Below are 72,089 nucleotides of genomic sequence, written 5' to 3' on the forward strand. Positions count from 1 at the left end.
TTTCTTGCATAATATCTGTGTTAATGGCTGGTCTGAAACATATTTTTATTATATTTTATCTTATGGTCTTAGATAAATAAGCAATTGGGTCTTTCCAATGATTTGGTCAATGTTTACAATCAGTATCTCCCCAGAGCCCAATAGCTCTGACTAAGGGCACCTGGACATGAGTGTGTACATTTCACTATTTCATTTCTCCATCCTGCTTAATGCAGGGCCTTCTGCCTACTGCTGCCCCATCAAAACTTCCTCTAGTCGTTTGTACTTCGCAGTTCAGTATGTTAACAAATTCCTGTAATCCTAATGTTCATTTTTATATTTTTAAAAACTGAAAACAATGAAATACTTTTTTGAATTCTTTTTCTTCTGGATTATAAAAATATAGGAGGGAAGTACTATGAAGGATTTAATGCAATAAACAACATATATGTACATGTAAAAAAAAAAGCCACAGGTATTTAAATGTTTTCTAAAGGGTTTTTATACTAAAATCACAAAATAAAAAGGGATCAATCAATATATACCTATATAGCTCAGAGGTCCTTCCAAAATTCTCTGTACCTAAGAGCCATGTGGGCTGGCTGTCCCCTTTTTTCTCCTTTGCTCAGGCTGCGGCTCATTGAAGCATTATGAGAAATGACTAGTGCTCCAGTTCTTAAAATTAAATTGTTATCAAACCCAAGACCCTGCATCTTAGCATTTTGAATCCTCAGGCATTTCTTCTGCCTGATCATAAACAATCCTCCTGTTTGTTCCAATATGTCCTTTCTATTGGCATCTTGTCTTCCAGGCCACTTGAGGATGGCACTTTCCTACGCCCACTGCTTGCTGTATGAGGACACTGGTTTTGGCTAAGGCTAGGTTTCCAGGTGCTTCCAAAGCAGCCAAACACCCAAAATGACTGGGCAGTGCTGCCTGATCCCTCTAGTCGTCACACTGTCTGAGCAAGACTGCTCCCAGAATAAGTGGAAGACTGTCTTCCTCCCTTTATCTGGGAAATGATTTGTAACCAAAGCACATTGATGTAAGTCCCTGTCTCACCATAGCCTCCTAAAAACAGCTTCCTTTTCTGTATGAGGCTGAAATTTATGCATGGAGTTTGATGAGAAAATATATACCAGCTAATCTCTGGTGCCTTTTCTCCCCCCAGGCTGTGCCACAACCTTCTTCTGCAGCCAAAAATAAAGGCCCTATGACAAGATCACATATCATCCTGTCTCTAATTCATAAACTCCAGCAAAGGGTATGCCCTAAACCAGTGATGGCGAATCTATGACACGTGTGTCAGAGGTGACATGCGAATTCTTTTTTTTTTTTGGTTGATTTTTCTTTGTTAAATGGCATTTAAATATATAAAATAAATATCAAAAATATAAATCTTTCTTTTACTATGGTTGCAAATATCAAAAAAAATCTATATGTGACACGGCACCAGAGTTAAGTTAGGGTTTTTCAAAATGCTGACAGGCCGAGCTCAAAAGGTTCGCCATCACTGCCCTAAACACCAACCTAAATCATCACAACTCATTTATTTGAACATCTACTTTGTGCTAGGCATCGATGATCCTATGATGAATTATACATGGTCCTTACCCTTAAGGAATTTGTCATCTCATGGAGAAAAATTAGAGTGACCACCTTCAAGACATGCTGTACTGTGTGTTAGAATCGGGAATAACTTACTGGTATGTCCAAAAAGTGCCTATTAAATTTGAGCCTCCAAACCAAACCCAAGAAAATTAATAAAGTTTCTTTACCCCTTTATTTCCTACAAGTAAGCATGTCTAGTAGAGAAAAAATTGTTCTTAGGCACCAAACGTGAAAAAAATAGATTTAAACTCAGCCTGTCTTTTAAAGCCAGGGGTCAGACCACTGAAATAGCACAGAAGATTGGCTTGTCAGTTCAGACTCTTATGAACCAGAAATCTTACCCAGTTTCAAGCTGTAACAATTCTAAGGGTACAAGTAATCACAAGGCAAAGTCAAAGCAGAGATAAGTCCAGAACTGCAGTGCAGGATCTTGGGCCTGTCTCGCTGCATGCAGACGCACTTTTGCCCAGGTTACCTTCTGAGATTTTTCAATTGTGCGTGCAGAGATATTGTTTACATAGAAAGGTATTGTTTCAGTCATGAAACACCTCTGTTTTATATTCAGGTAGTTATTTAGCTTAAATGACATTTCCGAGGAACTATGCCTGATAAATGGATGGATTCCAGGTTTGTTTTCCTTAAGTAGTAATCCTAGAGAGATCCTATATCCTGTTAAAGTCTTCCATTGCTAAAGACTCTCCTGGAAGCAAATATTGTTTTCCAGGAAGTCTGACAGGTTGGAAGCCTGTTCCTTATCTTTTTCTACCACATACAGGACTTCCAAATCAGGTGGTCACCTCCAGGATACAGAACAGAAAGTGAGGCATTAATGTAGTAGCTGTGGAGGACCGGTAGAGAGTGAATGTCTTATTGGAGCCTTGTCATATTTCTCCTCTCCTTTAGGAAAAGAGGTGCTTTCCTTTCCTCACACGCAAAGAGTGTGGGACTTCAAATAATCACTTAAAGCTTCACATGTGTTCCCTGGAGTTTAGGAATAGAAGTATTTGGAGCTCCTGCTCAGAAATGTTAAAAGTAAGAGGCCACCTGGAGTTAGCAGAGAGGAGAGAATATAGAGGATGGGAACTACCTTCCCACCGGCAAAGGAAAAACTGGATTTGGTTTGCCCCGAAGGAGGCATTACCCAAAAGGGATTCGATGACCCCAGTCTATGTGGGGTAGATGGGCTGCAACGAGGCTGGGGGGAAGTTGTGAGAACCAGCTGAAGAGGCATCAAGGTATCATCTTCAGCGAATTTTAAGTTCAAAATCCTCAATGGCTGTGGATCTAAAAATCTTCCAAAATCATCCAAGAGAGAAAGAGCTAGTATTTTGACCTCTCATAAGCAGAGGGCTCCTGAGTCAGATGCAAGCTGTTCCAGTAGCAGATGATCCTTTCTGCCCCTCTCTCTCCTGTCCAACCCTGAGAAGTCAGAAGCAGCTGGTGAGTGGACAGAGGACAGAAGAGCAAGTATGTGGAAAGAAAGGTGACCACACCCTCATATATATATACTAGTAGTCCTGTGCACAAATCCGTGGGCCAGTAGGTCACTGCCGCCTTCCTGTAGCTCTCTGCCCACTGCCCCGCCCTCCTGTAGCTCCCCCCGCCTCCCACTTGCTTGCTGCCCTGCCCCGTCCTGTAGCTCTCCGAAGCCTGCTTGTAGCCAGTGGGTCGCTGCTGCCCTCCTATAGCTCCCCCCAGTACCCTCTCCCCTCACCCCCCCCCCCCATAGCTTGCTGCCCTGCCCCCTCCTGTAGCTCTCCGCAGCCTGCTTGTACTTCACTGACCCACCCTCCTGCTGATCCATGATCTGGTGGTGACTTGCTTGGCCGTTACACCTCAGGCCGTAATAGCTAATTAGCATATTCCTCTTTTATTATATAGAATTTATATACACAAGATCTTTTTTAAAATATTTGTATTGATTTCAGAGAGGAAGAGGGAGAGAGAGATAGAAACATCAATGGTGAGAGAGAATCATTGATCGGCTGCCTTCTGTACATCCCCTGCTGAGGATGGAGTCCGAAACCTGGGCATGTACCATTGACGGAATTGAACCCGGAACCCTTCAGTCCGCAGGCCAATGCTCCATCCACTGAGTCAAACCAGCCAGGGTGCACACCCTCCTTTTTTACTAAATCAGGTGCAAACTGGGGGTGGGAAAAAGCTTTAAATTGATAAGAACTTGTAGAGAGGTAATAGAATGATCTGGATTTTAACTCAATTTGTTAATATCTAAATATAGTTGAAAGTGCTGCGGAAACTAAGATTTCATCTACAGAAAGATAAAGAAGAGTGGTTTTAAAGCAAAAACTGAAAAAATAGTACAGTTGCTGTCTGCTCAAAATTGAGCTAGTTTTGACCATTCATTAAATGAGTTATAAGTGCCCACTAAAACATCCTTGCTTTATTAGCATGTATACCCAAGGTGTGTGTGTGTGTGTGTGTGTGTGTGTGTGTATACTTATGTGTATAACCTGTGTGTGTGTCACAAATTTTCTTTATTTCTTCCCCTTGGTGTTAGTGAGAATTAATCAGTAACACATCATGCTTGAGAAACTATATAGTTCCTTAGGCGAGAAGGAGTTTGGGAAAGGAGAAATATTTATTAATGCTTTAGGCAATTTATTTTCCATCTATGAGAAAATTATGCCTTAGAAAAGAGAAAATAAAGTGATCCCTAATTAAAAGTAAATGATGGATAATTTAATTGAGGAAACTAGAGAGTACAAGGAGCATTGAGACCCTCATGACACATGAGTATTATCCTTTTTCATGAACAGGGAAGGGCAGAAATGATTCCATCTGAAGATTATTTACCCCAAATTCTGGGTCATCCATGAATTGGGTCATCTTCAAGGTCATTTTCGATAGAAATAAAATCCTTAGGTTTCTTTGACTCTAAAAATAATGGCCTTCAAACAGAAATACAAACACTTTCTTTTACTGCAAATTTAATAAAATGTTTATGTTTAGGTTTTTCAGTTGCCAGATTCCTTGGAGCTTCTTTCTTTTGTTAAAGAGTTTCCATTTCCTTTCCCCATCAGATTTAACTATCCCGGAACATGGCGCTGTCACAGGAACTGGCTCCTGTCACTTCCGTTTTGCCATCACACTTCCTGCGAGTGTTCATAGAACTCCAACATAAAATGATTTCCCTTTTCTGCAAAAAGAAACTAGAAAAAAATCTATTTAGAGAATGAAAAGAAAAGTTCTAATTATTTCTGTACAAATTGACCAAAGAATCAAGCCAAAGTTATAAAGAAAAAATTTTCCACCTTTTTTTTTTTTTTTGCTTGGTATTGATGATTGATAAAGGGCTGATAGCCCTTGATGTAGAAGACTTTCACTTTGGTTTATCTGTGAGATCCTATTGATGTCATAATTGACTAGTAAGCAAAAGCAGCAAATCCTACAGATTAATAACTGCTAATTTTCCTTATTCAACACAATACAGTAGAAAAACAAAAACTTTAAAAGTGTATAGATTCAAGAAAATCTGATATTTTATAAGGAAAAATAGAGCAGAGAGGACAGATTAATGTATTCTGTTTATTTTTATTCAGTAGTTCCTATATTTAATATATTGAACAAGTTAGAGAAAAATGATTATATAATTGGCTGTTAGTTTCCTAGTTTCTCTAGCTTTTCAGATTATTTTTTGTAATGATTAACACCTTTTAATCATAAAAATCCATAATGTGGACATTCTATAGCAGAAACTTACAAAAGGGCTTATCAGTGGATAAACATTTAAATATGCTTTCTTAGCTTCAAACTCTGAAAATAACATTGAAAGAGCTATTGTGCTGGGCAGAAATTTTGGGTTTTGATTAATAGTGAACCAAATGTCATTGAAGCAGATTATAATATGGAATCACATTTTGGCTGAACAGATGCTTCAATAGAATGTAACATCTGAGCCTGCCTGCTTATCATTCACCATTCAACATCAAGTCCCCAAAGAAAAATAAATGTTTGGTAATGTCATAACCTCAATGTCTAGCATATACATTGGGGCCTTCTTTTAAAGTGGAGATTATTTAAATGACCTGGTAAAGATGAGGTGATATTTGAATAAAGTTGGTCATTGGCTAGATGAGGATTGCACATCTAGGTTGAAAGCCACTTATTCATCTTCCCTTATTTGGGTCCCTTGGTTTCTTGATGGCATTCATCACTGTCACTCCCCGCAAAAAAATCTCATTAATTTTAAATCCTTCTGTTGACCATAATAGGGAAGCCCTCAAGATTTTCCCCCCTCACATCCAAATACTTAAATTCCTCTAGTTGGTTGTCTTCCAAAATGTTTGCACAAATAATGATTTTTGAGAAAAGTTCTATGTTTGAAAGAGGGAAGAAGTGAGATATATGTGGAAAAGAACAGCAAGTTTACAATTATTCTGCCTTCCGTAAAGCATTGCATATGAATTAAATTATAACCAATGACTCTTTGTGTGTAGGAGAGATAATATAACAAAAAGAATGAACATCACACAGTCCTACACCTTAATTTAGATGAGCCATGTAGTACATACACTAGGCATGCATACATACATTCACTAAACACCCATGCTTATATGTCTAATTGTGCATACATATATACATATGTGTGTATGCATATGTCTCTTAATGTGCCTCACAGAACTAATGAACAGCTTGTGCTTTAATCAATGGTTATTAAAGAATTTCCTTGTAAAAGATTTCTAGTGCTGCAGCAACCAGGCCTTCTGCATTTCTTTTTGTAAAAATTTTTAAAATATTTTTTTATTTTTCAATTATGATGTATGTACAATATTTTATTAGTCTCAAATGTACAACCCCATGATTAGACATTTATATAACTTTTGAAGTGATCACCCCAATAAATCTAGTACCCATCTGGCACCATACAAGTTATTACAATACCATTTACAAATTCCCTATGCTGTACTTTACATCCCCATAACTATTCTGAACTACTAATTTGTACTTCTTAATCCCTTCACCTTTTTCACTGTTCCCCCAACCTCCATATCTGACAACCATCAAAATCTATGAGTCTGTTTCTGTTCTGCTTGTTCATTTATTTTTGTTTTTCAGATTCTACATATAAATGAAATCCTATGGCATTTGTCTTTTTTCTTTCTCTGTCTGACTTATTTCACTCAGCACAATACCCTCTATCCATGTCATTATAGATTGAAAGATTTCATTCTATTTTGTGGCTGAGTCATGTTTCATTGTATATATGCACTACTTCTTTATCCACTCATCTATCAATCAACATTTAGGTTGCTCTCATTCTTGGCTACTGTAAATTATGCTGCAATGAACATACGAATGAATGTCTTTTTGATTTAGTGTTTTGGGTTTGATTTTTGTTTTTTGGGTTTTTGGGGGGTTGTGTTTTTTTTGGCTAAATACCCAGAAGTGGAATTGCTGGGTCATTTTTTATCTATTGTTATAGACTTTGTTTTAAAGTCTATTTTGTCTGGTATAAGTATGGCTACCCCAGTTTTTTGTGTGTTTGGTTGTTTCCACTTTCTTGAATTATCTTTTTCTATTCCTTTACTTTCAGTCTGGGGGGTCTTTTGATCTGAAGTGAGTCTTTCATAGACAGCATATGTAAAGATCTTGTTTTATTACACATTCAGCCTCTATAAGTCATTTGAAGCATTTAATCTATTTGCATTTAAAGTAACTGTTGATGATGTATATCTATTGCCATTTTATTAAGCATATTTTTAAATCTTTTTTTCTTAGATAAGACACTTTAACATTTCTTGTAATATTGGTTTGGTGGTGATGAACTTCTTAGTTGTTTTTTTTTTGGTGTTGTTTTTTTGGTCCGGGTAGCTCTTTATCTGTCCTTTGATTCTAAATGATAGCCTTGCTGTATAGAGTAATCTTGGCTGTAGGTTCTTGCTTTTTATTAAAATATATTTTTATTGATTTCAGAGAGGAAGGGAGAGGGAGAGAGATAGAAACATCAATGATGAGAGAGAATCATTGATCGGCTGCCTCCTACATGCCCCACACTGGGGATCGCCCCACACTGAGGATCAAGCCCGGAACCCGGGCATGTGCCCTGAACAGGAATTGAACTGTGACCTTCTAGTTCATAGGTCAATGCTCAACCACTGAGCTATGCCAGCAGGGCTGTAGGTTCTTGCTTTTCATCACTTGGAATATTTCCTGTCAATCTTTTCTGGCTCGAAAAGTTCTGTTGAGAAATCAGCTGACAGTCTTGTGGGAACTCTGTTGTAGGTAACTACCGGTAACTGTCCTTCCTTGATGCTTTTAAGATTCTCTCTTTGGTGTTTTAATTATGATGTGTCTTGGTGGGATTATCTTGTGTGGGGTTCTTCCTGGACTTATATGTCTATTTTCTTCACCAGGTTAAAGAAGTTTCAGTCATTATGTTTTCAAATAGGTTTTCAATTCCTTGCTCTCTTTCTTCTCCTTCTGACACCTCATGATATGAATATTGGATGTTTAATTTCTCAGAACCATCCTCACTTTGGGGATTCTTTTTCTCTTTGCTATTCTGATTGGATGTTTACTGCTTCCTTATCATCTAAGTATCTGATTTAATTCTCTGCTTCATCTACCCTACTATTGATTCCCTGTAATGTATTCTTTATTTAGTTATTGGATTCTTCATTTTTGACTGCTTCTTTTTTATGTTTCCTATCTCCATTTTTATTATTTCCCATCTCTTTGTTGTTCTCACTAAGTTCTTCTACTCTTACCTTAAGTTCATTGAGCATTCTTATAACCAAGCAGTGTTTTGAACTCTGCATTTAGTATTTTGCTTATCTCCAATTTGTTTAGTTCTTTTTTTGTTCTTTAATTTAGGAGCTTTTTCTTTGTCTCCTCATTTTGGCTGCCTCACTGTGTTTGTTTCTATACATTATGTTAAGCTTCTATATCTCCCAGACTTGGAAAAGTGGCCTTATGTATTAGATGTCCTGAGGAGCCCAGTGGCTCAGCCTCCCCAGTCACCCAAGCTGAATGCTCCAGATGCACCTCCTCAGATATACTCTGTGCACCTTTCTATTGTAGTTGAACCTTGATTGCTATTGGCATGTCAGTGGGAGGATTTTACCCCCAGGCCTGATCAGCTACAAGGACTGGCATGAACACAGCAGAGGATCTGCTGTGCAGGGGCCAACCTCACAGAGTAAGACTCACTTCAGCAGAGCTCTGGTGTCCAATGAGTTTGCCCCTTGAGTGTGTCAATCATGGAGGTGGTTGGGAGGTACTCCTGCATGGTCTGAAGCTGACCACTGGGTATGACTGGGGCCTCCTGGGAGGTCCAGGTCAAGATCAGTCACTGCCTGTGCCCTGCCTAGGGCCACCTGACATGAACTACAGACTGATCTGCAATCGGCTAGCACTTGTGCTAGGCTTGGAAGTGCACAGGAGAAGCCAAACTGCCACTAGTGCCAGGCTTGGATGTATATCAAGAGGTATAGGGTACACTGAGGCCTTATGCAGTTTATTTGGGGCATGTGAACTTTTGTTTTTATTTTTTTTAATATATTTTATTGATTTTTTACAGAGAGGAAAGGAGAGGGATAGAGAGTTAGAAACATCGATAAGAGAGAAACATCGATCAGCTGCCTCCTGCACACCTCCTGCTGGGGATATGCCTGCAACCAAGGTACATGCCTTTGACTGGAATCGAACCTGGGACCTTTCAGTCCACAGCTGATGCTCTATCCACTGAGCCAAACCGTTTAGGGCAAACTTTTGAAAGATTTTAAGAAAATCAACAACATGAGCCAAGACAGGCCTTTTGTATGGAAAAGCTACTAGATATGGCTCTATTGGACCCATAAGTTGGGTGTGGTCTCAGGAGATCACCAAAGCAGGGCATACAGTGTTAGCCAGTGTGATGGAGACTCAGATATGGTGCCTGCCTGCTGGCTCTGTGGGGTCAGGGCTCAGGAAAGAACAATGGCCTCTGCCAGCACCTTTGTCTGAGAGAAAGCTGCCCCTCCGGCCCTTGATTTGAAGCCAGACAATTCAATTTCTCCCTGTATGTCCCTGTTGCCATTCAAGCTTCTGCTCCAGTGCTGGAGCTCAGGGTAAGTCCAAGTCTGCATGGGCCCTTTAAGAGAAACACATGGGAGTCCAGCAGCCCTCCATCTCATTCAGCCACCATCCCTGCTGATTTTCATAGCCAGAAGTTATAAGAACTGCTCTTCTTGGCATTGAAACCCTGGGCTTCAGCTGGGGGGCCTGGCATGTGACTTGGACCCCTCGCTCCTCAGAGAGGATCTCCACAGCCAAAATATCCTTCCTGATTTTTATCTGCAACATGTGGGTGTGGGACCAGCTTGTTCCGTGTCTCCTCACCTCCTACCAATCTCAATGTGGTTTCTTCTTTACAGTCTTAGCTATGAGAATTTTGTTAAGCTAGATTTCAAGTGTTTCTGAATGATGGTTGTTCTCTAGTTTATTGGTAAATTTGATGCTGTTGTGGAAGGTTCTAAATACCACATTTATCTACACTACCATCTTTACTGGAAACCTTGGGACATCTCCATTTCTACAATACTCACAAAACCCTAGGCCAGGGCTGTGATTGTGTCCCATGTATGTGTAGTGGAGCATTAATGCTCCCAAGGAAAGAGCATTCATTCGTTCTGTCAGTATTACTTCTTCAGTGTTCACTGTGTGCCAGATACTGATTGTGAAAAGATGACATGCAAGTGTGCAGAGAGGGTATCAAAAGCCTGATTGAAATTATATTGAATAGGTATCGAGTCAGTAGACTAGAGGGACCCAGCAGTTCCTGTCAATCCCATAAGAAAACATCAAATAAAGATTGTAGCAGTTCAAAATAGCAGGACTGAAATAATTTTCCTAATCACCCTTGATTAGAGAATTTTACCCATTTTGTGAATGAAATATAATCAGTGGTAAAACCTAAATTTGTTCTTGCATATTCCTAATAAGTTGTAATATTTTATTTAACCGTTTGGTAAATTCAGTTCATATACCTGTGTGATAAAGTTATCCACAAGTAAATTCCTTTTGCCTTGAGCCTGGAGGAAAGAATATCAGGAGAGTTTAGGTTTTACTAGATATGCCAAAATCCATACCACTTTAATAATCATTGTCACTAGTCTAGTGCTTAGACAGAGACAGACCACCTTGGATTAAGTCTACATTTACCCAGGCTATTGGCAGAGAGAAAAAAAGAAGGTTAACATATTGGCTTCCTAAAAATGTATGATAATAAACTGAGTCAATGGCCAATAGAGAGATCAATAAAGTGCTGGTGTGGATGGTAGTAATAACAGTTTACAGATGCTCTGCTGCCCGTGCGTCATCATCATTAATTTAGCTCCACGTGTGTGTAGGCAGAATAATAGGATTCAGACAGGCCTCTGAAGGGAAGATCAATCATATTGATCAAGAGCAGCAGGCAGAAAGATGGATTTTCAGGTCTCATGTATGACAGTGAAAGGCAATCAATAGAGCCCTCCCATCAGACTGGACTGCCCACTGCTTAGAACACAGCTTCACATTGTGACCTCCTTTACTCTCAAAGTCCACTTTTAGCCTGATACTCACCATCAAGTCACCTGCACCCTGTCCAACTTCAAGGGTGGGCTCTGCTTGCTTCTTCAGCCACATCCCTCCTTCTTGCTTTATGTTACCAGGTGGTACCCTACTCTGTTTTTTGAGCTTGAGTTTCTCAAGTTTGTAATCAAATTTAATGCTTATTGCTTCCAGAACTGAGGCTCTGTCCTTGTGTTTGTCATTCCTTTTTCCTGCCTGGGCTTGAAAAGTGACCTCTGAACCTCAGTCAGGAGCCCGGGCTCCAGTTCAAAGACTGTCACTTTCCAATGTCACCTGATGCTAATTCTCAGTCACCAAGCTCTTGCCACTGGTTGAGGGCTACCATTACTTCAGGTTGGAATACATGTGCTAATTATTTACCAAGTATCACTTGCGGTTTTCAGCTGTTCTTACCAGATGCTGGATTCTGTGTAGTGGTCTACATGGCTGCTCAACTTCTGAAAGTATGTTGTTTTTCTCTTTTGTATATTCTTGTCTCCCTATGATAGTCACTATATCAAACCCAGTCCTGTTATGGAATGTGGAAAGAGGTATGAGAGATGCAAGTTGCCTTGACCTTAAGAAGGACTATTAATGACAGCAGCTATAATACATTCATTAATTCAATGAATATTATTAGTTACTATACATAATATTCCCACTCTCATGGAGCTTGTATTTTTAGGCATACACACGTGTATGTGTGTGTTGTTGTTGTTTTTGTTGTTATTGTTGAAACGAGGGGGCATACAATAAAAATCAACATCAACTAATAAATGGTTCAGTGTGGAGAATTTAGAGGTGAAATGATAGTGCTACTTCAAACTGAGTGGTTAGGGAGCCCCTCTCTGAAGGTAACTTTGAAATGGACATTTGAAGTAACATAAGGGAGCCAGCAATTGGATCACCAAAGAATATATTTCCAGAAAGGGGAAACCTGGGATGAGCCTGAGGATATGAGACTGGAGACAGTGGACAGGAAAGAAGTGGTTGGAATGATACTGGCAAATTTGGTAGAGGCTGGATTTTGAGTGGCTTTGTGAACCATGGTAAAAGTTTGAGTTTAATTTAAATATGATGGGAAGACATTTGAGGATTTTAAGGAAGGAAATAACTTGATCTGAGTTACATTTAAAATGAGCACACTGAATTGGCTCAAGTAGTGTCAGTCAGCCTGGACCCATTGGTTGTCTGGTTATATTTTCTGGCAACTCTTGTGGGACACAAGTGGGGGAGTCTTCTTGGGTTACAAGCCTACACATACTCAGGGAATACCACTTCTAGACACCATTACCACCTCCTCTGTGTCCAGGCCTCATCATCCCTCTGACAGACAGCAAGGATCTTTTGGCTCTCAAGGAAAACTTTCTCCCTCCACAGCATGAAGCAACTACCAAAGATAGCCTATGCCCCTTTTCTCTGAAAGAATTCAGTGCCAAGATTCTGGAGGGGGCATGTGGTAGGCAGTTAGATAGACATAAGCAGAGCAGAGACAATGGGTCATCCAGAGATAAAAATGGAGGGGACCCTGAGATGTGCTTTTCACCATCCCCACTGCTCTGAAGCTGGCAGGGGTGAAGCCCTGGATCCATCACACCAGAGTGAAGAGGGCCCCAGAAGGGGAATAATAGGTGACTGAACCCAAGGAACACCTCAAGGTCATCTTTTGAAGGCAGCATTTGCTATAGCCAGGCTCTTGACTATTGCTGGTCTGGCTGAAGGAGAACTAATTCCAAAAGAAATGAAAATATCTGGGTGTATTTAACAAAAAATGTGTCCTTAATATCTCTGAATTTTGCCTTTCAAGAGAAGTGACCTTTACATCCTGCCTAGTAGGAGCTGGAATACCTATTACTAATGTATAGAATTATCCCATTCATTTTAGGAAGAAAGTCGCATACAGGGACCTCTATATGTGGGATCCAATGTCTGGAAAAAGGATGCAGGGATGTTTTCTCTAAAGTAGTTCCCTGTGGTGAATGTCTGACTTTTACAGGGTGTGCTAGTTATTGTCTTTGAGTATCTAATAACTGCAATATGAATTGTTCTAATAATTCCACCCTCCCTTATAGTAATGGACATACTAAGCTGCTGGATAATTGGAGTAACTCCTTATTCACACATCCCTGCTAACAGCATCAGGGGGCCTTATTCCTTAGAATGACTGGCCATCTTTATGCCCCAGAAACATCACGGGGTCCAAACTAAAAAAGACCTTCTCATGGCCATGGTACCAACTGCAATGACGACCTCCACCTGTGGAGCCCTGCTGAACATATCGCTTTAACCATTTGGTCATGCTGGTAATGGTAGGCTCCTTTGATATAGAAGTGATCCAGCTGGTTGTAGCATGGTAAAAGCCCTGAATCCCACTTCCAGGACTATATAAGGACTGATCAAGAGCTGAGCCAGGTCAGGGAGGCAGTTCTAGAGAATTGGGCAGCAATAGATTATTTGTTGTTGTGGCATAACCATGGTTGTGAAGAATTTAAAGGAATGTGCTGTTTTAATCCTTCTGATAATTCTCAATTGATAGAAAACAACATTCAACAAATTAGGGAAACCATCTCCAAGGTAAAACAATGAGAAGGGTGTTTTTTTTGTGGGGGAGGGGGGGAATTTGACTTATCCAAATTAACTTCCTGCCTATCCAACCTGTCTGTGTTGCAGGAATTCTTTTTAATTTTTCTCCTGTTTATTTTTGTAGTCTAATTGTTTGCTACTGTATTCAATGTCTTCCTCATTTTTAGAACCTGCTTTTGCCATATTTCATCCCTGAGAACTACTCTCAAGGCAGAAGCAAATGCAGTCCAACAGGATGAGACTTTTCATCTAAAACTCATCTCATAGATATGAGAAAATAGAAATAGCAGTGAGGAAATGTTAGGGGCAAAAATAGAATATTGGGGACCAGCTATAGTTATAAGAAATATTAATCATCCTCTGTTAACCATCATTGCCTTATTCTTATTAAGGAAAGAATATTCTAATCTGGCTGGGAGTTGGGACCTGGGAGTCAGTCTTGGACCTGGCAGTCAGCCTTGGAATGTGGTCCATTCTCATTCAAGAACTGCCTATTTATATGAAAAGTTTAACAACCTTGTTGCCCAAACAATGGAGTCCCGCCACAGACCCCATTGTCTACTTCCCCATGCCTGTAAATCCTACTTCCCCACGTAATCTTCTTACTAACCAATATAAGCAGCTGGCTTATGGGGGCATGCAGAGCATATTTTTGTGGATGACCTGCTGCTCTCCCATACTGCCGGCATTATTGGAATAAACGCTGGTATATATATATATATATATATATATATATATATATATATATATATAATGAGCACATTGTTTCTAGGTATACAGAGATTTTATTTGCCTGTTAGGACTGAGAGGCAGCTGAGAGACATATTACGTGGCTACTGTAGTAAACTAGAGGGATATGAGAGTGTAAATGGGAAAAAGTGGAGGTTAATCGGTAGGACGTACAGAAGGATTTGATATGGCATCATACATCTTAGATTTTTATCTTGCGCAGAAGGGCTGATGGTGATGCCATTTTCTGAGGATGGGAAATACTAAAGAGAAGAGCAGGTTTAAAGAAGAAAACTCAAGTGTGTTGTTATTGGCTGTGTAAGTTTAAGCTGCCAATTAGATACGATATTAATAAGTAGGCAGTGGGGCATATGAATCTGAAGGACTGTGAAACAGACAATTGGGAACTGTTTAATAAAATAAAAAATATATATTGGAACCTGATACCTGACACAGAGCTTTTAAACCCCTTTGGCATTTCCTGGGTGATAGGAGCATCTTTTGTTCTAATAAAGTGATCCTGGTGGGCTCCTCTGGATAGCTTCCAGATGAGAGCTGGTCATCAGAATGAGCAAGCCATTATTAGACTCTTGGAATCTTCAACCCCATTCCCATTCTCCTATAAAGGGAGGAGGGCTGGAGATTGATCAATCATGCCTATGTAATGAATCCTTCATAAAAATCCCCAAATTACAGGGTATGGAGAGTGTCTGGATTGGAGGGTGGTGTGTCCCAGCTCCATGAAGACAGAAGCACCTGTGGCCAGGACCCTTCCAGATCTCACCTTCTGTATCCCTTCATCTGCCTGCTCATCTGTATCTTTTATTGTAATAGACTGGTAAGTTTATGGAAGTGTCTTCCTGAGTTCTGTGAGCTGCTCTAACAAGTAATCAAGCACACAGAAGAGGTCATGGGAACCCCAATGTATAGCCTGTCATTAAGAAGTATTGGTGACGGAGAAAATGGCGGAGGCTTAGACGGACGTGTTGGTGCTTTGTCCCGGACCAGATAGGGGCGAGCAGCTGAAACGGGTAACAATCAGCCCGATCAAGCTGGGGAGGTTCAGCTGAGAGACAGTCTGCAGCCAGGAAAGACAGAAAACTCCTAAAAAATGCGGATGGTTAGAGATTGAGGCTGAAACCTCCCCCTGGGTGCCAGCGCAGCAGCGAGACCGCGCCATCTCAGGCAGCGTTTACCGGCATCCAGAGATTGGCTACTAACCCGGTGGCTACTAACCCGGAGGCAACGATTCGCAAACAGCGCGACTGCAAGAGCCAAGGGGAGACCTGCACCCCTCCACGGAAAGGTTAGACTTACCTCAAAGGTGCGGTTCGCAGTTCAGGTTGGAGCGAGGAACGCGCGCGCGGGCGCAGGGGGAAATCTGCGTCCGCCAAAATCCGCGCTCTCCAAAATCCGTGCCCATAGAGGCCAGCGTGTCTCGCAAGGGGGGAGGGCTCCCGCAGGGCTGCTGCCAGAAGGTAACACTATAAATGAGCCCATAGTTGGACTGGATGCAAAAGGGCTGCCTCAGAGTTTCCCTGATAGCCGGCTACTTGTTGCCAGGGGCTTGAGCGCGCGCAGACACTCCGCGCGGTTCTGGAGGGTGGAACCCTGGGAGTTCGAACAGCTTCCCAGGCTCTTGTTTGCACACTTCCTCTTACTTCTGTGAGTTTGATTGTTGAGCCCAGTGCATGTGAGTGCCCAGTTGGGGTCATTAGCAGAGCTTGTAGGGGAAGATTGTTTTTGGGGAGCCTGGGAAACAGAGCTGGGAGTGGCGCCGGGGGAACCACCTCTGGGCGGAGCTGGTTCAGGTACAATAGAGAACTGGTCGGAGAGAACTTATAGCCTCGGAGGTCAACCCAGACACACTGCCACCCAGAGGCAGAGCCACGAACTGACTCCTCTGTAAATACAGATAAGGCAATAAGGACTGTGGCTTGCAACAAGGAGGAACAGTGTAGCAGAGGGAAAGTCAACATTCTCCTGAATTCCGGGCGTGCCAATAAGAAGAGTAGAAGATCTGAAGCACCTGCATTAATGCACATTTTTATTTTTATTTTTTTAAATTACTTTTTCTCCTTTTAACTAAGAAAACCTTTTTTTTTTTTCATTTTTCTTTTTCTCCATCACCCGATTTTGCCCTTTCAGCTACTACATTTTTATTTTTAACTAGTATTATTACCGCTACCATTTTACCAGTTTTTAAAGTGTCATCTTATCTTGTCTTTATTTTATTTTGGGACTAATGTTCTCCATTCTATTTTCATCGTTCCTTTAGCAACATTTTTCTCTACCTCAATTTGCCTCTGTGCTAAACAATCTTCCCCACTTTTTCCCTTTTGCTGTCCTGTTTCTCTTACCCTACTCCAGCTTTAGATCTTCCCTATTCTTTTTACCCTCTGTCAAAATTTAACCCTGCTTAAATATCCTATGTCCAATCCCCTGTTCTAAATCCTTACACACCTTTCCCTTATCTTCCTTCACTATCCATTTTTTTTCTCTCTCTTCTTCTTTTCTCTCTCTATTGTTTTATCATTGTTTGCCTGATTGACGAGTATATTGTTTTTCTTTTTTTTTTCTTTTTTTGATTGTTTGTGAGGTTAGACTGCTTATTCTTTTTATTTTCCTGCCCCTCCCTCTCTCCCCCTCCCCCCTGGTTATTTCTGCGCTTCTCTGTCCCCTTGCGTTGCTTGATATTATTGGTTGTTTGTAGTTTGTATTCATCTCCAGGAATCTGTTGCTGCAATTTGTTGGTATTAGTGGCGGACCTATAGGAGTTTTCTCCTCACATAAATAGTCTCTCCCCCTTTTACACTTCACTCTCTTTTCTCTCTTACTTTTTTTCTTCTTTCTTTTTTTTTTCTTTTTTTTTTCTTTTTTTCCTCCTCTTTTTCCCCTCCTTTTTCCAATCTCATTTTTGCACTCCTTTTTTTCTTTCTTTCTTTTTTCTCTTCTACCTTTTTCTCTTCTTTCCCCCTTATCTCCCAACTCTCTTAGCTCGGGTGGCCACCTTTATTTGGGGTTAGTAATATCATAAATACAATACTGTTCAGTGCCTGGTACGTTGTGCCTTGTTGTGCTGTATTTTGTGCCTCTAAATCAACGCAACAGATTCAAGCAACAGCGGCCTCCTGATCACCACACGCTCTGCCTGGGGAACAGTTGCTGCGTCTGAAGCCTCCCTCCACCAGCCAGAAGAGCCACCACAACTGTGAACAGCACCCATCAGAGGCCCTGCTATCAACAGAGGAGCCGCTGCTACCACACCGCCCAAGGAGCAACCACAGACCGAGGAGCCACTGCCACCCAGGGAGCAGCCACTGCCACCCAGGGTCCAGCCACTGAACGATTCAACAACTAGTAATGTCAGTGAGATCAAACATGGGTAGACAAAGAAACCCCCAAAGGAAAGAAAAGGAGGACTCGCCAGAAAAGCAGCTAAGTGAGACAGAGATATGCAACATGACGGAAAAAGAATTCAGAATAAGGTTCCTAGAGTACATGCACCGGATGTTCAAGAAGCAAGAAGAAACAGATGAAAAACTCAACTACGTATGCAAGAAGCTAGAAGAAACAGATGAAAAAATCAACAACTTAAGTAAGTCCCAAGAAGAAATGAAGAGCGACATAGCTGCAATAAAAAACACCATTGAAAGTATCAACAGTAGACTGGGAGAAGCGGAGGACCGAATCAGTGAATTAGAAGACAAGGAAGCAAAACACACTCAAACTGTACTGCAAATGGAGAAAAAAATTAAAAGACAGGAGGAGAGCCTAAGGGAACTTTGGGACAACATGAAACGAAGCAACATACAAATAATAGGGGTGCCAGAACAACAGAAAGATGAACATGGATTAGAAAACCTATTCGAAGAAATAATATCAGAAAACTTCCCTGAGGTGGGGAAGAAAAAAGTCACACAAGCCCAGAGAGTCCCAAACAAGGTGAACCCGAAAAGACCCACACCAAGACACATCATAATTACCATGGCAAATGTTCAGGATAAAGAGAGAATCTTACAGGCTGCAAGAGAGAGGCGGAAAGTAACATACAAGGGATCTCCCATTAGATTATCAAATGATTTCTCAACAGAAACACATCAGGCCAGAAAAGAATGGACGGAAATCTACAAAGTGATGCAAAGCAAAGGACTGAATCCAAGAATACTCTATCCAGCAAGGCTATCATTCAAAATTGAAGGGGAAATAAGAAGCTTCACAGACAAAAAAGGGCTAAGGGAGTTTATCACCACCAAGCCAGCCATGCAAGAAATGCTAAAGGGACTGGTGTAAAAGAAGAAATATCAAGCTCAGAAAGAAAACAGCCACACACACACACAAAAAAGAAATGGCTACAAACAAGTACCTTTCAATAATAACTTTAAATGTAAATGGACTAAATGCTCCAAATAAAAGACATCGAGTGGCTGAATGGATAAAAAAACATGACCCATACATCTGCTGTCTACAAGAGACCCACCTCATTGGAAAGGACTCACACAGACTGAAAGTGAAGGGATGGAAAAATATCTTTCACGCAAATGGAAAGGAAAAGAAAGCTGGGGTAGCAATACTTATATCTGACAAAATACATCTCAAAGTGAAGGCCATAACCAGAGATAAGGAAGGCCACTTCATAATACTAAAGGGATCAATACAACAAGAAGATATAACCCTGGTAAACATATATGCACCCAATGCAGGAGCACCCACATACATAAGAAAACTTCTGGAAGATATCAGGGGAGATATCGACAATAACACAATCATAGTAGGGGACTTTAATACACCACTGACATCACTGGATAAATCCGCTAGACAAACAATCAGCAAAGAAACAGCAATCCTAAATGACTCACTAGATCAGATGGACTTAATTGACATCTTCAGAACACTACACCCCACAGCTGCGGAATATACATTCCTCTCAGGTGCTCATGGGACATATTCAAAAATAGACCACATATTGGGCCACAAGCAAAGTCTCCACAAATTCAAGAAGATTGAGATCATAAAAAGCATCTTCTCAGACCACGATGGCATAATGTTAGAAATAAACTACAATAAAAACAACCCAAAATACTCAAACACTTGGAAGCTGAATAGCATGTTATTAAATATTGATTGGGTTACCGATGACATCAAAGAAGAAATTAAAAACATCCTGGACACTAATGACAATGAAAACACAACAATCCAAAACCTCTGGGACACAATGAAAGCAGTCCTGAGAGGGAAGTTTATAGCTCTACAGGCCTATCTCAAAAAACAAGAAAAAATGGTAGTTAATCATCTAACTCTACAACTCAAAGAATTAGAAAGAGAGCAACAAGAAAACCCCAGAGTGAGCAGAAGGAAGGAGATAATAAAGATTAGAGCAGAAATCAATGACATAGAGACCAAAAAAACAATACAGAAAATCAATGAAACCAAGAGCTGGTTCTTTGAAAGGATAAACAAGATTGACAAACCCCTCGCCAGGCTCACCAAGAAGCAAAGAGAAAGGTCCCAAATAAACCAAATCAGAAATGATAGAGGCGAAATAACAACAGACCCCACAGAAATACAAATGATTGTTAAACAATACTACGGGCAACTCTACTCCAACAAACTAGACAACCTGGAGGAAATGGACAAATTCCTAGAAAAATACAACATTCCAAAACTCAATCAGGAAGAATCTAAAAACCTCAATAGGCCAATAACTATGGAAGAAATTGAAGCAGTCATCAGAAAGCTTCCAGCAAACAAAAGCCCAGGGCCAGACGGCTTCACAGGGGAGTTCTACCAAACATTCAAGGAAGAACTAAAACCTACCCTCCTCAGACTACTACAAAAAATTCAAGAGGAAGGAACGCTTCCAAGCTCATTCTATGAAGCCAGCATCACCCTAATACCAAAACCAGGTAAAGACATCACAATGAAAGAGAATTACAGGCCAATATCCCTCATGAACATAGATGCCAAAATCCTCAACAAAATCTTAGCAAATCGGATCCAGCAGTACATCAGAAGGATCATACACCATGACCAAGTAGGATTTATCCCAGAGATGCAAGGATGGTACAACACCCGTAAATCAATAAATGTGATACATCACATAAACAAATTGAAAGAAAAAAACCACATGGTCATATCAATTGATGCAGAAAAAGCATTCGACAAAATCCAACACCCATTTTTGATAAAAACTCTCAGAAAGGTGGGAATAGAAGGATCATACCTCAACATAATAAAAGCCATATATGACAGGCCCACAGCCAACATCATACTCAATGGACAAAAACTAACACCATTTCCCCTAAGAACAGGAACAAGACAGGGATGCCCACTCTCACCACTCCTGTTCAACATAGTACTGGAAGTATTAGCCATTGCAATTAGGCAAGAAGAAGAAATAAAAGGCATCCAAATTGGAAAAGAGGAAGTAAAACTGTCCTTATTTGCAGATGACATGATATTATACATACAAAACCCTAGAGACTCCATCAAAAAGCTACTAGACTTAATACATGAATTTGGCAATGTAGCAGGATACAAAATTAACCCCAAGAAATCTGAGGCATTTCTATACACCAATAGTGAACTTTCAGAAAGGGAGATCAGAAAAACAATCCCATTTACCATCGCACCAAAAAAATTAAGATACCTAGGAATAAACTTAACTAAAGAGGTTAAAGACCTCTACTCAGAAAACTACAGGACGTTGAAAAAAGAGATAGAGGAAGACATAAACAGATGGAAGAACATACCATGTTCTTGGATTGGTAGAATCAACATCATTAAAATGTCCATACTACCCAAAGCAATCTATAAATTCAACGCACTTCCCATTAAAATACCAATGGCCTTCTTCAAAGATCTAGAACGAACTCTCCAAAAATTCATCTGGAATAAAAAAAGACCCCGAATAGCTGCAGCGATCCTGAGAAAGAACAAAGTATGTGGGATCTCAATGCCAGATATCAAACTGTATTACAAAGCCACTGTTCTCAAAACTGCCTGGTACTGGCACAAGAACAGACATATAGACCAGTGGAATAGAATAGAGAGTCCAGAAATTAGCCCGAACCAATATGCTCAATTAATTTTTGACAAAGGAGGCATGAACATACAATGGAGCCAAGATAGTCTCTTCAATAAATGGTGTTGGGAAAATTGGACAGATATATGCAAGAAAATGAAACTAGACCACCAACTTACACCATACACAAGAATAAACTCAAAATGGATAAAGGACTTAAATGTACGACAGGAAACCATAAAAATTCTAGAAGAATACAAAGGCAACAAAATCTCAGACTTATGCCAAAACAATTTCTTCACTGATACAGCTCCTAGGGCAGTTGAAACTAAAGAGAAAATGAACAAATGGGACTACATCAAAATAAAAAGCTTCTGCACAGCAAAAGAAACCATCAACAAAACAACAAGAAAACCCACCTCTTGGGAAAACATATTTGCCAACGTCATATCTGATAAGGGCTTAATCTCCAAAATTTATAGGGAACTCATACAACTTAACAAAAAGAAGATAAACAATCCAATCAAAAAATGGGCAAAGGATCTAAATAGACACCTTTCAAAAGAGGACATTCAGAAAGCCAAGAGACATATGAAAACATGCTCAAAGTCACTAATCATCCAAGAGATGCAAATCAAAACAACAATGAGGTACCATCTCACACCTGTCAGAATGGCCATCATCAACAAATCAACAAACGACAAGTGCTGGAGAAGATGTGGAGAAAAAGGAACACTTGTGTACTGCTGGTGGGAATGCAGACTGGTGCAGCCACTATGGAAGGCAGTATGGAGGTTCCTCAAAAAATTGGAAATGGAACTCCCATTTGACCCTGTGATCCCACTACTAGGAATATATCCCAAGAAACCAGAAACACCTATCAGAAAGGATATATGTAACCAGATGTTCATAGCAGCACAATTCACCATAGCTAAGATCTGGAAACAGCCTAAGTGCCCATCAGTAGATGAATGGATTAGAAAACCATGGTACATCTACACGATGGAATACTATGCTGCTGTTAAAAAGAAGGAACTCCTACCATTTGCAACATCATGGATGGAACTGGAGAGCATTATGCTAAGTGAAACAAGCCAGTCAATGAAGGAAAAATACCACATGATCTCACTCATTCATGGATAATAAAGACCATTACAAACTTTTGAACAATAATAGATACAGAGGCAGAGCTGCCTCAAACTGATTGTCAAACTGCAGTGGGAAGGCCAGAGAGAGTTGGGGGGCAGGAGGGAGGGGAGTAAGAGATCAACCGAAGGACTTGTATGCATGAATATAAGCATAACTAATGGACATAAGACACTGGGGGGTAAGGGAGGGTAGGGGTTTGTCAAGGGCGGGGGGGAAAAAAGGACACTTATGCAATACCCTTTGTAATACTTTAAGCGAAAAAAAAAAAAAAAAAAAGTATTGGTGACAACCTGGGACTTGCAATCTGATTAGGTTGTCTCTGATTAAACCCAAGCTGCTTCACTGGCCAGCTGTGTGACCTTGGTCAAGTCAATTAGCCTTTCTATAACTTAGTTTCCTCATCTGTAATATGGATTCATAAAAATATCTACCTCCTAGATTTGATGGCCGGATTAAGTGGATTTATATGTATAAAGCCCCTACAATAGTCAGTGCCTGGCACATACTAAGCACCCAATTAATGTGCTGTAGCTGAACGTTAGCCTAACTCACTAGATTTACTTTCTTCTTATCTGCAGAATAAGAAAGAGCACTCTCCTCCACCGCCAAAAAAAAGTCAGAGTTAGAATGAGGCAAAAATGCCCATACAACTATCAAATCAAATAACCAGCCTTCATAAAAATATATGTTGACCATTTTTGTTAAACACAAAGAAAAAAAACAAATTTATTAATTTTCACTATCGAGATCAAATGGGGTAGTCAATCTCAATAAAATAATAATTTTATAGGAAAAATTTATTAATTTTAATTAAATAAAGTAATTCACATTTGGCTAATTAAGTATTGCCAAGTAACGTTGTAGGGCAGCTACTTCAATAAATAGAGAAGAATGATTTGTATTTAACACACTGGTTGTTTATCCATAAATTTGTGTTTTTAATTGTTTGAAAGCAATTTGTTCTCTTCAGCAAATTAAATGTTCCTCTGTGTAAGTATTAAGACTATTTTATTGGTGACTTTTTTATAAAACAAAGTTCACTTCAACTTAGTTCCTATTTAAATTAATGAAAGTTTATTTCATTTATGAGCTTCTAAATCTTTCTTATTGGTAGTAAAATTGGGTCCCATTACCAAATTCGAGAAAGGAGAAGAACTTCTCTGCCCATAATACTACTACTCAATTACAATAAATTATGTAAAAGGACTGTTGTTACTTTGGAAGAACTGTGAGGAACATCTGCCAACCCTGAAAGGTGACAGGTCTGACTGTGCTGTAACATCTTAGGCTTCAGATCCATTTGAAATTTTGTTTGAGTATACCACTGTGCATTGCATATCACAGACACTCTTTAAATGTTGGAAGTACGAAGGAAAGGAAGAAAAGAAGAGAGGGAGAGAGGAGGGAAAAAAATCTCCTTGAATACAGCATGGTTTGGAAGCACTAGTTTCTAAACATGGTGCATCAACAGGGACTGACTCAGTCTTGAAAAGTTTCCATAGTTAGGCTGATGTGTTCTGTTGAAATTCACCCAAGAATTGCACACCTCCTTGCTGAGGAGTCACACCAGATGTCCTGTTCAAGGACGAATAACATTTATTCCTGTAGGCTACATTCATATGTGAGAAAACAGAAAGAGAGCATTTAAGAGCTGGTTAGTCAACGTTAAGTTATGCTCAGTGCACCGTATCGGGAATACAAAGCATTTTCCAGATGGCATCATAAAGTCAGTTCATTTTTGCAAAGCTCCATCTCAATTTTGAGAAATAGCTCTTGTTCTTTCATTCCCCTTGGTCATTTGAGAGCTGCTTTTCTTGCCATAAGTGCAACACTTCAACTAGAGGGTCAGGTAGAATATCTATTGTATTTTAGATAATACGTCTAACAGACTATAAGTGTTCAGATATGAATTGACAAAGAGGGTGATAAGGTCATCTGGCCAGGTCATCAGGATGACAGAGTGCTAAATAGATATTTGGATTCTACTTATAACCTTGTGTCATTCTGTGTTTCAATGTCTACATATCTAGGGAAACTATTCTCTCAGAAATTCCTTTGTGAATCATGCAAGGCCCACCCATCTTTTGATTTGTTTCTCTATCTGCTGATCTTCATGAATTCTGCTAGTCAAATTGTTCAGCTCACTTTCTTCCAAATGCTCCTTGTACTTCCAAATTCATGCCTTTCATCAAACCTTATCTTTAGCCTAGAATGTGCTTTCTCTCCTTCTCTGTCTAGCGAAATCCTACTCATCCTTGAGGCATGGACCAAGTCTCCTCTTCAAGAAGACATGCCATATTTATGTCACTCTATGAAGGGATTTATGTAATTTCACTTAGTCATCACAACAATATTAAAATGAATTATTATTATGCCTTTTTTAACAGATGAAAATATGAGATTCTAAAAAAATGCCTATTTTCCAAAGGCATTATCAGAACCTGGCTTTAAACTCAGGTTTCTTTGATACCATGAGTTCCTTCCGCAGTCGCTTAGTGTTGTTTGTTATAATTACTGCTATTATTACTGTTTGTTTGTTTTCTTCATGTAAAGGTTCATGTCTCCTTAAATGAATAGCAGATATCTTTGAGAAAGGAATAGTATCTTTATATTTCTAACACTGGAACACAAACTGCACGAGAGCAGATAATTTGACTCTGCTATTCACTGTTCTTACTCTAGCACACAGAGCAGTACCTGACACATAGTAAATATTTACTAAATAAATTTATGTATGTCTTTTCCAGTGCCTGGCCTTGCACATACATGTTCCCAAAAGCTATTTGTTCTAAATTGAGTTTTAGGTTAAAATCTTCTTGGATATTTATACAACACTTTCTCCCTATAGCTTTTCATGCCTGTTATCCATCTTCTGATACTGACATTGTCTACTTACTGACTATTCTCAAATCATAAATTTAATTATTGGCTCCACTCTTGGTTTCTCATGCTGACAAACAAGCACTGTCATGTTTGTCTTTAATGATGTAGAACAAGAAGCACTACCTGAGAATTTATCCTCAATAAAAATTGCTTACTAAATATCAGTTATTAATTGCTAATTATTTCTGTACTAAGCATTTGAGTTACATTATTGAATTCTAACAGAAAAAAATTATTTTTTATTAAAATCATGTACTGTTTAAAGTATTACATAAGTCTCCTTTTCCCCCCATTGACCTCTCCCCAGCCACTCCCACCCCCCAACACATGCCCTCACCCCCCTAATGTTTGTGTCCATTGGTTATGTTCATATGCATGCATACAAATCCTTTGGCTGATCTCTTACCCTCTCCCTCCCCTGCCTTCCCTCTTAGGTTGGATAGTCTGTTCGATGCTTCTATGACTCTGGCTCTATTTTTATTCATCAGTTTATGATGTTCATTATATTCCACAAGTGAATGAGATCATGTGATATTTATCTTTTTCCAACTTGCTTATTTCACTTAGTATTATGCTCTCCAGGTCCATTCATGCTATTGCAAATGGTAAGAGTTACTTCTTTTTTACAGCAGTGCAGTATTTCATTATGTAGATGTACCACTACTTTTTAATCCACTCATCTGTTGATGGGCAGTTAGGCTGTTTCCAAATCTTAGCTATTGTAAATTATGCTAGTATGAACATAGGGGTGAATGTATCCCTTCTGAATGCTGTTTCTGATTTCATGGGATATATTCCTAGAAATGAGATTAGTTGGTCAAATGGAAACTCCATTTTTGATTTTTTGAGGAAACTCCATACTGTTTTCCACACTGGCTGCACCAGTCTGCATTCCCGCCAGCAGTGCACAAGGGTTCCTTTTTCTCCGTATCCTCACCGAATACTTGTCATTTGTGGATTTGTTGACGATAGCCATTCTGACTGGTGTGAGATGGTACCTCATTTTTGGATTCTACTCTCGGATGATTAGTGACTTTGAACATGTTTAGATTCTAATCTCAGATGGTTAGTGACTTTCAGCATGTTTTCATATGTCTCTTGGCATTCTGTATGTCCTCTTTCAAAAAGTGGCTATTTAGGTCCTTTTCCAATTTTTTATTGGATTGTTTATCTTCCTTCTGTTAAGTTGTATGAATTCCCTGTAAATGTTGGAGATTAAACCCTTATCAGTGATAACATTGGTAAATATGTTCTCCCATGCAGTGAGCTTTCTTGTTTTGTTGATGGTTTCTTTTGTTGTGCAGAAGTTTTTATTTTGATGTAGTTCCATTTGTTTATTTTCTCCTTAGTTTCCATTGTCCTAGGAGCTGTATCAGTAAAGATATTGCTAAGACACATGTCTGATATTTTGCTGCCTATGTATTCTTCCAATATTTTTATGGTTTCCCATCTTACATATAAGTCCTTTATCTATTTTGAGTTTACTTTTGTGAATGGTGTAAGTTGGTGGTCTAGTTTCACTTTTTTGCAGGTATCTGTCCAATTTTCCCAGCACCATTTATTGAGAAGACTGTCTTGACTCGATTGTATGCTCTTGCCTCCTTTGTCAAACCTTAATTGAGCATAATGACGGATCAATTTCTGGGTTCTCTGTTCTGTTCCATTGGTCTATATGTCTGTTCTTGTGCCAGTATCAGGCAGTTTTGAGGAAAGTGGCTTTATAAACAGCTTGACATCTTGTATTGAGATCCCTCCTACTTTGTTCTTTTTTCTCAGGATTGCTGGGGCTATTTGGGGTCTTTTTTATTCCATATGAATTTTTGGAGAGTTTGTTCTAGGTCTGTGAAATATGCCGCTGGTATTTTAATAGGGATTGCATTGAATCTATAGATTGCTTTGGGTAGTATGGACATTTTAATGATGTTGATTCTAATAGTCCACGAACATGATATATCTCCCATTTGTTTATGTCTTCTTCTATGTCTTTTTTCAACATCCTGTAGTTTTCTGAGTACAGGTCTTTTACATCCTTAGTTAAGTTTATTACTAGGTATCTTAATTTTTTTTGTCGCAATGGTAAATGGGATTGTTTTTCAGTTTCTCTTTCTGAGCCTATTATTGCTGTATAAAAATGCCATAGATTTCTGGGTGTTAATTTTGTATCTTGCTACATTGCCAAATTCATTTATTAAGTCTAGTAGTTTTTTGATGGAGTCTTTATTGTTTTCTATGTACAGTATCATGTCATCTGTGAATAATGACAGTTTTACTTCTTCCTTTCCAATTTGGATGCCTTTTATTGCTTCTTCTTGTCTGATTGCTAAGCTAGTATTTCCAGTACTATGGCGAACAGGAGTGGTGAAAGTGGGTATCCCTGTCTTGTTCCTGTTCTTAGGTGAAATGGTTTTAATTTTTGCCCATTGAGTATGATAGTGGCTATAGGTTTGTCATATAAGTCTTTTATTATGTTGAAGTATGATCCCGCTATTCCCACGTTGCTGAGAGTTTTTATCAGGAAAGGGTGTTGGATTTTGTCAAATGCTTTTTCTGCATAAATTGATATGATTATGTGATTTTTGTCTCTCAATTTGTTTATGTGATGTATAACGTTTATTGATTTGCAGATATTGCACCAGCTTTGCATCCTGGAATAAATCCCATTTGATCATGGTGTATGATCTTTTTAATGTAATGCTAGATCCAATTTGCTAGAATTTTGTTGAGGATTTTAGCATCTACATTCATCAGGGATATTGGCCTGTAATTCTCTTTCTTTGTAGTGTCTTTATCTGGTTTGGGGATTATAGTAAAACTGCCTTCATAGACAGAGCTTGGAAGTGTTCCTTCTTCTTGAATTTTTTGGGATAGTCTGAGGATGATAGGTGTTAGTTCTTCTTTGAATATTTGGTACAACTCCCCTGTGAAGCTATCTGGTTCAGGCTCTTGTTTACTGAAAGTTGTTTTTTTTTATTACTCTTTCAATTTCATCAGTAGTTATTGGCCTATTCAGGTTTTTTGATACTTTCTGATTGAATTTTGGAAGCTTGTATTTTTCTAAGAATATGTCCATTTTGTCTAAGTTGTCTAGTTTGTTGGACTACAGTTGTTCGTAATTTTTTTTATAATCTTTTGTATTTCTGAGGGGTCAGTTGTTACTTCACCTATTTCATTCCTGATTTTGTTTATTTGGGTCGTCTCTTTTTTTTTTTTCTTTAGGTGAGCCTGGTTAGAGGTTCATCAATCTTGTTTATCCTTTCAAAGAACCAGCTCTTGGTTTTACTGATCTTTTGTATTGTTGTTTTTTTTTTGTTTGTTTTGTTTGTTTGTTTGTTTTGTTTTGTCTCTATGTTGTTTATTTCCACTCTGATCTTTATTATTTCCTTCCTTCTCCTTACTCTGGGCTTTTCTTGTTGCTTTCTTTCTAATTCTTTAAGTTGTAAGGTTAGATAATTTATTACTGGTTTTTCTTGTTTTTCTTGTTTCTTGAGGTAGGCCTGTAGAGATGTGAAATTCCCTCTCAAGACTGCTTCCACTGTGTCCCATAGATTTTGGATTGCGGTGTTTACATTTTCATTTGCTTCCAGGATGCTTTTTATTTCTTCTTTGATCTCTTTGGTAACCCAATCATTGTTAAATAACATGCTATTTAGCCTTGATTCTTTTCATTGTTTTTATTGTAATTGATTTCTAATTTTATGCCATTGGGATCTGAGAAGATGCTTGATATGATTTCTATCTTCTTGAATTTGAAGAGACTTTGCTTGTGTCCTAATATGTGGTCTATCTTTGAAAGTGTGCACTTGAGAAGAATGTATATTCTGTAGCTTTGGGGTAAAGTGTTCTGCAGATGTCAGTTAGTTTCATTTGATCCTAGTGAGTCACTTAGGGTTGCTGTTTCTTTGCTGATTTTTTGTTTAGAGGTTTTATCAATGGTGTATTACAGTCTCCTACTATGATTGTATTGCTGTTGATCTCCCCCTTGATATCTTTCAGAAGTTTTTTTTGTTGTGTTTGTTGTTGTTGTTGTTGTTTAATGTATTTGGGTGCTCCTGCATTGGGTGCATATATGTTTACCAGAGTTATATCCTCTTGCTGAATTGCTCCCTTTATTATTATGAAGTGGCCTTCCTTTTCTCTTATTATGGCCTTCACTTTGAGGACTATTTTATCAGATATAAATATTGCTACCCCACTTTTTTTCTCATTTCCATTTGCCTGAAAATTTTTTTCCCATCTCTTCACTCTCAGTCTGTGTGAGTTCTATGTTCTGAGGTGGGTCTCTTGTAGACAGCAAAAATATGGGTCATATTTTCTTATCCATTTATCTACCCTACATTTTTTTATTGGAGCATTTAATCCAGGGGTCCTCAAACTTTTTAAACAGGGGGCCAGTTCACTGTCCCTCAGACCGTTGGCGGGCCGGACTATAGTTTTAAAAAAAACTATGAACAAATTCCTATGCACACTGCACATATCTTATTTTGAAGTAAAAAAAAAAAAACAGGAACAAATACAATATTTGTATTTGCATGTGGCCCGTGGGCCGTAGTTTGAGGACCCCTGATTTAATCCATTTATATTTAAGGTTATAATTGACTAGAGGCCCGGTGCACGAATTCATGCACCAGTGGGGTCCCTCGGCCTCGCCTGCATATTGGACTGAAACTGGCTCTCCGACATTCCTCAAGGGGTATCAGATTGTGAGAGGGTGCAGGCCTGGCCAAGGGACCCCACCAGTGCACGATCGGGGCTGGGGAGGGACGTGGGAGGGCCCCAGGGCATACACATCTGGCCCAACTCTCTCAGTTCCGATCGGCCGGACCCCAGCAACAAGCTATCATACCGGTTGGAGTGTCTACCCCCTGGTGGTCAGTGCATGTCATAACGACTGGTCGACCGATCAACTGTCTGCCCCTGCTGGTCAATGCACGTCATAGTGAGTGGTTGAGTGACCTTAGCATATCATTAGCATATTACACTTTAATTGGTTGAACAGCCAACCAGATGACTGGACACTTAGCATATTAGGCTTTTATTATATACTAGAGGCCCAGTGCACAAAAATTTGTGCACTCGGGGGGGGGGAGGGGAGAGGGGCCCCCAGTCTGGCCTGTGCCCTCTCGCAGTCTGGGACCCCTCGGGAGATGACGACCTGCTGGCTTAGGCCTGCTTCCGGGTGGCAGAGGGCACGCCCAATCCCTAGGTGCAGCCCCTGGTCAGGCTCAGAGCAGGGCCGATTGGGGAGTTGGGGCACCACCCCCTGTCATGCACAGAGCAGGGCGGATTGGGAGGTTGAGATGCCACCCTCAGTCACGCTCAGGGTAAGGCCGATTGGGGGGTTGGGGCACCGCCCCCTGTCACACTCAAGGCAGGGTCGATGGGGAGGTTGCGGCACCACCCCCTGTCACTCACAGAGCAGGGCCCATCAGGGGGGTTGGGGCTCCATACCCTGTCATGCACAGAGCATGGCCCATCAAGGGGGTTGGGGCTCCATACCCTGTCACACACAGAGCAGGGCCGATCAGGGCGTTGGGGAGCTCCCCCCTGTCATGCACAGAGCAGGGCCCATCAGGGGGTTGAGGAGCTCCCCCCTGTCACGCACAGAGCAGGGCCAATAGGGGAGTTGGGGCACCGCCCCCTGTCACACACAGAGCAGGGCCGATCAGGGGGTTAGGGCACTCCACCCTGTCACCCACAGAGCAGGGCCGATCAGGGGGTCGGGGCACCGCCCCCGTCACACACATAGCAGGGTGGATCAGGGGGTTGGGTCGCTGCACTTGGTCACACTCAGGGCAGAGCCAATGGGGAGGTTATGGCTCTATCCTGTCACATACAGAGCAAGGCTCGTGGAGGGGGGTTGGGGCGCCACCCTCTATCACCCACAGAGCAGGGCTGATCAGGGGGTTGGGGTGCCACCACTGTCACACTCAGGGCAGGGCCGATGGAGAGGTTATGGCTCTACCCTGTCACACACAGAGCAGGGCCGATCAGGGGGTTGGGGCGCCTTCCCCTGTCACACACAGAGCCGCAGGGCGGTCAGGGGATTGGGGAGCTCCCCCCTATCAGGCACAGAGCAGGGCTGATCAGGGGGTTGGGGTGCCTTCCCCTGTCACGAACAGATCAGGGCAGATAGGGAGGTTGTGGCCCCGCCCCCTGTCACACACAGAGCTGCAGGGTGATCAGGGGGTTTGGGCACTGCCCCCTGTCACTCTGATCCCGGTTCCGGGAGGCATATCACCCTTTTACTATTTAGAATAGAGGCCTGGTGCATGGGTGGGGTCTGGCTGGTTTGCCCTGATGGGTGTCCTGGATCAGGGTGGGGGTCCCCACTGGGGTGCCTGGCCAGCCTGGATGAGGGGATGATGGCTGTTTGCATCTGGTCACACCTCCTTCAGGGTGGGGGTCCCCACTGGGGTGCCTGGCCAGTCTGGCTAAGGGGCTGAGGGCCGTTTTCTGGCTGGTGGCTGATTGAAGCTCCCAACCGCTCATTTTTTTCTTTTTTTTTTTTTTTTATTCTGGGCCAGCTTTAGCTCTGAGGCCTCTCTGCTGAAAGCCGGTTTCTGGTCTTTGTTTTTCCTTCTGTATTTGATACAATGTTGCGGTCAGGCTGGCTGACTGAAAGCTGGTTTCTGGGGTGTTGTTTAGCTTCTATATTTGTTGCAAAGTTTCAAACTGCCAGCTCAGAGGCCGGCAGCGGCAGGCGGGGAACGTTGGAGTCCCCCAGTCACTGGAGCAAGCAAGCCTCATGTTCGCTTCCAGCTGCCTGGCTGCCAGCCGCCATCTTGGCTGACAGTTAATTTGCATAAGGATATGCTGATTAGCCAATGGGAAGGGTAGCGGTCGTACGCTAATTACCATGTTTCTCTTTTATTAGTGTAGATGATAGTTACTTGTTTGTCACCATTTTATTCTTTATGCCTGTGTTCTTCTTCCCTTTCTATTTCTTTTTACAGCAGTCCCTTTAGCCTTTCTTGCATGCTGCCTTGGTGGTAATAATCACCCTTAGCCCTTTTTTATGTGTGAAGCTCCTGATTTCACCTTCAATTTTGAATGATAGCTTTGCTGGGTACAGTATTGTTGGATTCAGTCCCTTGCTTTGCATCACTTTATATATTTCATTCCATTCCTTTCTGGCCTGATGGGTTTCTGTTGAGAAATCAGTTGATAGTCTAATAGGAGATCCCTTGTGGGTAACTTTCTGTCTCTCTGGAAGCCGTTAAGATTCTTACTTTGTCATTGATGTTTGCCAATTTAATTATGATGTGTCTTGGTGTCAGTCTTTTGGGGTCAAAACAAAAATTCTTATTCCCATTTCACATTTTAGAAAAGTAGGGCTCTGCGAGGTTAAGCAACTTGCTCAGGACCACCTAGTCAGTAAAGTGATGAGCTAGGATTAAAGCCCAGGCTCCAAATCACTGGGCTGTATCACATTCATCTGTCTTGTGATGTTCTGGTGAGGAGTCTGAACATTGTAACTGGCGTGTTCAAGTTAGACAAGTCCTAACAGACAAGTCTGACAGTAAATAATGGCTGTATTGTGGGGGGTTGACTATGAGGAAAACTCTGAAATGGTTGAGTCACACAAATATTAAACCTTCGTTTTGTTGACATAGTCTGAGAAATTATTAAACATTGCAACTAAAGTTCCTGCTTTGAGTAATGTTACTTTAGTTGGTGATAACTAGTTTCTATTCATTTATGGAAGAAAAATCAATAATATGTAATATTATTATCTCTAACTTCACTCTAGTAAAGTGAAGTGTTTATTAACATTTTAAATATGGATAATATTTCACTAAGCTTTTTTAACAGGATTTCATGTGCTAAATTAACTTTAGTTTTGGTTTGACCTTGAGTCACATCTTTTTTTTATTTTTTTATTTCAGGGAGTAAGACAAGTAAATCAGTAGTCTACCAGTGAATATTTGAATGAATATGAATAAAGACAATGAAAAACATGAGTTCTAAGTATTTGTAATAATTTTCACAGTTTTTACAGCTTTGGGGCTGATGAGAGTCTAGTTGTTCTTGTGTCTTCTAAAATTATCTGTGATTGAAAACTTGGTTTAGCTGATTTTTAATTCCGTCTGGTGAGTACTACTAAAGTCTTTATCATTTGTATAAGTATCTTTCAAGAGACAACATAATCAGACAAAATTTTAGATTTTTAGAATTCGAATGCTATTTTTTATTTCCTATTTGTAGTATGTAACACTGAACAAATTCCTCAAAAACAAGTGCTAGTTTATTCAACTTTAAGTTGAAGTTAATGTGTAACTCAAAAAATTTGAAAGAGATCTATAAACATACAAAGTGCTTAGGATTCCTCTAATTAAGTTAGCAATGCAAATATTTGGTAGAGGACTGTGATATTCTGCTACTTTCTTCCTTTGATTTTTGTGTAATATGATAATAGATGCATAGCAAAGAGCAAACTTTAGTTCATACTACCTGCTATGTAGTTCAACCCCAGATGATAGGGGAAAAACTGGAGTGGAGCTTAGGAATCGGTTTTGTTGTTGTGGCTCTATTGTGACTGTAATAAATCAGTAGCTTCCGATAGAGTGAGGCTGACTCTTATCTTATTGTCCGAGTCTAAAGTCTCCTATCTGCAGGCTTTGTATCATTGCTTGGAAGAAGATTAAATAATATTTCCTTTTACAGCAAATCAGTAATTAATGATAAATTATTTAAATGACTGCAGATTGCCTTTGGCTTTCACCTTGAGTGAATGCACTCCAAGCAGATGAGTCTTTAAAAAAAAGATACCTGACATTTTTATTAGCAGAAAGGACAGAGTAATTGATAACTCATTAAACGGCATTGAGAACCCACTGTGTGTTAGGCTCTGCACAGGTGCTGAATTTCAGTGATGTCCCTACCTTTAAGGAGCTCACCATAGTGGAAGAGAAAGATATTCCAGTAGCTAATTGTAGAATACATCCCAATATCATATTCTTCTGATGTCAAAATCAGATGAAATAATGTGGGGGCAGAAGGGGAACATGGCAATATGTCCAAAAGTTAGATAAGGAGGATTATAAAATAAAAATTTATTAAATAAATACCATTTAGAAAGTACAAAACATATATATGGGCGTCTTGATGTAGAAGGAGGTGAAGCAAAGAGTTGAACCCAAGAAGGTTAGAGGTAATGAGGTAAAGGAACCTGGCCAGGGCACGCATGGGAGGGGGGGAACTCTGGATGAGGAAGTCTAGCAGGGAACTTGTCTCAGGCCTGTGCTAGGGAAAGCAGGCTCCAGATCCTAGAGGAAGTTGGTGACACAGGAACACAGATTCTCCCATCCATAGAAACATATGGGAAAACCAGCAAAAGCCATAGTCTCTTTCACAAAGAACAGAGGAGAGAAATTAGGGGCAGCTGCAGGAAAGGCCATGGCCACCTTTTATAGCTCTGCTTACTCATCCTCATGCCACATTCATAAGCCTTGGTCAGGCTTATCTAGTGAGATGATACATGACATATAAATATCACCAAATATTGGGAATTTCTCTTGTGTTGCCCTAATTCTACTACCCCCCTTAACTAGGAGACATGAGGCTGACATTGTCAAATGGTGAAGGAAGGGGAACCAAAACCCCAATTATATATTCTTAATTTTAAGCTTAAAAGCTTCCATCAAAGCTAAAAAATATAAAGAATTTGGAATAAAATATTTGAGAAACTGGTTATTTCCTCTTCTCATCAATGCCACGATGTTTTAGTTTGTATCTGCTGCTGGTGCAAAGTGGAGTTGCGGCATTCGGCTGAGTTTGCATTTTAAATTATGGAGAAATCACTGAGTGATCTGAATTACCCTAGAGAGAAGCCTACAGAATTAGGTCCAAATTTAGGAAACCAGAGAAAGCCATATATTTACATACCAGAATTTGTGACATGAGGAAGTTGCATCAGCTAAACATTTTTTCCAAGATTAGTCAGGTGACCATAAGTAATTTTATGGATATCCATAAACAAAAAATATTTCTCATCTCTTTCCTGATGCCCTTAATTTATACAAGCATATAAATTTGAATGCTGGGACTTGTTATACCTTATTGTATGGAAATAGTATTTTAATTAAAAGTATAGTGAAAGTTTGTATCAATTTCTCTATAAAATGTTTTGTTTATTTGTTTTTATTTGATTGATTGATTTTTAAATTTATCTTTATTGTTGAAAGTATTACAGATGTCCCTTTTTCTTCCCTTTGGTTTTTTTTAAAATACCTAAAATCTTAACAGTTAAAACAAGTAAACTATTGAAACAAAACAATGAAACATCATTCCAGTTTTTGCAAATATATGTGCTTATACCTTGGAAACAAATTGGAAATATGTAAGTATAAATATAAAGGGTAGCTCTTATGTTCAGGTGGTGGTAAGAGGTGATTGTTTTTCTTTATACTTTTTTTATTTTTTTCAAATGAACATTATTCATTATTTTTTTTCTATAATGAACATGTTATAATTTTGTAATAAGAAAATAATTATTTAAATTTATGTTTAGAAGATTTTAAGCTGAACTCAAAAAGCACTGGAACAAGAGATGAGCCAAGATATTTAAAAACCTAGAGTTATTCTTGTCTTAATAAATCATGGTTTTTATTAAAAAGGAAAAAACAGTAAAAACAACAATGTGGGTGAAAAGTGACCCAGTGGAAAGTGTACTTGAGTTAGTGAGCACACCAAATACCAAACAGCATGTGGGAATGTCCGTTTCCTTCCACTGAGCTGGGTGGAACCCTGGCCACTTGCAACAGAAACTTGGGGCCTGTTTTTGTTCAGGAGCTAAGTGTCTGCTGCCTTAGGCTGAGCTGGTGCTCCCCTGTTGTCAGCCTCTTCCATTCCGGGCCTCCCAAGCCCTCTGATCACCATCTGCACATCCCCACATCACAGACCCTGACAGTGCCCTAGGCCATAAAAAAAAAAAAAAAAAAAAAAGCTCAAAGGATATGCCAGAGATGAAGGAAATGACACAGGCACTTGGTCTCAAACAAATAAGCAAAGAGGGGAAATATGGCTGGGAACCTAAACAAGAATGCAGGGGAGGAAGTAAACTAGCAAACAAAACTCAAGGCTAAGCTCTCCGAAAACAAAAGCCCATTTGTTGGTGAGGATAAGAGTCTACACACCAAGACCAGGGGAACTAGAGAACTTCCTTAGTAGCACTGACTTGACAAAGACTGTAAAGACCTACGGATTGTGAAGTTCTGGTCTGGTCTGGGGCTTAAATCCAGACAGACCTTGGCTACCTAATGGGATAAACTTGGAATCTGCCAGACCTAAGCTCCAAGGCTAAAGCCCCAGTTTGTGCTAGAGGGGGCGTCATTCTTGCAAATACAGTGCAAGGTTCTGGAGGGGTGCAGCCTGCTAAGGATCTCTTATCAAACGTCATCTGTAAAATGGGTTGATGCTCACTGCCTCAGATCCTGTGGTCCAGGTCAATGCCAGGAGTGTGTATTACCCAGTTTCTCCTGGGCTCACGAACTTCTGGTCCAAATGAGATTACGACAACTTTATGGCCTCTGTTTAGCCCTTTGCACTATACTTTGTTAGAGGGATACTCAGGGCTGCTTACATTTAAATTCTTAAGATTTTTCTAGTGATTTAATTATCTTTAGTTTTATTTCATTCCCTCTTTTCCTAGGATACAGACATATTCCATCAGATAGGACTAGAAACATCTCCAAGTCAAAGACAAGTCCTCTGTATTTCAAATTACTTCAGACCCGATGCTTGGTTGCCAGATAAAACCTCTTGGTGTCTGACCCTATCTTCTCTTAGGACAAATTCTTGACTAAGAAACTCCTCAGTCCCTCTCATAACTGGCTTTCACTGGGCATGAATCGTAGCTATAGATGCAGAGTCTGCAGAACGGGGTCTGCCTATGTCATAGGAAGCTCTCAGGGGGAGGCGGCACTGGAGATCTCACTGTCCACTTGGAAATGATGGTCATGTGAATGGAAGGCCAGGAAAAATGCTCTCTTCTGAGGCTCTTTTCAGATGTCGGAACCTACAAGGATCCGGAGAGATTGTGAGAATTAAGGGGACATAACAAAAGGGTGATTTTGTTTTTCTTAATACTTGGCTAATAGTCATGTGGGAGCTCAACTTTTCACTCCAGAACAATGCTCCCATTTCATATATTTTATTAAACACTGATCTTATGAGAAGAAAGTACTTATTTACTTATCTTATTTTTAAATTATAGTTGCTAACAGACCAGTAAGGAGGCATGCATTTCAAGCTTTGGGGAGGAGTAGGTAGAAACCTCACATTTTTCTCTCTCCTCAGATAACTTCAGGAAAATACCAGATTCTAGGTAATCATCTAGAGTTTATGCTGCTGAGATATTTTGCTGCACTTAATCCCTGTGCAGAATGTGCTAGATGAGCCCCTCCAGGCCAGAGCTGGGAGCTGCTAGAGATCAGATAATTCAATACTATCCCTTAGCCCATCCCACTGAATGGCCCAAAGTGAGGGTTCACTCAGTGTCATAACTGGATCTCCAGTGTTTCTTTTAGAGAGCTTGGAAGTGGTTGTGAAGGGTGAGGTGAGGGAGGTGGGAATGCGCGCCGGGGAGGGGGATAGGCGCTCATCCCAAGGCCTCTGACTGCTCTGGTGAAGCCTGGTACAAAGGGGAAGTCCATTCTACTTTCGAAAGGGCAAGGAGTTCTAAGATCTTTAGATGTGCAGAGTTGTAGAATATATGAACTATTTCTGACTGTAACTCGAGGTAAAATAAATAATAATTGTCAAACAATGCCAAAGAAGGACAGAAATGCCAGAAGTGGTGGAAAAAATGAAGTTCAATGGCAAGGGGCAGAGGGGTTCAAAGAAATGAAGCAAATTAGTACTGCAATTTAAAAAATTAGAGTTTACAAACATAAAATGGGAATATTGGCTCAATAAAAATTTACCAAAAGTATGTGGAAATCCTAGTTATCTTAAGATGTCAGCCAGTAACATGCTGCTGCTGTTTTTTGTTTGTTTGTTTTTTAATGTAGCATGAGACTTGACTATTACAGGATCAGAGATTGCAGGGGAAATGCCTTCCATGCACATGGAAATGATTATATGTTTGTTGAAGACTCTTGTCTTATTTGTAGATAAACATCTAAGCAAGATGAGAAAGAGCTAGACAGTCACTATAAGAAAACAAAGACAGATTTAGGACAGCAAATCTAAGAATAAAACTGATAGGGAATTTCAATTGTTCAGCTCAGGAAAGTGATGGCTGAGGGATGATTTAATATGTGTCTCTAGTCTATAAAGGGTCATTATCTACTGGTTTATGACCATCTGTTCTGTACCTTCCCTAAGGATGGAAAAGAGGAAATGAGCTTAAACTACAGAAAAGTAAACTTAGGTTAGACCAAAGAGACTTCCAAACAAAGGTCTATGTAACATTGCAAGCTCGGTGGCATTTCCTCCTCTGACCTCGTCTGGGACACGGACAGGTGTTACCCAAATGGGATGAATTTTATATAGCCCAGCTGGGATCAGTCCTTGAATCATATCAGGCTTTAAAAAATGATGGAATGTCACTTTGATAGAACTTATTGTCTTCTGCCTTAAAGCTTTGGTCTGAATGAAAATCCTTATGTCCTGAGTAGAGTTATGTGTTGATGCTATTGACCCACCATTAGTAGGAATGAACTTTTATTGATTAACTGCTAAGATGTGGGCACATGCTCTCACCCCTTTCTGCCTGTTACCCAAATACCATAGAGTGCTGTTTCTACAATAAAATTTGAAGCATTCTTTGCTTAGGGTCCTGCCCTATCTCGACGTCTGCATAAAATTCAAAAGTCTTAGGAAGTTGTACCAGGTCTTCCCTGAGCTGCAGACACTCAACTCTTGCTTTTCTTCCTTGGATCCCAGCTGTGCAGAGCCAGCGGCCAAATTTGAAATGGTGCCTCATCATCCTATGGCATTTCCCATGCATCTCCTTTTCCCTAGAATGCTGTTACCTCCCTTGTTTGGTCAGAAAACTAAAAATTCAATTCCCCACTCAAATTTTTCAGCATTTCTAATTGGTTTTCTGTCTTTTCTAGAAAACTCTCCATTCTCCTTCCCTCATAAACTGTAGTCTTTTGAGCACCTATTCATCCATAGAGAACTTAATGTGTTAATTACAGAGCTTCAAGTATATCTGTCCATCAAAGTACAACAAACTTAGCAAAAATAGAGATAATTTTTGATCCCCTATGCCCAGTTGCCCAATAAATATTTGGTAAGTAAGAGGGAAAATGAATAAGTAAATGATAGGTAAACAATTTTGAAATTGTTCTTTAGCATTAAGCGTAGAAATTATTATCATAGGTAAAAACTAAAATTGTAGCAGAGTAACAGAAAAAAAAATTCACAATTGCTTTAATTTTTATTCCTATTTGTAAATGTAGTCCCAAAACAATTATTGATTTACATTAGTTGGTCTGTTTGGATTAACGCTATTAACAAATGAGTATTTGTTGATGATACAAACTAGTACTTGTATTTGCAATATTTTCTTGCCCTTTGTTAACATTACTGATATCTGAACTTTAACTAACTTTATATACATATACTCAAAAATACTAACCTTCTTAGAAAACTAGAAGATATGTATTTGTACCAGTTAGGTAGCATTTTAAAAAAACCTTTATTGTTGAAAGTATTACATGTTTCTTTTTTTCCCCATTGACCCCTTCTAGCCCACACCTGCCACCCACTCTAGGCCTTCACCACTCTACTGTCTATGTCCATGGGTTATGCATATATGCATACAAGTTATTTGGTTGATCTCTTTCCACCCACGCACCCACCCCCACCTTCCATTTTTTAAAACTGTTTTTTTCCTTTTTTGAAAGCTGAATAAAAGGAAGGTGGCTTCATTAGATAAAATTTAAACATCTTCAATACTGTCTTTATTTTAAATCAGTTTAGTTCAACTAAATAAATACGCATTCTCCACTATATTAAATTCTTAGACCTGGATGTTTGAGAAAATATGATGATAAATTAAAGTTTATTTCTTCAATAATTTTGCAATCTATAAGGAAGGAAAATCACCTACACAAAAGACTGTAATATGAGGAAAGGTACAATTAGAGAAAAACTGACAGAGCATGGAAGGAGGGGAAGAGGAGGGCGGTAAGAGGTTTCATGGAGGATGTGACATTTGAAACTAGTGTCTAAGACCGGGATGGATGTCAACAGGAGTTGGGCAGTGGGGAGTTGGTACATTAATCCACAAATAGAGCAGGAGCCAGCAGGTGTTTTTCAGGAAAGTCAAGATTACATAAGGCTTGAGTGTGTTTTCAGGAAAGTCAAGATTACATAAGGCTAGGGTGCATATAGTTCAGTCTGAAGAAAAGATAAGCCAGGGCATTGAACTTGAGGATGAGTTGTGCTTAACTCAGTAGTTGATGGAGAGATGTGAAGGTATTGATGAGGAGAGTGATGAACAGCATGTAGATGTCCTGAAACAGGAGAAAAGAAGTAGAGAAGACAAAGTGCCACCATCTACATGAGAAGCAACAAGGCCTGGAAGATAGGAGGTAGCCCTGGGGTTGACAATGAAGAAAGCAAGTGGAGATATTTTGTACAGAAAAAAATATATAATCTGCAGGAATAGACAATCAACTGGGTAAAATGTGAAAATGAACACACAGGAAGTCCAACAAGGGTTTAAGTTCCCATCTGGGTTCTAAGGAGAAAGGTGCTACAAATTAACATAATATAGGAAACCAGAGATGAAGAGATAATAATTGAGGTTTAGATACATGGGTCAAGTGCAAATGGAATATGTAGATGTAGCTACCCAGCACACATTTCTGAAGCGGGGCCTCTTCTGGAGCTCAGGAGGGAATTTTGGGGTAGAACCTTAGAGTCTTCTCCACAGAGAGGATGTTTTAACCTATGGTTTGTCCTCTCACTGATATAATCCTTCCGAAGACCCTACACTTTGTGGAAGGCACAGTTCACTTCACTTCTCTTTTGCTGACATCCTTGAACCAGGCCAGCATTTTCAGCCCTATGTAGGAGATGTGCTACAAGCAATAAATAAAATACATTTATGAAGCCTTTAAAATATATGAAATGCCCTGTAAATGTAAAGTGACAATTAGAGCTGTGTTCTGGATCATAAGCAAATAGAAAACAGTAGCCTATAGGAAGCAAGGGTAACTAAATATTAGAGATTAAATTATCTATAATAGTGAGAAGGAGAGAGAGAGAGAGAGAGAGAGAGAGAGAATGAGGAAATGACAGTCTCTTTTATATGCTGTAGTTGTGTAATTTGGCACCTATAAGATAAGTGTTCAGATATATGCAGTAAGCTTGCTCTTTGGGGAGCTGTTGCTTCCCTTTCTTCTCTCTAATATCTCTTCAGCTTGACACAGGATTTAATGCCCAAGTGAGAAATGATAAAGTATATTTTTCAAACTAAAGAAACTCAACAAAAGACTTTCATTTCTATTACTTGTTCTCTTTTCTTCATGGTGTTTCTTATTTTTTTTTTTTCCAATTCTAAAAGTCTCAAGGTCAACTTACATAAAGCAGAGAAGAATCATGGCTACATCCAGCATTATTAAGATCTTTGAGCTTGTTGTTTTGCTCTGTGGTTATACAAAATATGTATATCATATATTTCCTTTTATTATTTATAAGATGTTGCTTTTATTACCTTATCTATAAATTAACTTACTTGTCATTCATTTTTATTTACTTGCTGTGTTAGTAATTATAAGCTTAAAAATACTTCTTCACTATATCAAAAAAGTATCTTGGTATAAACCTTTCTCATAAACTCATTGAAAAATATTTTCACAGTAGTAGGTGTGGTCATCTGGCACTTTTAACATGACATTTTATTTTTGCTTTAGGTCCCTTTAATAAGTTAAATCGGTATTTCATGAACAAATGAAAATTTTAATTTAACAATTCCTGGTAAATAGGGTTGCTTGCCTTTTAAGGTTTTCTGGCACTGCTGTGAAAGCCACATAGACTGTAACCTTTCCGTAAGAATTTGATGATGAAAATGATGGCAATGACGACTGTTCTGGAAAAACCATTTAAAAATGAGTTTAATAAGAATCAATCTTTGACTTTGAATGACCCAGAAGAGTTTCCTATTCTCACAGGATTGAAGAACACTCTTCTAGCACCATCATCTGGACAGCCCAGTCTTTCCAAAAATACAGTTATTAGCAAAGCAACCACTGTGCTCATTTCCTTTAAAAACACAGACTGTAAAACTCAAATCCCAAAGCGTATATTTCTTAAGTTTAAGTATCATATTATTATTATTATATTTCATTCTTTCACAATATCTGACTATTTTCTCAGAGTATGATATTGAAAAGTCTAAATAATAAGGTCAAAATTTTCTAAATAAAATGAGTAATTGCTTCAATTTTTTTTCTCAGTTTTTATTGAAGTTAAGGCCAATTCTAATAACATAGCTTTGCAAAATTTCATGTCACAATGGCTGACATAGCCTTTTAAGTTTCAGGCAATGGGTAGTTAGGGATGAACCACAGTGAAGAGGCAACCCTCAAAGGAAACAAACCTCTATTTTTTCTGGAGAGAGGTTGAGGAAGAAAGGCAGAAGGCAGATAGCAGGACACTTAATATCTAGTCATTGTGTAGCATAAAAGCTGTGTTTATATGAGGTATATGTTAATATGAGGATAATACTGTTTGAATTAAACTTTTTCATTTTGAGATCATTGCAGATTCACATGCAGTTGGAACTTCCAGTATTATGTTACACTAGAGGCCCAGTGCATGAAATTCGTGCATGGAAGAGGGGTGTCTCTCAACTTGGCCTGCACCCTCTCCAATCTGGGACCCCTCAGACATACCTCTCACAATCCAGACTGCTGGCTCATAACCACTCGCCTGCCTGCCTGCTTGCCTGATTGTCCCTAACTGCCTCTGCCTGCCTGCCTGATCACCCCTAACCACCTCTGCCTGACTGCCTGCCTGATTGCCAACAACTGCCCTCCCCTGCTGGCCTCATGGCCCCCAACTGCCCTCCCTTGCCAGGGCCTAATCACTCCCAACTGCCCTCCCCTGCCAGCCTGATTGCCTCCAACTGCCCTCCCCTGCCTGCATTACGCCCACAACTGTGTTCCCTGCCGCGACCCATCTCCTCCACCCAGGACCAGCCTCCTCCACACTATGCAGAGCCGTAGGACCCCCAGGCCTCATCATGCGGAGTGGCCTCCTGGCCCTGCCTCCACTGTGCATTTAGCCATCTTGTGGTGGCCATCATCTTGTGGTGGCCATCTTGTGACAATGTCATGTAAGGGTGTGACACCACCTGGGCTTTTATTATTTAGGATAAGAGTGATGATAGCTACATCTTGTGTTGTTCCTGTTCTTAGGAGGAAAAGCATTCAAGTTTGCAACATTAAGTATAATGTTAACTACATGATCTCTCATTTGTAGAATATAATGAACAACATAAACTGATGAACAAAAATTGATCCAGAGACATAGAAGCCTCTAACAAGACCTTCAAACCTCAGAAGGAAGGCGGGGGGAGGGGGGGGAGGTAAGAGATTAACCAAAGAACTTTTATAACCAACAGACATAGAAAATAAGGAGGGTGAAGGCCTGGACTGGGCTGGGGGGTAGGAGGCAGATTGGGAGAGGTCAATGGAGGGAAAACAAGTCATATGTAATATTTTCAACAATAAAGAACTTTTTTAAAAGAAATTTTGTATTTACTCTTTTTATTGTTTTTGTTTTTTCTTTATTTTTAATCTTTATTGTTGGAAGTATTACATAGGTCTTCCTTTTTCCACCATTAACCTCTTCCAGGCTATTCCTGCCCTCCCACTCCCAGGCCTTCACCACTCCATTATCTGCATCCACAGGTTATGCATATATGCATACAAGTTCAGTGGTTGATCTCTTCCCACCCACCCTCTCCTGCCTTCCCTCTGAAGTTCAACAGTATGTTCATGCTTCTATGACTCTGGGTCTATTTTTGATTACCAGTTTATTTGGTTCATTAGATTCCACATATGAGCGAGATTATGTGATACTTATCTTTCTCTGACTTGCTTATTTTGCTCAATATAATATTCTATAGGTCCATCCATGCTGTTGCAAATGGTAAGAGTTCTTTCTTTTTTATTGCTGGTTATATTCCATTGTGTAAATGTACCATAGTTTGTTTGATTTTTACCCACTCATCTACTGATGGACACTTAGGCTGTTTCCAAGTCTTAGCTATTGGAAATGGCCCTGCTATGAACATAGGGATGCCTACATTCTTTCTGATTGGTGTTTCAGGTTTCTTAGGATATATTCCTAGAAGTGGGATGACTGGGTCCAATGGGAGTTCCATTTAATTTTTTGAAGAAACTCCATACTGTTTTCCACACTGGCTGCACCAGTCTGCATTCCCACCAGCAGTATACTAGGGTCCACTTTTCTCCACAACCTCACCAACACTTGTCATTGGCTGATTTGTTGATGATAGCCATTCTGACAGGTGTGAGCTGATATCTGACTGTTGTTTTGATTTGCATCTCTTGGATGATTAGTGACTTTGAGCATGTTTTCATATGTCTCTTTTTAAAAGTACCTATTTAGGTCCTTTGCCCATTTTTTAATTGGATGGCTTTTTTTCCTTTTGTTAAGTTGTATGAATTCCCTGTATGTTTTGGAGATTAATCCCTTATCAGATGTATCATTGGCAAATATGTTCTAGCTTGTGGTGGGCTCTCTTATTATTTTGATGATGGTGTCTTTTGCAGTGCAGAAACTTTTTATTTTGATGTAGTCCCATTCGTTTATTTTCTCCTTAGTTTCCATTGACCTTATGAGATGTATCGGTAAACATGAGAGATGTCTGAGATTTTGATACCAATGGTTTCTTCTAGGATTTTTATGATTTCACATCTTAAACTTAAGTCTTTCATACTAAAAGTTCATTCTTATGTATGGTGTAAGTTGGTGGTCTAGTTTCATTTTTTTTTTTTTGCATGTACCTGTCCACCCAACACCATTTATTGAAGAGACTGTCTCTGCTCCAATGTATGTTCTTGCCTCCTTTGTCAAATATTAATTCAGCATAGTGGCTTGGAACAATTTCTTGGTTCTCTGTTCTGTTCCATTGATCTATATGCCTGGTCTAGTGCCAGTATCAGGCTGATTTGAATACAGTGGCTTTGTAATATAGCTTGATATCCAGTATGGAGATTCCTCCTACTTTGTACTTCTTTCTCAAGATTACTGCAGCTATCCAGGGTCTTTTGGTTTCATATAAATTTTTAGAGTGTTTATTCTAGGTCTGTGAAATATGCTGTTGTTATTTTAATATGGATTGCATTGAATTTATAGATTGCTTTGGGTAGAATTGACATTTTAATGATGTTGATTCTACCAATCCATGAACATGATATATTCCTAAACTAGTTCATATCTTCCTCTATCTCTTTTTTCAGCATCTGTAGTTTTCCAAGTACTGGTGTTTTGACACCTTGGTTAAGTTTATTCCTAAGTATTTTAATTTTTTTGTTGCAATGGTAAATGGGATTATTTTTTTAGTTTCTCTTACTGAGAGTTCACTGTCCTATATAATAAAAAAGTAGTATGCAAATTGTCCCCTTGACCGGGAGTTCATCTGGGAGTTTGACCAGGGATCAGGGCCAGCTGGGGGAAGGAAAAGAGGTCCTGGCTGGTGATGGCGGCAGGCAACCTGGGGAATGGAGGGTGTACCTGGCCGGCAGGCAGCAGCTGCTAGGGACCCTACCAGTGCACAAATTTCATGCACTGGGCCTCTAGTTGGTGTATATTTATTTTATATACTGCTACATTTCTGAATTTATTAATTAAATCTAGTAGTTTTATGATGGAATCTTTAGGGTTTTCTATGTACAGTATCATGTCATCTGTGAAAAATTAGAGTTTTACTTCCTCCTTTCCAATTTGGATGCCTTTTATATCTTCTTCTTGTCTGATTGCTAGGGCCAGGATTTCCAGAACTATGTTGAACAAGAGTGGTGAAAGAGGGCATCCCTGTCCTGTTCTGGTTCTTAGGGGAAATAGTTTTAGTTTTTACACATTGAGTATGATGTTGGCTGTAGGTTTCCATATATGGCCTTAATTATGTTGAAGTATGTGCCCTCTATTCCCACTTTGTTAAGAGTTTTTATAAACATAAAAAAAAATGTTGGATTTTGTCAAATACCTCTTCTGCATAGATTGATATCATCATGTTATTTTTGTCTTGCAATCTGTTTATATGCTGTATCACATTTATTGATTTGCAACATATTGCACCAGCTTTGCATCCCCAGAATTAATCCCACTTGGTCATAATGTATGATCCTTGTAATGTATTGCTGGATCTGGCTTGTTAAATTTTGTTGAGGATTTTAGCATCTATGTTTATCAGGGATATTGGCCTATAGGTCTCTTTCTTTGTCATGTCTTCATCTGGTTTTGGAATTAGGATGATGCTGGCCTCATAGAGAGTTTGGAAGTGTTCCTTGCTCTTGAATTTTTTGGAATAGTAGAAAGGTTAGTTCTTCTTTGAATATTTGGTTAAACTCCCATGTGAATCCGTCTGAACCATGGTTTTTATTGCTGGGAGTTTTTTGTTTTGTTTTGTTTTGTTTTTATTACTGCTTCAATTTCATCAGCAGTTATCAGCCTATTCAGGTCTTCTGATTTTTTCTGATTGAGTTTTTGAAATTTGTATTTTTCTAGGAATATGTCCATTTTATCCAGGTTGTCCCATTTGTTGGAATAAAGTCATTCATGCTATTTTATTACAATCCTTTGTATTTCTGTGGGGCCAGTTTTTATTTCACCTCTTTCATTTCTGATTTTGTTTATTTGGGTCCTCTCTTTTTGTCTCCTAGTGAGCCTGGCTAGAGGTTCATCAATCTTGTTTATCCTTTCTAAGAACCAGCTCTTGGTTTTATTGATCTTTTGTATTGTTTTATTTTTGTTTTGTCTGTATGTCATTTATTTTGCTCTGATCTTTATGATTTCCTTCTTTCTACTTCTTCTGCGCTTTTCTTGTTTTTCTCTTTCTAAGTCTTTAAATTGTAGTGTTAGATAACTTATTACCAGTTTTTCTTATTTTTTGAGGTAGGCCTGTAATACAAAATACCACATGCGGGCGTGCACATACAGTGAGATTGAAACTTCATGGCCCATGTGCAGAAGTAGGTATTTTGTGGAAGAGCTGGTATTTTGTGGAAGAGCTACACTCAAGGGGCCAAAGAGCCACATGTGACTCGTGAGCCGTGGTTTGCCAAGCGGCAGTTTGCCGACCACTGGCCTGCATGTATTTGATTGTTTACGAGCATTTTTATTGTAGCTGATTTCTAATTTCATGCCATTGTGGTATGAATAGATGCTTGATATGATTTCAATCTTCTTGAATTTGTAAAGACTTAGCTTGTATCATAACATGTGATCTATCTTTGAAAATGTCTTATGTGCATTTGAGAAGAATGTATATTTCATAGCTTTGGGGTGGAATGTTCTGAAGATGTCTATTAGTTTCATCTCTTCTAAAGTATCATTTAGGATTGCTGTTTCATTATTGATTTTTTGTCTAGAAGATTTTATCCAGTGATGTCAGTGAGGTATTAAAGTCTTCTACTATGATTGCATTGCTGTCAATTTCTCCCTTGATATCCTCCACACATTTTTTGTATATATTTGGATGCTCCTATATTGAGTGCATATATGTTTTTCCAGAGTTATAGCATCCTGTTGTATTGATCGCTTTATTATTAGGAAGTGACATTTATCTCTTGTTATGGCCTTCACTATGAGATCTATCTTGTCAGATATGGATGTTTTCTTATCCATTCAGTTACTCTATGACTTTTGATTGGAGCTTTTAATCCATTTACATTATAGATTATTATTGATAGGTACTTGTTTGTTGCCCTTTTAATTCTTTAAAACTGTGTTCCTTCTTCCTTTTCTATTCCTTCTTTTTATTACAGTCACTTTAGCATTTCCTGCATTGCTGACTTGGCAGTAATAAAATCCCTTAGCCACTTTTTGTCTGAGAAGCTCCTGATTTCACCTTCAATTTAGAATGAGATCCTAGCTGGATAGAGTATTCTTGGATTACGTCCCTTTCTTTGCATCACTTTATATACTTCATTCCATTCCCTTCTGGCCTGATGTGTTTCTGTTGGTAACTTTCTGTCTCTTTCTGGCAGCCTTTAAGTTTCTTACTTTGTCATTGACATTTGCCAATTTAGTTACAATATGTCTTGGTGTTGGTATTTTGGGGTTCATCTTATTTAGGGCTCTCTGTGCTTCTTGGACTTGTGTGACTCCCCTCACCCCTCCAAAGTCAGGGAAGTTTTTTGCCATTATTTCTTCAAACAAGTTTCTATTTCTTGCTCAGTTTCCTCTCTTTCTGGCACACCTATTATGCAGATGTTGTTTTCTTTCATGTTGTCCCAAAGTTCCCTTAGGCCAGTGGTTCTCAACCTTCCTAATGCCGTAACCCTTTAATACAGTTCCTCATGTTGTAGTTACCCCCAATTTCATTGTTACAAATTGAACATAATTAAAGCATAGTGATTAATCACAAAAACAATATGTAATTATATATGTGTTTTCTGATGGTCTTAGGTGACCGCTGTGAAAGGGTCGTTTGACCCCCAAAGGCGTTGGGACCCACAGGTTAAGAACCACTGCCTTAGGCTCTCCTCCTACTTTTGAATTCTTTTTCCAGTTGCTCTGCTTGGGCATTTTTTCTACCTTGTCTTCTAACTCGCCAATTTGGTCCTCAGCTTTTTCTAGTCTACTGTTGAAACCTTCCATTGTGTTCTTTATTACAGCTATGTCATTCTTCATTTCCTCTTGATTCTTACACATGTTGGTGAATTTCCCCTCCAAATGTTCTAGCATCCTTATATCCATTACTCTGAATTCTTTCTCTGATAAATTGTTTGCCTCCATTTTACTTAGTTTTTTTTCCTGCTGATCCTCCTTTTCTTTCATTTGGGGGTGTTTCTTTGTCTCCCCATTTTTTGTTGTACCTTTGTAATCGTTTTTATGTATTAGATCAAACTGCTATGTCACCCAGATTTTTTGAATTGTCTTATGTAGTAGATGTTTCGTGGTACCCAGTGGTGCAGTCTCTTAGGTCGCCTGGGCTGGGTGTTCTAGGGAGTCTCCCTACTTGAGATATCTGGGTTCTCCAGATGTAGTTGGCCTTGAATGTTATTAACTCATTCATAAATAGAGTCTCCTCTTAGGGTGTCTGATTATGTGGCTCACTCCCTACCACATCGTGCCAATCGTTTTGGAGGTGCTATCAGAACAGCACAAACTATGACATGATAAGACACGAAACAGAAGGAACAGAACATGAATGTATACAAGACACCTATAACCCCAATAAAAGTGACCACCAAAGAAAAGAGAATTATGAAAGAGAAAAGAGCAAGAATGATATTAGGGAAAAAATTAGAGAAAGAATATGGGGAGAAAACACAGCTAAACAAACAAATAAACCAAAAATCATAAACAAAAAACACACAAAATAAAAGGGGGGGGGGAAGGAATCTGTAGATGCAGAGCTTACATAAACAAATTAAGGTTAAGGAACTGGATGAATAAGGGAAGAACCACAGTTTATAAGAGAGGAGGAAGAAGACAAATGAGAAGATAAAAATAAAAAATAAAATTATTTTTGAAAAGGAGAATAGAGAAGAAAACAGATAAGCCTAAATTTAGGAAGTGAAACAAGTTAAAAAATTAGAAGAAGGAAAGAACAAGAGAGGAGAACAAAATTAAGTAGTTAAGAAAGAGAAAAGAAAACAGGAAATGGAGTAGGGACAGGGAAGAAGAAGTTAGATATATGAATAAATCAACACAGACTAGAATAATAACAAATCAATAAAGCAGATAAAGAATATCAATTTTAAATAAGGGGGAAAAAAGAAAGGAAAAAAAACTAAAACAGAAAAGGGAAAAAAAAAAACAGGGGAAAAATAAGAAAAGAGACAGAGAAAAAAGCTTGACGGTCCAAGTGATTCATGGGTCCTCTGCTGTGTCTGATCCACAGGCCTTGGCTGAAAGTAGGTGGGGCCAATCTGCCTTCTTTGCCTCTTATTCCCTCTTTAGTCTCTCCTCAAGTCTGTGTCTCCATCCCTGTACTAAAGCCTGGGATGAATGATAGCAATTGAAAGTCCTGTGTTCTGGGTTTAGAGAATAAAAACAAAGACAAAACAAAACAAAAACAAGAATTAAACCGCAGCTTTCTCTCCCCCAGCACCCTGCTGCTTTCCCCTCTCGGTGCAGCCTTTGGTGGCTGTGGTCTTGGGTCCAGACTCCCCAGCAGCCAGCAAACCTGTGGCTTTTCCTTTTCACAGTTGGGTGTTATGCCTGCCAACAGGGATGCAGCTTTGGTGCTCAGCCTGGTCTGGGCTTCTATTTTTCTGAGGGAACTGACACTCCCTCTCCCTCTCAGCCCGCTGGCCTGCCACCACTCTTGAGCCCCTGCCACCCTTCTTACTGGTCTCCAGGTGTTTTCTGCCTGCCCTTGGTGTCGTTGCCTGCTCAGCTGTGCCTAATTTGTTCATTCCAGGTGGATCTTCTCCAATTTAGTTGTATTTCCAACCTTGCCCTGGGCTGAGGTGTATGACATGTCTGCCTATTCTGCTGCCATTTTTTCTTCTGTATTTACTCTTTAAGAAGTTGAAGAAGTTTCCCTCTATTCCTAGTTTCCTGAGAGTTTTTATCATGAATGGGTGTTGAATTTTGTCAAATACTTTTTCTGTGTTGTTTGACATTGTGGTGTGATTTTTCTTCTTTAGTATGTTAACATGGTTGTTTTTCAAATATTGAAGCAATCTTACATCCCTTGAATAAACCCCACTTGATAATGCTTTATAATTCTTTTTATATATTGCTAAATTCTGTTTCTTAATATTTTATTTAGGAGTTCAACATCATAAGCATGTAGGAGATTAATCTGTGGTTTTCCTTTCATTTTTTTTATTTGGAAGTTGTGGAGAGGGATATGACTTTATATAGGTTTTGTATCCGTGTAATAACAACTTCATAAAATTAATTAGGAAGTACTCCTTCCTCTTGTTTTCTGGAAGTGATTATGTACTAGTGGAATCGGTGTTAGTTATTTTTTAAAGTTTTGGGAGTATTCTCTGGTGCAAGTATGTGTGTCTAAAAATTTCTTTTATGGAAATTTCAAAGATATGAATTCAGTTTTCTTTCTTTATTTAAATATTTTTTTATTGATTTCAGAGAGGAAGGGATAAGGTGAGAGAGATATAAATATAAATGATGTGAGAGATAATCATTGATTGGCTGCCAACTGCATGCCCCCTACTGGAGATTGAGCCTGCAACCTGGGCATGTGCCCTTGACCAGAATCAAACCCAGGACCCTTCAGTCCACAGGCCAATGCTCTATCCACTGAGCAAAACCAGTTAGGGCAAATTCAATTTTCTTAATAGTTATAGGGATATTCAGATATCTATTTCATATTGGGAAAATTGTACTAGTTTGTGTTTTTGAGGAATTAGTCCATGACACCTAAATTGTGACATTTATGCATGTGGAGTTGTTTGTAGCACTTCCCTTATTGTCTTTTGGAATCTTCAAGATCTGTAGTGATATTCCCTGTTTTATTCCTGACATTGGTAAATTTTGTCTTTTCTTTGTACCTGTGTTCATCTTGCTGAAAGTTTGTTGATTTTAAAGATATTTTCAAAGAACACAATTCTATTTCATTGCTTTTCTCTATTGTTCTTTTTTTTTTTTTTTACCTTCATTGATTTCTGCTCTTTGTTTTCTTTCCTTCTGCTGATTTTGGCCTTATTTTGCACTTTTTCTAGGTTGTTGACATGGGAGTTTATATTTTTAATTGGAGACTTTTCCTATTCCTAATGTATGGATATAATGCTATAAACTCCCCTTCTAGCAATGCTCCAGCTGTCCCACCAATGGTGATGTCTTATATTTTCACATCCATTCAATTCCATGCAGATTTTAAATTTCCCTTGAGACTTTTTCTTTGACCTACAGATTATTGAGCATTCTGTTATTTAGTTTCCAAGGGTTTCACATTTTTTCTTTTATCCTTCTGTTGATTTACAGTTTAATTCCATTGTGGTCAGAGACACACTCTATATAATTTCAATTATCTAAATGCATTGAGGTTTGTTTTATGACACAGGATATGGTTGATCTGGGTTTATATTCTGTGAGGACTTGAAAAGAATATACATTCTGCTGTTGTTACATGGAGTGTACAATAGCTGTCAGTAAGATCTTGGTTTATGATGCTGAGTTCTCTAATACACATGCTGGTGTTCTGTGTATATGTTCTACCTATTATTGAGAAAAGGTGTTGAAGTCTCTACCTACAACTGTGGACATATCTATTCTCCTTTTACTTCAATTACTTTTTGCTTCCTGTATTCTACAGCTCTGTTGTTTGCTGTAGACACACTTAAGATTCCTTTGTCTTCCTGGTAGACTTGCCATTTTACTATTATATAATGTCCCTCTTTGTCTGTAGCAGTTTTCTTTGCTCCAAAGCCCATTTTATATTAATGTAACCACTCCTGCAATTCCTTTGATTAACGTTTTCAGGATATATCTCTTTCTGTCCTTTTACTAACCCATGTATCATTATATTTAAAGTTAGGGTTGTTGGGGTGTTTTGTGGGAGTTTTTTGACAGCATATTGTTGAGATAGTTTTAATTCCCTCTGCAAATCTCTGTTTCCCTTACCTTTTAATCATTTCCTCCTTCTGTTCTCCCCTTCACTCTTTCTGCCTCAGATACCTGGATCTCAATGATCTTCCTCAAACTGAACAGGCACATGTTCCCTCAGGCCTCTTGCTTTTACCTGTCCCTCTGGCCAGGGAAGGTGTTTCCCTTTTGCAAGGCCCACTCCCTCATTCTCTTCGCATTTACCCAAATGTCACCACTCTGGGTAAAACATAAATTTACTACCCACCATATTCCCTGGTTCACTTCTTCAACTTATGTATCTCTTCAGCAGTGATCACTAACAAACGACATATTTTTTCTTATTTCTTTTGTTTACTATCTGTATCATGCACAATCATCTGCTCAACTGCTAAGTCTTTGATGTCTATAGCAAGACCTGGCTCATAGGAAATATTCCATACTTATTTGTTGAATAAATGAAGGTATGAAAGAACTGGCCCTGGTTTGCTCCCCATGTTCACTTGTGAATTATTTCCCTCTCATCTGTCTCCAGCAGCACTGACCTTCTTTCACCTCCTCCAATGAGACACGTTTCAGACATAGGACCTCAGGACTTCATAGCATGCTGCTCCCTCTGCCTGGAGTCTATCTCTCCATCCCATCCCTGCTGCCCAGCCAACCACATGCAACCAGAAGCTAACACTATCTTCCTCTCACCTCTCATATTAGGTCAAATTCCCCACTAACAGGCTTGCAAAGCATTGATCACATTTTGTAATTACTATTTGTTTGGGCAATTATTTCACTAATGTATACCTACTTTACTGGATGTTAAGATTGATTAAGATAGAGACTGTGTCTGGTTTGCTCAGAATTATATTCCTGGTACTCTGCACAATCCCTGACACATAGTAGATAATAAGTATTTGCCAGGTGAATAAAATAATAAATGAATTAATTAATGAGTACTCATTTCAAATTCTTTTAGCTTCCAGAAATGATTGGAGAAATTAAGAATTGAAAGAGGGACACCTGTCTAGCTGTTAGCTATAGAGGACTCACCTGTTTATAGACACTAAACCAAGCAGATAAGAGTATGTCTAGATATGTGAGTGTGAAGGTTGAAGGGGCAATGGGCTCTCTTTCCTTTGTGAAGTTCAAGTGATGGTTGTCTGCTGAGGGTTGGGAGAGGTGGTATAGAGATACTGGTGTTTCTTATCTATGGCACCATTGACACTTTGTGCTACACAATTCCTATTTGTGGGGTCTTTCCTGTGCATTTTGTGATGTTTACCTGCACATGTTGCCTCTACTTACTATATGCAAGTAGCAAAGCCACTTGCCACTGTACCAATGACCATGAAATTGTGTCCAGAGGTCTCCAAATGTCCCCCTGGGTAGACAAAATTGTGCAGAGTTAAGCACCACTCAGATAGATTTTAAGATGTTGAGAGTGCCTGAAAAAAATATTATGAGAAATGAGAAAGCAAGAAAAAGAGGCCAGATGTGAGAGAGAATAATAGTGTGATGATAAATGAACTGAATCAGGTCTTGTATAATGATAGTTAGAAATGATAAAGGAGGTGTTGGCACTGTCCACTTGCTGATCTATAAGAGTGACTTTGTAGTGCTCCAATGCATCAGTACATGCAATTGCATTATTTCCTCCAGAAGTGCACAGCAACATGGATAAAGAAATAAGCACCTAATGGACTGATCCAAGCTTGGGACTTCTGCCAGCTAAATGTAAGCAAAACAAAAAGATGAGGAAATAAGTGCATTAAATATTTTGACTGGGATTTTCTTATATGTCAGTGACAAGGAAAGGTGGAGAGAAATATAGCCAGTACACCAGCTCCCAAAACTCTGCTACCCATTAGAATCACATGGGGAGCTTTGTAAAATCCCAATGGCCAGGCCACACCCCATACTAATGAAATCAGAACTTCTGGGGGTGGTGCCAAGCATCAGTAGATTTAAAGATCTCAAGATGATTCCAAAGTGCATAAAAGTTTAGAAACCTCTGTGTCCTTAGCACAAAACTCTACTCCAGTGCTTTTCCCAGTGCAATCCCACAAGAGCATCAACATCACCTGAAAACCTGTTAAAAATGCAAATCCCAGGCCCTACCTGAGACCAACTGAATCAGAAACCCTGAAGTGAGACTCAGCAGCTTCATTTCAACAAGACCTTGAGGTGACTAAGGCGTACTCAATTTTGAGAATCATAACTTTTGAAAAAAAAGAAGAGCTTTTGGTAATGTATTAAAGAAATTGTTTGGAAGTAGTCAACCCTCATTTTTTGTCCTTGTGGTACAATAGTCCTCCCTTACCCACAGGGGATACATTCCACGGCTCCCAATGGATAGTACACTACCCTATACATTCTATGCTTTTCCCTATACATATATACGTATGATAAAGCTTAATTTATATATTAGGCTCAGTAAGAGAATGATAATAATAACTAATAATAAAATAGAACAATTGTAACTGTAATAAAAGTTATGTGAATGTGCTCTCTCTTTCTCATAACCAGTCTTACAACTGGGATGGCTACTACATGATTAACGATCAGGGAGTGTATGCAGAGTGCAGATGCTGGACAGAGGGATGATTCATGTCCCAGGCAGGGCAGAGCAGGATGGCCAGAGACTCCATCATGTACTCAGAATGGCATGCAATTTATAACTTATGAATTGTTTGTTTCTGGAATTTTCCATTTAATATTTGTGAGCTGAGGTTGACTTCAGGAAACGGAAACTTTGGAAAGTGAAACCATGGATACGAAGGAACTACTATATGTGGAATGTGGAAAAGTAAATGTCCCTTGGATACAAAGGATGGCATGTAGATAACCATAAAACACATGGTAAAGAAGGACCGGAATGATAAAGGAGGTGTTGGCACTGTCCACTTTGGTGCCACACTCGCAGGCCGGCATTGTTTTAGAATGTATGTCAGACTCACATTTTTTTGTCTTCTGATCCTGAATCAGAGATGAGTGTATTGTTCTTCTATGTGAGAGAATATGTAAGTAGGAAATGTTTAGGATGTTCTTTGTGTCACCTCAGAGTTCCTGCTCATTGTTCAGCTTGGTAGGCCAAATCCCACAGGACACACAATTTGGTCAAGTGAGAAGTGCACAAAATGGTGCCTCAGTTCTCAGGCTATGGGATGCTAATGCTTTTCTAAATTGTTTCAGTTTAAAATTTGGTGTGTGTGTGTGTGTGTGTGTGTGTGGTGTGTGTGATGTGTTATAACCAAATTGTTTTTCCTACCTTTTATTATTTCCATTTTGGAATCCTTTTACCTAGCTTTGGCAATATCCTTCCTCACTTTCCTGTAGGGGAAAAATTACATTTGCAGCTTTTTCACCTGCAATTACCCAAGGCTGCCAAGCAATGACTATACGAAGACTGCAGCAGAATCTTTGGATACAAATAAATACAGGGGCTTATCAAATAGCATTCAGAACATAGACCAGTTTTGACTCAAGAAGAAAAATAAGTCATGTAGAATAGAGTCTGAGTTCAAAACTCACTTAATGAGAGAGTTATTTATTTGTGTGTTTGTATATATTATATGGACAGGGAGAGGAGTACATTATACAAACTGGGCTAATGAAACCAAAATAAAATAAAAAGACAATAATCATCTAGTACTTAGCAAACATAAAAATAAAAGTTTTATGTTTTTCCTTAAATGTTTCTTTGTTCATTGTATTTAGGTGATGTCTGTCATGCTGCCTTTACATTAAACGTTCATCTCCAGAGATGATGTTGTTCTTATTGACTTTGACTCAGCACCTAAGTGCAGGCTATATGTATGTAAATTCCTAACACTCTTCAGAATAGCACCCACTATAGCATATTTTTTCAGTATTCTGGAACTTCTCAGAACACAAATGAGAACTTATAAAAATGCTAAAAGGGGTCTCTGAAACAACCAAATAGATGTCTCAATGATCTGTTCTAGAGCAGTGATCCTCAGTGTTTTCAGATTAATCTAAAAAAGTACTGGTAGTTACAGGCCTCCTTGTTTTGAATTTAGTGTTTGGTGCCCAAAAAACCCCCAAAGTGTTCTACTAATTCAATTCATTTTATCCTCACAGAAGTCTTATAAGGTAGGTACTTACTATTGTTAAACTCATTTCCACATGAAGAAACTGATCTAGGAATATATCCCAAGAAACCAAAAACACCAATCAGAAAGGATATATGCACCCATATGTTCATAGCAGCACAATTCACCATAGCTAAGATCTGGAAACAGCCTAAGTGCCCATCAGTAGATGAATGGATTAGAAAGTTGTGGTACATCTACACGATGGAATACTATGCTGTTGTACAAAAGAAGGAACTCTTACCATTTGCAATGGCATGGATGGAACTGGAGAGCATTATGCTAAGTGAAATAAGCCAGTCAATGAAGGAAATACACCACATGATCTCACTCATTCATGGATAATAAAGACCATTATAAACTTATGAACAATAATAGATACAGAGGCAGAGCTGCTTCAAACAGATTGTCAAACTGCAGCGGGAAGGCCGGGGAGGGTTGGGGGGCAGGAGGGAGGGGGGTAAGAGATCAACCGAAGGACTTGTATGCATGCATATAAGCATAACCAATGGATATAAGACACTGGGTGGGTAGGGGAGGCCAGGGGATTGTCAAGGGCGGGGAAAAAAAGGACACATATGTAATACCCTTTGTAATATTTTAAGCAATACAAAAAAAAGAAGAAAAAAAAGAAACTGAGATTGAGAGAGATTAGGTAATTTAACCAAGATCATCAGCAGAAAAGTGACAGAGCTGATGTTTGAACCCAGGAAATCTGGCTTCAGAGTCTGTGTGCTTAACCAAACTGCTATTCTATGTTTCCTTCCACTAATAAATAAAAGATTATAAATGTATTAGTGCATTTAAATCTAGTTGCCTTTTAATAAACACATCTGAAAAGTAGTAATGTGTATTATAAGCTAATTTACATATTGTTTCATAGACTTAACAATTCTACCTTCCTCAATAAACCATTCCTGTAAAGCTCAGAAATCTTGCTTTTTCTTAAACCAAATGCAGCACTTATATATTTTACACTTAGGCACCGTTTTGATGAGCTTGACCACCTGGTTTTCAACTCCATAGAAGATTAGAAGCAGAATATTGAAAACCTTGGGTTTTGAAATCAGAATGACTTGGTTCAATCCCAGGCATGCCAACTTTTTACCTGGATTACTTTATTCATGTTACTTTATTTAAATCAGATTTCTCACATATAAAAGCTCCATAGAATATTTATCCATGTCATATGAGGATTAAATGAAATAATACATGATGAGCCCCCAATAATGGTAGCTGTAATGGTCCTGTAGGTAGTAGCAACAGTAATAGCAATAAGGGAAACTATAAAGATCTTACAATTGACCATAAAAGGCAGCCTGACAGTCAAATGTTAAGATCAATGATCAATCTCATATATTAGCATAATGTCATTTATTTTTAAAATTGTCTAATAGGATGCTAAAGGACAGAATTTTGTAGCTGAAGACCAGGTGCTTATCAAAATTAAAAGGATTATTATCAAATCTGAGAAGTGATTGTTTTTTGAGTTTTGGAGTATTCTTCAGAAACACACAGCTTTGGAAATATTAATAAAGGTTTTAAATGGTACCATTTCACAAACTGGTAAAGAGGAAGTTTTTGAGAAGTTCTGAATCACTTTTTAATAAATCATGTAGAAAATAGAAAATAAATTTCTCTCACTGCTCTCAAACACGGAAAAGCATATTTTTCTCACATCCCATAATTGCCAGAGTGACTGTTTCATCCACTGTCTGCAGTTTCCTCACATTATGCCCTCAGGTGGTATGTCAGACAATTTCTTTTGCAGTTTCCCAAAATGAATTTCTGGAATGCCAATCAAGGCCACATATAAAGATCAGATCACATCAGTCGTAGGCTGAAAACTAAATAGCTAGCAACATTTACTACCAATCAAAAATATATTTGCACAGAAGATATACTTGCAGAAATTATTCAAAAATAAAATCTAGGTCGAGTTGAGAATGGAATCTTTGTTAGTCAGATACGTCAATCACTTGTTCAATGATATGATGCCTTTAAAATTTTTCACATCTTCATGATTATGGGAAGACACGCTTTTTAGAAAGCCATCTTTATTAATGAGCCATAAATAGTCTCCTCACCACCTGCTGCAGAATTTGGTAAGAGACTTTGATGCAGAAAGATTCCAAGTCACGAACAGGTTCTTTAAAACCCCTCATTATAGATATTTTGTGATTGTATCTTGCTTATTCCACCACTGATCTGAGATGCTTTACATATCTATAAGCTGCCTCTGTACCTTACTCTCTTTTCTAATCATCGACATGATTTTAAAAGAGAAATCTACAGAAGTGAGCTTAATATGGAGAGTCACTCTCATATATTAGCATAATGTCATTTATTTTAAAAAATGTCTAATAGGAGGCTAAAGAGTAGAATTTCGTAGCTAAAGACCAGATGCTTATAAAAATGAAAAGGATTATTATCAATTCTGAGAAGTGATTGTCTTCATTTGGATTCTTTAATTTTGCTGCTAGTGAGGAAATGATGAGCCTTTTCTCCCGAGGGCAAATGGGAAAGTATATTTCTCAAGTGTGGACGAAGGAAAGTCTTTTTGTGCTCAGATTCTTTGTACTATGGAAGACATAAAGTGTAATCCTCATGCACAAACTCAAGAATTCCTCTTCTCATTTGTCACTGTGCATACTTCCTTTGAATTTCATGTCAGGACTAACTTCCTAGTAGGCCAGTTGATGACCCCTGAATGTATAATGTCAGGAATGTCAGTGAAGCAGTAGAATTCTATTGGAAAGACTGTTGGGCTGAGTCAAATAATTTTAGTTTAGCCATACCCACCGTTACCAAACTAAAAGGGTCCATTTGCCTGTGCGCATGAAAATCCAATGAGGCAAAAACAGAAACTTGCAGCAAAGAAAGTCTGTGAAGGACTTGGGCGATATACCAGCAATCATTTTCTCCAGCTAGAAAAACACTGGATTTGGAGAAATCCTGCATAACGTAAAATTGGAATTACTCATCTAGGCATGCTTGACATTTTGTGGGGGATAATTAGCTAATTCTTTGTTGTGGGAGGCTGTGCATTGCAGGATGCTTAGCGGCATCTCTGACATCTAACCACCAGATGCCAGTAACACTGTTCCCTGAACGGAGACAACCACTTGAGAACCACTGACTTAAAGGAATTAACACTTGGAGGCATTGCTTTTTCTGCTCTGGTTACATATCTTTTAGAGTAGCCTTCTTTATTATTTTTCAAAGTTTTCTATTATGTTACTTTCAGCATTCTATTCCAGTTTCCTCTGGTAATTTATTTCAAAATACTCTGGGATAAATTTCTCTTTAATTTGTTCTTCGAATATATGGACCCATGTGGATAGAAAAGCAGTCAAATTCCTCTTACGATTCTTGTAAATTTCATGTCACAAGGTTTGGTAACATTGTTCAAGTGGGGATGTTTAAAATGAAGTGCAAGGACAGTGTGAAGTAGCTGATAGAAGAGGCTCTAACCTCAGTCCTTATGAAACAGGTTGTCAAAAAACCTCAGGGATGTACCCACCACTAATTATGATGAGGAATCCAGAAACAACTGAATCTTCTCCCTCATCCACTGCAGCTGTTCTCTCCCCATCATCCCTTTTCCCCCGAACCTCTATTTCCACACCTTCTCATACTTCCACGTTAACAAAGACAGAATTGGCAGTTATAACTCACCCAGTCATTTCAATTACAGTTTTCAGTGAGCCGCATCAAGAACTAAGAGTAAAGGGCAAAACCACACTCAGCTGTGGCATTTTTATTGCCTTATTTTAAGTCATTACCAGTAACTGGAATCCTCACTAAACTTTGAAAGCAAGCTCATTTACAGTATATTGAGTATACATTTGGTGGAAAATGAGATACACATTTTGCTAACTTTGTGTATTATTTTTTCCAAACACATATGTGGGACAAATAATAATAAGCCACCACCCTTCCAACAAAATATACAAACAGCATTGCAGTTTGACTCAATATATTTCTTGGTTTTGAGATAAAATCAAGAGCAATCCTTAGAGCATGGATCCTCTATCACAGCAGTTCTCAACCTGTGGGTCGCGACCCCTTTGGGGGTCGAACAACCCTTTCACAGGGGTTGCCTAAGATCATCGGAAAACACATATATAATTACATATTGTTTTTGTGATTAATCACTATGCTTTCATTATGTTCAATTTGTAACAATGAAATTGGAGGTCACCACAACATGAGGAACTGTATTCAAGGGCCGCGGCATTAGGAAGGTTGAGAACCACTGCTCTATCAAGTTCACACATTCCGAAAGTGGCCTTTTTCTTCTACATTCCTCTTCCACCTCTCCTTACATGAGTACAGTTAGCTGGGATCAGCACAAGGCTGCTGGGATGACAGTCCCAGATAGGTGAGCCCACTAGCTTGCTTTGGCTCTTATGAGCATGATGTTTCTTGATGGCCCTCTGCCCTTTATTTCACCTGCTCATAACTCTAACTACAGTCCTTGGGTTACTTAGTCATGATAGTTACCTTCTATGAGTTGCCAAATGCCCATTCTGTAATGACATGGCTCGCCCCAGCTATTCAAATCCTAAATTCCCCCCAGTATTCCCTTCTTTCTCTCTGCACATAGGTCAGACAAAATGTGACATCTAGCTTTGTGCATCCTGGACATTCCCAGAGCTTTCCTCCTAGAGGACTTTAACAGAGAGATCAACAACAATACAGTCATAGTAGGGGACTTCAACACCCCTCTGATTTCACTGAATAGAAATTCCAGACAAAAACTTAAGTCTTTCTTGACACATTAAATTTTATAAGGGCTAAGCTGCAAGGAAGCTCCCCTGTTATGGCTAGCTTAGGTCAACATGTCTGCACTAGTTATGATTTTTGAAAGCCAAGAATAATGGAGCACTCACCATGTAAGCCAGCAGTCATGGTTTCCTGACAATCCCCAAGCCAGAGATGATTATGTTGATTCATGTTTACCTGGGCCTTTAGGAAGAATAACTAAAACAGGTTTATTTCCTTGGATGTGATCCAAGATTTTTCATAAGTGAAATTTTTAAGTTATTTTCAAGATAACACTCTAAATTTTAGAGTCTAAAAGGAGTAGCTTTTGCCATCCCTTTGAATACAGAAGACATAAACTATTGTGTGCCTGTAGCAGTTCTCTGTCATCTCAAGGGCACAGACTTACAGAGCTTGGTTTGCAGTAAATTTTCTCATTCTCATTTCACACATTTTTTTCCATTTATTTTTTAACTATAGCTTGTTCTTGAGTACTTCAGGCTTGCAAACTTCTCTAAATATACTAGATATTAAAATATTGGTGTGAGAGAGGGGTGGAAATATTAAATCATTTTCTCTCATGGGGTAAAACCGTAAAACTGGAACTCCATGATGAAAACTGAATTGGTTTTAAGGTTCTCATCTGAAGATCATGAACTTCTATACTGATGAAAATCTTTTCTTTTTTTAAAATATATTTTTATTGATTTCAGAGAGGAAGGGAAATACGAGAGATAAAAACATCAATGATAAGAGAGAATCGTTGATTGGCTGCCTCCTGCATGCCCCATATTGGGGATTGAGCCCGCAACCCAGCCATGTGCCCTGGCCAGGAATTGAACTGTGACCTCCTGGTTCATAGGTCAATGGTCAACCACTGAGCCATGCCAGCATGGTGTACTGATGAAAAATCTTCATAGGCGATCAATAACTTTATTTTAAACCAGGTTATATTAATCTGTTTTTAGGCAGAAAGACATAGATTTTAATGTCCATTTTTAATGGATTGTTGATTAATAAATAGAAGTAATCATTTTTGTTTTCAAAGCTTTAAATCAAAGTTTTCCTCTGCACATTAGACAGGTCCTATGTGTATGAGAAAAACTTGATGGTAGGGTATGTACCAAGCTGTTGGAGTTGCTTAAACAAAATGCTATGACTGGGTGGCTTATAAACAACAGAAATGTATTTCTCATAGTCCTGAAGACTCAAAGTCCAAGATGAGAGTGCCAGCATGGGTGGGTTCTGGTGAAGACCCTCTTCCAAGTCACAGATTGCTTTGTCCTCATATGGTGGTAGGGACAAGTCAACTGTCTGGTGTTTTATTTTTTTCTGTTTTGTTTTGTTTTAATAAGGACAGAGCCTTCATTATCTATTCACCTCCCAAAGGCCCCAGGGGGTCACCTTTGGGGATAGGATTTCAACATATGAATTTTGGGGAGACACAAATATTCAGATCATAGAATGGTGTGAGGCTGAACAAGAGCAAGAGAGAATGGCTGGCCTGGTCAATCATTCACATAGATAGTGATGGTGAACCTTTTGAGCTGGGCGTGTCAGCATTTTGAAAAACCCTAACTTAACTCTGGTGCCGTGTCACATACAGAATTTTTTTGATATTTGCAACCATAGTAAAACAAAGACTTATATTTTTGATATTTATTTTATGTATTTAAATGCCATTTAACAAAGAAAAATCAACCAAAAAAATGAGTTTGTGTGTCACCTCTGACACGCATGTCATAGGTTCGCCATCACTGGCATAGGAGGAGCATTTGCAGAGACTCTGACATACACGGTATTGTAGACCTGGCATACCCAGCACAGTGCCTTGAAGAGGGAGAAGAAGGTCAGTGTATTTGAGTCTGCTGCCAACAGGAAAAAAAAAACTCTAAAGAATAATATTTACACCCTTGTGGGTCCATGTTATCCTCCAAACCAGGGGTTGGCAAACTTTTTCTGCACAGGACCAGAGAGTAAATATTTTGGTCCTTGTGGATCATTTAGTCTTGGTCACAGCAACTCAATTTTGCCGTTATAGCACAAAAGCAACCATACACACACACACACACACACACACACACACACACACAAAATAATGAGGGTGGCTATGTTGCAATAAAACTGTATTTATGGACATTAAAATTTAAGCTGCATATAATTTGCATGTGACAAGAAATAGCGTTCTTGTGATTTATTAAAATATTTTAAGAATATGAAGACTGCCCTAGCTGGTTTGGCTCAGTGGATAGAGCATGGGGCTGCGGACTCAAGGGTCCCAGGTTCGATTCCGGTCAAGGGCATGTACCTGGGTTGCGGGTACATCCCCAGTGGGAGATGTGCAAGAGGCAGCTGAATCGATGTTTCTCTCTCATCGATGTTTCTAGCTCACTATCCCTCTCCTTCTCCCTTCCTCTCTGTAAAAAAAATCAATAAAATATATTTTAAAAAAAGAATATGAAGACTATTTTTAGCTCACGAACCATGTAAAAGTAGGCAACAGGCTGGCTTTGGCCTATGGGCCCTAGTTTGCTAATTTGTGCTAATCTCTTGCTGCTCAAAGTGTGGTGCACAGACCAGCAACACTGAAATCACATGGGAGCTGATTAGAAATGTTGATTCTCAGGCTCCACTTCACGCACTCTGTATCAGAATCAAAATTCCAACAAAATGCCTGGTGATTTATACACACATTAAAGTGTGAGAGGCACTGATCTAAGCAACAGTTTAGATGGTACTGGCCTTGGCTACACATTAGCTCTGACTTGGCTCCATGCTCAGGGTACACCCCAGACCAATCGAGTCAGAGCCGCTAGGACTGGGGCCCAGGCATTGTTTTGTTTTGTTTTATATTACAGCACTTCTGTGGTTTAAATGCATAGCCAACGTTGAAAACTACTGCTCTGGAGACTTTAAACCGTTAGAAGCTTCCCTTGAAAGAATTTTCACTGGGAATGACTGGCAATTTAAAGGGTGATATATTAGTCAGCTTGGGCTGCTATAACAAAATACCACAGATTGATTGGCTTAAATAACAGACACCACTTCTCACAGTGCTGGAGGCTGGGAAGTCCAAAATCAAAGTGATGTCAGTTTGGTTCCTGGTGAGGCCATCTGTCTGGCTTATAGACTTCTGGATATGTTTGCACATGTGCTTTCTTCAGTGTGTGTGTGTGTGTGTGTGTGTGTGTGTGTGTGTGTGAGAGAGAGAGAGAGAGAGAGAGAGAGAAGGTGATGATCTCTCTTTCTCTTCTCATCATGTGAGGGCACTAATCTTAAGCGCCCCACCCTCATGACCTAATATAACCCTACTTACCAGCCAAAGGGTCCACCTCCAAATATCATCACACTGTGGGGTAGGGTTCAACATATGAATTTTAGGATGGCACAAACATTTAGGCTCATTGCAGGTGATGAGAGCAAAGATCAGCTTCTTTTCTAGTCCCTGGATGATTACTCATAAAAATACAGGTATTAGGGCTTTACCATTTAAAAGGTACTTTCTCACTCATTACTTCTTTGATCCACTGATGTCTCAGCAATTAAATTGCTAGACACGATGGGTATCACCCCCATTGTGTATAGAGAGGAAAATTAAGAGAGGTGATTCATGGGCTTAAGTCCATCCTGACAATATGTGGCAAAGATATGTCTGCTAACTTTGATGTTGTTGCTTCTCAGTTCTGCTAATAGCCAAATGGTCTTGAGCACAGAGATTGTTGCAAGGAATGAAGGAAGGGAAAGAGAGGAAATAGCATGTTACCAATTATTGAGCAACTGTACTATGCCAGGTGCTGTGCTAAGTGCTTTATTTATAACTAGAGGCCCGGTTCACAAATTCGTGCAAGGGTGGGGTCCCTAGGCCTGGCCCGAGATCAGGGCCAATCAGGGCCATCTCACCCAGTTGGGGCCAGGCTGATCGAGGCCACCTGATTGGTGCCTGCCAGCCTGGGGGAGGGATGGTTGTTGAGAGACCACGGGAGGTTGGCCAGTGGGTTTGGGGGGAGGGACTAGTCAAAGGGAGGAACCACAGGAGGTTGGCCAGCCACAAGGAGGGATCAGGGGAAGTTGGCTGTGGGGGTGCACTAACCGCCAGGGGGCAGCTCCTGCATTGAGCATCTACCTCCTGGTGGTCAGTGCTCATCATAGCAACTGGCTGACTGGTTATTCCAGTCGTTCTGGTCATTCGGTAATAACGGTCACTTAGGCTTTTATATATATAGATAATCTCATTTATTCTTCACAACAGCCCTGAGGAAGACTGTAAATATTACTTTATTTTAGAGACTAGAGGCCTCGTACATGAAAGTTGTGCACTCGGGGGTGGGGGGGTCCTCCAGCATGGCCTGTGCCCTGTCACAGTGCGGGAGCCCCACAATTGATCTCCCCAAAGAGGTAGGCCCCACCCACCCATCCGGGGCTCCTCGATGGATTGCCCCAAAGAGGTAGGCTGTAGCCGGGAGTCCTGCCTACGCACTGCACAGAGCCAGGAGGCAGGACCCCCAGGACCCCCAGGCAGGCCTCGCTGGATCCCCAGGCAGGCCTTGCCTCGCGGAGGCGGGACTCCCAGGCAGGCTCGTACTGTGCATGCAGCATCAAGCCCAGCCCCACCCACCTGTGCGTGCCTGTTGTGTCCATCTTGTGATGGCGTGAGGGCATTATGCCATGACGACTACTTAGGCTTTTATTAGTAAGGATGATAAACTGAGTCTCAGATTTCCCAAGGCAGCAAAACTAGCAAATGATATATGAAGAATTGAAGACTAGTTTTTCTAATGCTGAAGCTACTTTTTTGCCTGTTTGTTTGTTTTTGCTCATTATAAAACATAACTCATTTGGCAAGATTGTCACTGAACCTGGCTTAATACAGCACTTGGGTTTCTAGGTAAAAAAGGCAGAAGTTAAAGGTAATTTTAACACCTCAGTCAATGAAGTGTAATACTATCTCCCTGGTAAGACAAATATAAATATCTGCTCCTAAAAAGAATTATCACCAAAAGCCATGTGGTTAAATGGTTGCTGCTTATAAAATGTTGTCTTTCCTACACAGATTGGCATAATTTAGCTTACTTTTTCAGCCTCCCATGAGAAATAACAGGAAAAGTTGCATTTCTCAGCAAAGATTGCATTACATCATCAATCCTGATAATTTCTGTAAACATAAAATGCACCAGTATTGCTTGCTGCTGCCTCCACCAAATGGAACCTGCAAATTAATAAGGCCAGTGATTCATGAAGAAGTAAACTAAAGACCTTGTGTAAACAGAAAGGGAAAGCAGCACACTTGTTTGCCCTCTTCTAACCTTCTGCACCTGTGATCCGCTGCCTACCTATTCCCTCCCTCTCCTGCACCTTCTCACCTCACACAGATTCCCCCAGCTATTGATCTTCTCTGAAGGATAACTAAAATCTTCACATAAAAATGGCTAAGTAGCCCTAACCGGTTTGGCTCAGTGGATAGAGCGTCAGCCTGTGGACTGAAGGGTCCCAGGTTCGATTCCGGTCAAGGGCATGTACGTTCGTTGTGGGCACATCCCCAGTAGGAGGTGTGCAGGAGGCAGCTGATCGATGTTTCTCTCTCATCGATGTTTCTAACTCTCTATCCCTCTCCCTTCCTCTCTATAAAAAATCAATAAATATATATTTTTTTAAATGGCTAATTAAAACTAGTTGTTTTCTCATCTCTCTCCATTACCTAGTCTCATGCAAGGTACATCTACACATTTGAAGTTTATTCACCAAGGTCCTCCCCCTACACATATACACATCCCACTCAGGGATAGAAACCATGTTTGAAGTTTGTGTTTAAAATAATTATCAGCATAGTCATAATTTTCTAGGATAATAGTAATGATAAAAAACCATCACTTTCTTTTCTATTCTACATAGGTACTAGGTAATTTCAGAAAAAAGTAAGGATTTTAACTAAATCGTTCAAAGTCAGGTGGCAAACAACAGTTGCGTTTGAACCACTCTCTGGATCCCCCCACCCCAGCCCCAGCCAAGGGCCATACACTTTTCCCTCTGGCACACTACCTCCTGTGATTGTAGATATCAACTATGGAAAAGTAACTGTGAGCCAGGAACCATGAAGACACTGTGTACATTCTCTTCAACTGTCACTACAACTCTATGAAGGAAATTTATGGTTTCACTCAATTGAGGACCTTAGAAGCATTAGCTATAGCTTTCCTTTCCCGTGTAGATGTAAGAGCACATAAAAGGAATAGAATAATATTAAACATTAGAGGGATTAAAAAATAAATTATAAAATGGAACACTATATAGCCCTTAAAAGAATGTCTTTGAAAATAAAGTTAAAAGAGAAAAAGCAGCATTTAAAATCGGGTTTCAGGGGTGGGGATTGAGGGAAGGACTACACAGAAAAATCACTTAATAAAACTAAATGTCATCTTTCTTGTCTATTTTTAAGCTTTCTAATGTATTTTTAAATTCTCTTCTTAGACACCCCCCACTCCATCTCTCTGTCTCTGTCCTTGTCTCTTTCTTTCTGCCTTTTGATCTTTTTAAAAACTAAATGGAGATACTAACCCTGCCTGCTAAGGATTCTGAGTGCAGTCAGGGAGACAAACACACATGTGCTATGATGGTAAAGTATAAATTGCCCATGAGTTAGACTCTAACTGTTAGAGGGTTGCCTCTTGGAAAACACAGGTGACATGAAGAGGCAACAAGAAGGAATGGATAGAACTGTGGGGGCAGAGGAGGCCCATCCCCGTAGCCTAAGGCCCTCCCATGGCTCCTTCCCCAGCTGGTCTCAGAGGCCAGACTAGGGCGCCTTACCTGAAAATGAGAAGTGCACGCTGAGCTGGCATTAGATCTGCTCACGTCCTATCACTAGAGTCTTTGTTGACGGGAGTCCCAGTGCCCTGTGTGCTAACAGACTGATTTACCAGCTCTCCCAAGTTCTCTTAGAACTCTGGCCCAGGAAAACGAGGAAAGAGAAGCTGAATCATTTTGGATTTTCCCTTTCTGCTGTCAGCCATTTGGTCTTTCATCATTTAAAGCCATTCCCTTGCAAATACCCTCAAACTTGCACTCATTCTCCCTCTCGGCCATATTGGCAAAACTCTTGCCCCAGATGAGCCCCTGCCATCTATGTTGCTGGGCAGTGAATGCTGCTGGAGAACCTGGGAATTCATGACTGCACAGTTGAGCTGACTGCTGCGGGACTTCTTCCTCATCTCCCCCAGAGTCTTTGCTGGTCCAATATCTAGGTTAGTGATGGCGAACCTTTTGAGCTGGGTGTGTCAGCATTTTGAAAAACCCTAACTTAACTCTGGTGCCGTGTCACATATAGAAATTTTTTGATATTTGCAACCATAGTAAAACAAAGACTTAAATTTTTATATTTATTTTATATATTTAAATGCCATTTAACAAAGAAAAATCAACCAAAAAAATGAGTTCGCGTGTCACCTCTGACATGCGTGTCATAGATTCGCCATCACTGATCTAGGTGATAATTCTGTGGGCCTGAACAATGAGGTGATGTATTTATTCATTCATTCATTTAATTAGTTATTACCCAAAATCATATTTCAGAAGAAAAAAGGAAAATGATTTTACATTTAGGTCTTTGAAAATTTTGAGAAAATAGTTCTCAAGTCAAAATATCTACTGAAAAATAATATTGCTACTACACATTAAGATTTTTGATCTTGTAAAAATTAAAATCAGATGTGGACCTAATAAAATAATTGGTAAATTTCATGTATTTTATTTTAAAGTTATACTTGTTATCTAAATTATTTTATTTCATATGTGGCTTCTTAATTAAGTTTATTGGGTGACATTAGTTAATAGGATCATATAGGTTGTAAGTGTACATTTCTATAACACATGATCTGTATATTGCATTGTGTGCCCACCACCCTGATATGTGATTTTAAATGTGTGTGTTTAACTAAATTAAATAGTATGTATAGACAAGTTGTCAAAAAACATTTTTTGAAGGTAGTAGATTTTCTAACTTGGATCAGGAAAATATCGTATTTTATATGGAGTTGAGTTCTAGTCTAGAGCTGCTTTATATCCAGGCATAAGCTAACTAGTGGCCTTAAAATTAATATGTTCAAAATGGAGCTCTTGCTTGATTTCCCTGTTGTGTTTCTCTTCAGGTTTTTCTGTCGGGTCCCTCAGTACCTGTTCTTGCTGCCCTAGATTCTTTCAGTGCAATCCTTTTTTATGTATTTCTGCTCCTATGGCTCCTGGCAACTCAAATCCTTCAGCGGCATCTCATCTCACTTTGAGTAAAAGCATAATCTTCCTATGAGTCTCAAAGCTCTACAAAATTGGGCTTTCTCTACCTTCCTCATCTCATTATTTACAACTATCCCCTCATTGCTGATCTTATATTTTAAGCACACACTTGACTCAGGCATTTGCTCGTGCTGCTACCCTAGTCTGGAACACTTTCCCCCCTAGATGTGCACAGTTAATTTACTAAATTCCTCCTTGTCTTCTTCTTTCCAGTCTTTGTTGAAATGTCATCTTAACAGTCAATACCTTTATGGGTATTTTTAAAAAATAATTATGATAATAATAATAATAATGTAGGAGATTTCATCAGTAGCTTCCATACTGAGCCCTCATAATAACAATCCATAATCATCTTATTTAATTGATTACCTGTTTATTATCTTTTCTACCCCTGGAATAGCAGCTGACAAAGTTTTTTGTAAAAAACTGGATGGCAAATATTTTAGAAATTGCAGGCAATACAGTCTGTTAGAACTGCTAAACTCTAACATTGCTTTTCAAAAATAGTCAAAGACAATATGTAAACAAATGGGAATGGCTGTGTTCCAATAAAACTCTATTTATGGACATTGAAATATGAATTTTATAATTTTTTCATCACAAAATATTATTCATCTTCGATTATTTCAAGAATTTAGAAATTAAAAAAACACACCCTTAGTTCAGATGTAATACAAAAACAGGTGGCAAGCCAGATTTGGCCTGTGAGCTATAATTTTCTGACCCCTGACCTAGGATATTAATTATCAGAAAGCCAGAAAGCTTGTTTATTGTATCTTTGGACCTAGAACAGCATCTGCCATATAGTAGCTGCTCAGAAAAGTACTTATTAAAAGAATGACTCTATGAGTTTCCCCAGCCTCCCTCCCACATTAAAGAGTAAATCTATTGAGAATTGCTCAAAGGGTTAAAACAAGGCTTCTCTTACATGTCAAAAGTTTTTACTTACACATCTCCAGTTGGCTTTACATTACAACATTCTCCAATAAGTCTTATTGGATTTTTACCTGATATAATATACAAGACCAACCTTATGCCAAATAAAAGATAAAGCAGTCAGTATCTTCCAAGATATTTAAAAAATAATAACAACAACCTCCATCCAGTATTCTCTATGCCTCTTACATTGCTTTAATTAACTTCATTGCAAATATTTTCATCTAACATTTTATACTTAGGCCAATATCTTTGATGAATATAGATGCAAAAATCCTCAAAAAAAATCATTAGCAAACAAAATTCAACAAAACATTAAAAGGATCACATATCATAATCAAGTTAGGTTTATTCCAAAGATGCAAGCATGGTTCAACAATCACAAATCCATCACTGTGAAACATCATATTTTAAAAATAAAGGATAAAAATCACACTATTATCTCAGCAGATGCATAAAAAGCATTTCAAAACATTCAATATCTATTTTTGAAAAAAAAATTTATTAGAGTAGGTGTGGAGAGAACATACAACAACACAATAAAGGCCGTATATGAAAAGCCTACAGCTAACATCATATTCAATGATGAAAAGCTGAAAGCTTTTCCTTTAAGATGGGGACAAGACAAGAATGTGAACTATTGCTCCTTTTTATGCAACATAATATTAAAAGTTATAACCAGAACAATCAGGCAAGAAGGAAAAAAGGCATCCAAATTGGAAAGAAATAAAATTGTATCTACTTGCAGATGACATGATATGACATATAGG

The sequence above is a fragment of the Myotis yumanensis genome, unplaced genomic scaffold (assembly GCF_028538775.1).
Source record: "Myotis yumanensis isolate MYYU_CA2020_CCGP unplaced genomic scaffold, mMyoYum1.0.hap1 SCAF_10, whole genome shotgun sequence".
NCBI lineage: Eukaryota > Metazoa > Chordata > Mammalia > Chiroptera > Vespertilionidae > Myotis > Myotis yumanensis.